At 33.1% G+C, this 72,089-nt stretch overlaps 3 protein-coding genes across 3 annotated transcripts; 1 reads left to right on the top strand and 2 right to left on the bottom strand.

The window, feature by feature from the left end:
• Nucleotides 1-16,518: 16,518 nt before the first annotated feature.
• Nucleotides 16,519-17,154, bottom strand: LOC124934643 (aspartic proteinase CDR1-like). The gene has a single exon (XM_047475165.1). The coding sequence runs from the start codon at nucleotides 17,152-17,154 to the stop codon at nucleotides 16,519-16,521; it is 636 nt and encodes a 211-aa protein (XP_047331121.1).
• A 31,937-nt stretch (nucleotides 17,155-49,091) lies between these two features.
• On the top strand, nucleotides 49,092-53,273 carry LOC124934642. The gene is made up of 3 exons (XM_047475164.1): nucleotides 49,092-49,325; nucleotides 51,693-52,877; nucleotides 52,983-53,273. Exons 1-3 carry the CDS (start codon nucleotides 49,092-49,094, stop codon nucleotides 53,271-53,273), a joined length of 1,710 nt encoding a protein of 569 aa, XP_047331120.1.
• A 13,007-nt stretch (nucleotides 53,274-66,280) lies between these two features.
• Nucleotides 66,281-66,964, bottom strand: LOC124934641 (aspartic proteinase CDR1-like). Its single transcript, XM_047475163.1, has one exon. The coding sequence runs from the start codon at nucleotides 66,962-66,964 to the stop codon at nucleotides 66,281-66,283; it is 684 nt and encodes a 227-aa protein (XP_047331119.1).
• Nucleotides 66,965-72,089: the final 5,125 nt, after the last annotated feature.

Below are 72,089 nucleotides of genomic sequence, written 5' to 3'. Positions count from 1 at the left end.
CGATCAAGGAAATCGATGCCCGACCGAGAAAAAGAGAAGAATGGAGAGGGGTCGTTTGTTGGCTTTGTATTGTATCTTTCTAAGAACAACTATAAAGATATGAAACTCTGGAAAATAGATATTTGCTAAAGAGAAAAAAGTCTTAAGAATCTTAAGTGTTGTATATTCAACCTTTAAAAACAATCCTTATATAGGAGTAATTAGCCTAGAACCCTAAATTGCTTATAGGCCCAAGTCCATTAATAATTAAATATACCCTATTAGTATAAAAGACAATATAATAATATAATATATTATATTATATTGTATAATATAATAATATATCAATATAATATATTATTATATTATATACACTAACAACAATAAAGACCTACAACTTTAAATTTTCTGACAATCAATGCTTAAACTCACATCGTTCGACCATGGCTTGATTTTCGGGCAAATCCGATTCCTGGGACGCTAATAAAAATTTCTAGAACCCGCTAAAAATATATTTTGAAATAAAATTATCAAGTTATATAAAATTATAGATCACTTTACAAAATTATGGTCATATAAATATGTAAATCAACATGAACAAAATTCTAAAATATATCTAAAAACTACTAGTATGATAAACAAGAAAACAAACTATGATGTGCTATAAGTATTTATAAAACATTTTTTTAAAATAAAGAAACATTTTAGGATAATAGGTATACAACACAAAAACAAATTATCAGTCAAACATAATATTCAAATCAAAATATAAATATATACACATATTTTACAACATGACCCAACCATATGTCAAACTGAACACAATATTCTCTAAAATAATGGTAATGCCATGAGTGATCCAGAAAAGGGAAAATTCCAAATAGACACCTTATTCCCAAAGGCAATTACACTTGATTATCCGCACCAGTTTGAGCTCCCACCAAAAATTGAAGAAAAATGCGTAAAGGCATGAGAGTTTGTCATAGTTGGTCATTTTATGGGCAACATGAAGGCACCATTTGTTGAGGTTAAAAGAACGTTAATGGGTCAGTGGGAATCCTCTGGTCTGGAGAGGATCACAATCAATGATCACGGATTCTACTTTCTATCCTTCAGGAATGGAAGCAAAATAAAGTCGATCATAGAGAGCGAATATACTTTTATCAGGGGAAAAAGATTCAAGTTGTACAAGTGGAGCGAGGAACTTAATACTAATCATAGACCGCCTGAACTTGAACAAATTTAGGTGAATCTCAAGAATGTTCCACCACATATGTGCAACCCAATGGACCTGGCCTATATTTCAAGCATTATAGGCAAACCACTTATGTTTGACCCAACAATGGAAGGCTACGAGCGTGCATCTGTGGCCAGAGTTAGTGTCGAAATCCATCCAAGTAGCTCTCTTCCAATCAAGCTTAAACTTAAAGATAGACTGGGAAATTTATTTGACATTAGAGTACAATACGAATGGAAACCAAATCGATGTATATGGTGTAGCACTTTCACACACGCTACGAATAAATGTCCAGTCAATAATAATCTAAAATCGAAGGCCAATAACAACACTCAAGTAGGCGATATCAATGACACTAACCAGGCCCATGTTGAGAGAAATGTGAACATGTCTGAACTTAATAGCAATGAACGCACTGGGGATGATAAGATGGGCAACCAAAAGCAAGAACATATAAGAGTAAGGAAGAAGATAGGAAAAAGAATGAAGTGGGTAAGGGTACAAGCTGGCCCTACTAACGTTGATCATATTGGTCATGTTCAGGGCACCGGTCCTAGGGATTCTGTTTTCTCAAGAATAGGTCCTGTTCAAAACGTCGGTCCTGGTCAGGGTATCGGTCTTGATAAAGCTAGACATAGACACACCGGTCCTAGAGCTTCTCATAGCTACTGTTCCTAGCCATATTGACCATATTAAGCCTGGTCCTAGACTTGCTAATCATGAAACTACTCAAGCTACCGGACTTGCTACTATCGGTCCTGATGAAAAATATGAAACCATTGCTGATCCCGGCTATATTGGTCCTCATACTGGCACAAGTCCTATTATTGTGGATGATACTATTGTTGATCCTAACTCCACCGGTCCCAATACTGATCAAACAACTAGTCTTAATGTAACTACATGTTCTGCTTCCAAAGTTTATGGAATTCAAAGATCTATGAGACATGGAGTACTAGGCCCATATGAAATAAGCAAAATTGGGTCTGAAGGCACTCTAATAGGTCGTGAGTCCACTCTTCACAGTTCTAGGAATGCAAGTAGGAACTGAAAAAATAATGTCATCAAAATTCAAAATGACCTGATCCTTGGGCTTAGAGCCACCTTTCGAGATGATGAACAGGAGAATCTTGGAACAAGTATTAAAGAAGCTCTTGAGAATGGACTGGGAAATCTTGGGTTTTGTGAAATCAAAAGATCAAGTATAGAAAAAGATAATTTGGTCTTGAATAAGGCAGTGAGCCTTAGTTCTGAAGTAGGGTGATTTAAAATTGATAACAGACATGAATCTAGTAGTGAAGAGGTTCAAAGTCAAAAAAGACCTACTAAAGCAGAACAAGATGAAAATCGAAGACAAAACAGAAAGATCCTGGATCTAAAAGTCACTAACTCTATCACGGGAGAAGATGAGATCTACATGAGACAACCCTCACTCAATGGAAATAGTATTCCATGTAATCAAACTGTAGCCATTGAGGATAGCGAGGCAAGTGATGCTTATGATTTCTCTGATGAAGAAGTCTAGGACAGTCTGAAAGTCGGGAACCCAACACTTATATTCATTCATGAATATAGTGACATGGAACATAAGGGGACTCAATGACCCTCTAAAATGCAAAGAAACCAGGAGGATCATTGAGAATCAAAATATCACTATTATGGGTATTCTTGAGACAAAAGTCAAAAGTCGGAACGTTGAGAAGGTTAGCAAACTATGTATTGATAGTAGCTAGGAAATCATTCCCAACTCAAATGACAAAACAGACAGAATCTGGGTTATTTGAAATAACAAAGTTGTTGAGTTCAAGACTCTCTTTTCGAATGATTAAGTAATCCTGGTGGAGGTCAAAGAGAGAATCACAAGAATCGTGTTTAATCTTGCTATTGTGTATGGTAGCAACTCAAGCACTGACAGAAGACTCCTCTAGAATTGTCTCAGAAACTGGATCGGTATTGATAAATCTTGGGCTGTCCTCAGTGATTACAACGTAACCAGAAACGAATCTGATCGTAGCCTAGAATCTGAAATAATTCGGGATATGATTGACTTTAATGACTACATCAGAGATATGGGTTGTATCGAGCCTACCAATTCTGGGAGCTTCTTCACTTGGTCTTCTACAAGAGAGAATGAGAAAATTAGAAAAAATAGAATTGACAGATGTTTGGTAAATGAGAAATGGATTAACCAATTTCTGAGAAGTCAACTTCATGTTCTGAATCCGGGTATATCTGATCACTGTCCGATTAAATTATTCTGGGAAAAGGAAGAAAGGTTCAAAAAGCCCTTTAAATTTTTTAATTTCTGGATGGATAATGATAAATTCAAGGGTATTCTCGAAAGCGTATGGTCTACAGATGTTAGAGGTTCCAACATGTACAGGGTTTCTGAGAAGCTTAAGCTCTTGAAGAATCATCTCCAAAGTTATGACAAGAAGAAGTTCAGCAATATCTCCAATAGAGTTCTAGCTGCTAGAGAAGAACTGGAAGAGGTTTAGAAAAAGTTATTAATGGATGATAGTGATGAACAACTCAATGAAATAGAAATGTATACGCTTGAAAACTTTAGGAAGCTGAGTCCGCTTGAAAAGAATTTTGTTAGATAAAAATCAAAACAGAGCTGGCTCTCGTTGGGTGACAAAAACACAACTTTCTTCTACAGAAAATGCAAGGATAGAAACATGAGAAACAATGTGTACAGGCTGAAGAATGATGATGGTCAATATGTTTAGGTCAAAAGGGTGTACAAGATCTGGCTATCGATTTCTATAAGCAGCTTATGGGTACAAGAAAGCAACATCAAAGTCACCTGAATACCTTGTATCAGATTATTGATATGAAAATATCACGAGTTGATAAGGGTGGTCACGAAGGTTGAGGTTAAAGAAGCTCTCTGTTTAGTATTGATGGGAATAAAAGTCCGTGTACTGATGGGTTTAATGCACAGTTCTTCAAAGACAATTGGTCGGTTGTGGGTAAAGATGTTACTGATGGGGTTCTGGAATTTTTCAAAAACAGGAAGATGTTAAAGCAATGAAATACATCGGTTCTAACCTTAATCCCGAAAACTACGGTACCTGAGAAAATACAAGATTTCAGGCCAATTTCCTGTTGTAATGTGATTTATAAAATAATTTCAAAAATCATTTCTAAACGTTTTAAAAATGTAATAGGAAAAATAATAAATCTTAATCAATCTGCATTCATCCCCGATAGGACAATCTCTCATAATATTCTTCTCATGCAAAGCTTATTAAAAGGCTACGGGAAAAAGAAAATATCCCAAGAGTGAATTTAAAAATAGATATCAAGAAAGCTTTCGACTTTGTTAGATGGGAAGTCATTTGAGACTTTCTGGTTGTTTCTGTTTTTTCAATGATTTTTATCGATTGGATTATGTAATGCGTTTCATCATCCTACTTTGTTGTTAGCGTCAATGGAGTCCACGGAGGCTATTTCAAGGGTGAAAACGGGGTAAGGCAATGGTACCCCCTCTCTTCTTACCTTTTCGTAGCTATCATGGCGATCTTTGAGAGCATCTTCGCGATGTTCCGAAAGAATCGTCCATACATCTTTCACCCATTTTGTGAGGTAGAGGAGGTAACACATTTATGCTTTGCTGACAATTTTTTCATTCTAGCGCACACAGACGTTGATTCCATTAAAACTATTAGGGCTGCACTAACGTTCTTTTCTGAGGTAACATGTTTAACTATTAATGAAAGCAAAGTGTGACATTTTATGGAGGCGTGAAGGACGAAAAAAAGCAGAACATATTCAACATCATGGGCATCAAAGAAGGTAGCTTTCCTATAAGGTAATTAGGAATTCCATTAACTGCGAGGCAGATCGAGATCTCACACTGCAAGCCGCTGATTGAAAAGGTAAAAAACACGATATCTGGCTGGGCAGCGAAAAAACATTCTTATGTAGGGAGGATCGAACTTATCAAAACCATGGTTATGGGCATAGTTGGCTATTGGGCGCAGAAAATGGTCATTCCGAAGAAGGTAATGAAGGAACTTGACACATTGATGAGAAACTTTATCTGGAGTAGTAGTGGAAGAGGAGGAAAGAAAGTCAAATGGACCGCTCTCTGCAAACCGACTTGAAGAACTGTATCGAGTGGAACAAGGCTCTAACCTTCAAGCATCTATGGGCTTTGGAGCGCAGTCAGGAATCACTATGGATCAAATAGGTGCATACGAGGTTTATGAAACACGAAACCAGCATCTGGACCTACAAAATTCACGAAGGTATGAGCTGGTCTTTGAAAAAGATTCGTAAACTAGGGGACGGGAAAGACACTCTATTCTGGTACGACCCTAGTTTGAAAACCAGCCTATCATCGACAATGAGGAGTTTCAAAATACCCGTATCAGAAGGGACTGCGCAAAAGCGAAAATTAGAGACATCAAAGAAGGGAATTGAAACTTGCTCTTGAGAAGAATTCTAGAAAGAAATAGGATACTTGATCATATCAGTAACATACAACTACACGACAAACTGGATATTCATGAATAGAAAGCTGAGGACAATGAAAAGCTGGTATTAAAAAAAATATGGGAGGTAATCCGGAAAAAAGCGCAGAAAGTAGAATGTGCTCCTCTTGTATGGTCAACGAAGATTATCCATCGACACCAGTTCATCCCATGGCTCGCCTTCTTGGAAAGACTCAGCACTCGTGATTGTATCAGCAAGTATATGAGCATCCCGGACGCGAGCTGTCTTCTATGCATATGAAATGAAGAAACCATAGATCACCTATTCAGGAGCTGTTGTATTGCTTCGGAGCTTTGGGACATATTCTATAAAATATTGGAGCTGATTAGTTTCCTAAGCGAATGGAATGAAATCAAAGAAGCAACACTATTCAAAGCCAAGGGAAATAGATTTGCAACAAGCGTGTTCAAGTGCGGCTTTGGAGCAGTGGTGTATAACATTTGGCAAGAACAGAATGCAAGGGTATATGGCAAAACCCGCAGGAGCGTTGACGAGTTATGGAAAGATATTGTATCGGATTGCAGCGCTCTCGCGAGAACGTGAAGAAGAATTCCAAACACTGAGCAGAACTGGAATATCTGCAGGAACTGGAGTTTACCGTTTTTTAAACTCACTAGAGTTGAAAGCATTATAAATAGATAATTTATTTACGTTTTTAGCTTTTTAGGTTTTATTCAGAATATTACGACTTAAAAATCATTCTAGGTCTGTCTAGAATGATCTCTTAAAGTCGTGGTTTTTTTTCCCGTTTTTGGGAATTTTTAATGAAATGACGCTAAATTATTTTTCCAAAAAAAAATAATAAATAAATAATGGTATTTTTAAATTTCTTAACAAATATAATAAAACACATTATTGATACTATTTACTTTTCCAAAGCTCTTTCAAGATAAAATGTATCTCGAAAAATTAAAAATATAAATGAAGATTCAATAATATAAATCAATTAAACTAAATCAATACAAATAATATAATTAAATTTCATCATTCTCCTTCTACATAATCTAATAACAGAAGACATTTTTTCCTAATTCATAATCTTTTTTCAATGTTATTCATCAGCTACTTATTCATAGTCACAGACGAAGAACAAAATATGCCGACACACTTAAACAACAAAAACTAGAAAGACAATCAAGTGTGGGCTACTAAAGTTTTAGATTAAGGTTGTAGTTCAAAAACAATCCCGATCAATAAAACATATCGTCGAAAAATATGAGTTGCATGTTTTAAAGGGTAAACATAGCCTTAACCATAATCTATTTCGTCCAGATTGAGAATGAGTTTTAGTTTAGTACCTGAAGATGACAGCCAAGGTTCCTGCATCGGTTCACTCCATCGACGTCATGTAGTTGAGTGCATGCACAATGTGTCGGTGTAGCAACTCGCGAACACATAGATAGATAGATGTGTGGTGCATTTTTAGATTCAAATATGTTAAACAATCAACAGAAATGGAGAATAGTTAAGATCTTTAGAGATTAGATTTTGAAAAATTAGAAGAATAGTTAAGAACATTAGATATTAGGTTTTTAGAAATTAGAAAATTTATGCTTACTCTTTGAGATCATTCCTATTATAAATACTAACCAAATAAACAAATCAATCCCAACTTGAGGTAAATACAAAATGAAAACGATAATAATTCTTTACATAATAAATCATGATATTAAATTTATAATATAATTAATCTTAAATGATAGAAAATCAATTATTTAGTTATTGTTTTTTTTAATTATAGAAAATCAATGAAAGCTATAGATGTTTAAGACATTTAGGCTTAATATATAATGTAGTTTACATGGTAGCTTCTTATATTAATAATAATAATAATATAATTTATATTATATAATTTTTGATTTGACATCTCCATTATTAATTATAAAATTATATTTAAATTCAGTAGAGTACTTACAACGGTAAGGATCATTATTAAAAAAATAATATTTTCAAATAAGAAAATAAAAATTGATGAAAATTATATTTTAAAATATTAGTATTTAATAAACAATTATATATATATATATATGGATGTGAAAATAAAATAATAACTCAAATTATTAATTACTTAATTTATAATTTAAGATAAATTAAATTGTGGAATCATTTAATTTATTTAAAATAATTTCCAATTTTTTTATTTATTACAACAATTAAATTTTGATAAGAATAAGAATCAAGTTAATATATTTTTTAATAGTAAATATACAATAAATGAGAGTTATTTAAGAACAAAATATGCATGACATTGAAAATAAAATACAAAAATCTTCCGCCAAAATTCTCTTTCCATATAATATAATTATTCAAATTTGCTTCCTCATGAATCAATACTTATTTTATTATCTTTCAAACCCTAAATTTGAGTAGCAATGATTAATAATTTGAACAATTGACTGCCCTAATTGACTGCCCTAAAAGAAACACTCCCATTCTGACGATCATATCCAATCATATAATCCATTTGTAACAAACTCCCAATTATAATTTCATCATTAATGGTTGGCTTTATCTCTAGGCACCATAAGCCGTTATCGTTAATAATTGTATTTCTCTTTGTCAAAACTAATTCAGCTCCTCTTGCAAAATGGAAAATGAGAATAGGAAAGTTTGGATCGAACCTGTAACAATGTTTTAAAATGTCAGTTTTTAAGTTTTTTCATGTTTTTTTAGTTAATATATGTGTTAACTTACATTCGTGCAAACACACGGATTTTTTTGCTAGTAGTTTTAATGGAATTAATGTTTGCGTGCGCTAGAATGAACAAATCGTTAGCAAAAAATAAATGTGTTACCTCCTCTACCTCACAGAATGCTTAATGTTATTATTACTATGTATTTTTAGATTTATCCTGGGATAATGGTAGATAATTCGGAGAGCTAATTGTCCTTCTCGAAATCTAGGAGTTTAATAATTTGTTAAGCGAAAATGTTTTTGTTTTTTTTCCCTCAAGTTTTGTGATTTTATTTATTTCTTTACGTCCCGGATTTCAATAATGTGTTATTAATACCTTTTGTTGATGGATGTTCAAGATCAAGGCAACCTCTACTTTAACTCTTTTCAATTCCAAGCAAATCCTTAATAATTCAAAACTAAACTCATTGACTTAATCTATAATTAATTTGAGGTTCCACTTTAAGTTAAAACTCAACTTCACAGCGAATTTATACATTCAAATCTAGATAGAAATCAGTTGTTTAAAAATTTTGACTGTTCAATTTTTAATAACAGGAGGTTTGAGTATGGAGATAATTTGAAATGCCATATTTGAGAACTCTTATAAATGCCATCTTTTCATCCCATTTGAGAAAAAAACACTGATTTACAGTAGCATTCAAGGAATTAGAAACATGTTCTATCTGAAAACAAATGATAATTTTAAGCTTGTAGATAATTTTAAATGCAAATCTTCAAAAACACAAGTAGATAATGTTACATGCAAATGTTCAAAAACACACAAATTGTTCATGACAGGATGTCCTTCAGAGACCATGAGAGTGATTATCATTAATAACTTTTTACAATATTTTTATTATTGAAAATTACAATAAAATAATTAAATCTTCTAAGAATGTGAATTGCACTATACCAAATATCATGTTGTTATCAAATGATATATTGATATTATTAGAAGAAAGATTTTACATATTATTTTTTTGAAAAATGATTCATTTAATAAAAAAATCGTTTAAGCACCATAATAAAATCATGACATGAAATAAAAATAAATTAATGTATTATTAATGTGTACGTGTTATTTATTTTATATGTATTTAGAAAAATAAAATAATAATAAGTCAAACTATATAAATGAATAAATTAAATAATGAGTTAATTGAAATCAATATGTGTATTATTAATGTTATTGTATTTATTTTGTATGTGTTGGAGAAATAATAATAAAAAAGTTAATCGTAATTTTGGGTGTAATCCGACCTAATATTATTTGTTTGAACCTTGATCTAATATTATTATCTAGAATTACTTCCTATGGTTGTTACTTGTTAGAGGTTATTATGATTCACTGTAAGCATCACTCCAATTGCAATTTGATTATTAATTGAGAATTTAAATTTTCTGATCTTTGTTTTATTGTGTTTACGCCTTAATTGATAATTGAAATAGTGATGGTCATTAGTATTATTGGATGATTTAGGCGTTGTTTATATCAGACTTTAGTTTGGTATTATGTAAAACAGAAAATGCACACTAGTAAAAAAAGACTTTATAGTGATTGGTTTACTAATCGCTATTAACCTTTAAACTAATCGTTATATGCGCCTTCAATCAACCGAAGTCTTCTCGTTGTTGCCTTAATTGGCAACGACGATTGGTAGATGAGCAATCGCTATAGTTTTATAGTGATTGGTTATTATTCCAATCGTTACTACCCAAATCGTGTAGCGATTGCAGTTTCCTAATGAGTCTATAGCGATTGGTTATTAAACCAATCACAGTTTCTTAATCAGTCTATGGCGATGGGTTGTTATACCAATCATTATAGACTCATTAGGAAACTGCGATTGGTTTGATAACCAATCGCTACATGCTAATAGAAAAAAAATATTTTAAAAATATTACAATACCTATAAAACTGAAACTTTAACTACAACCATAATTGAACCAAAATCATCATAACCAATGTTATTAAACAAACACACAACCAAAATATTATCATGATCATACAAAAGAAGTTATTAACACAAACACCAACATTTAAAATCAAAGTAGTATTACACTAACATTTGTAATCTAACCTAAATTATAACAAAAGTTTTACTTAATTCGCGTCTTCCCTAAAATTATCGTCGTCTTGTTGTTGGGGTTGCACGGGTGGAATTGTTATTGATGACCCTTGACCCGATGATTGACCGCCATTATTAGTAAACTAGGCAAATAATGTAGGATCTATTGATGCACTGTCGGACATAAACTATGACATAAAACGCATCATCTCGGCTCTTTCCATCCTCAATCTCTCTTCCATTTTAGCTTCCATTTAAGCCTTCTCTATCCTCAACCTCTCTTCCATTTTAGCTTCCATTTGAACATTCACCCTGTTTTCCAACTTGTCCCTCGCGGTATTCTCTTTGTCCTTCTGAGCCTTTATCATCTCTTCCATATCATCGAGGCAATGTCACAACCTCTCGGCGTAGTTCTTTTTTGGACTTTGCAGACCCTCTAACTTGGGGAGATAAAACTGATCTGATTCCTATAATCCTTCCCTTGTCTTGAGGACCAAAAACCCCTTCAACCAAATCGACATCTGAAATGTTGGGACATTCAGCTCGCAAATGTCTTAATTCATCTTACAACAAAATATGTTAATACTAGATAAAATGTAAAGTAAACATATTTTATATACTTACCACTTTCTCTAGTATGTGTGGATCAACAATTTTTATACTTTTTGGTCCTGGTCGCAAAAAAAATCTTCATAGGTTGGAATTGATCCCTCTTGAACTTTCTGAGAATATAAGTTAAATTTTAATTCATTTGAAAACAAAATTAAAAAATAAGTCTTACCATTTCTCGCTGCAGCTGTGTAAAAGATTTGCTACCAGAACGATGTGCATATTTTGAATTTTTTGTTTTCTATGCTGGTAGCACTTCGTTTCTGTAATTAATAAATAATGTTAGATCAAAATGTTATATTTAGTACAAAATATGAAAGAAGAAACCTGTAATTTATTGGTAAAGTAATAGTTTTCAAGATGCCACTCCCAATCTTGTTGGGTCATTTCATCAGGCTTATCCACCCTGATTGCTTCCACATTTCTCCGTGCTTCCTTATCTTATTGAGATTTATGTCATACCTTCAATTCTCCACCTCGTCTTCATGTGTCTTAAGGCGTCGTCTCGATAACTCTCAATATCATCTGAATAAAATTTATCCTGAAATAAAACGTTTTATAAGAAAAAAATGATTAATTTCAAACAGAAATATATTAAAAATGATAACTTACGATAACGAATTTCCATAGAGTATCAAAGGTGGTGGGGTGAGATGGCGCCAATATACCGTGCAATGTAGAATAATATTATTCTCTTGGACAATGGCCCTCAAATTCCGACGCCACATGCCCTTATTTTTGCAGCACGACTTTATTTCAATTGGGCTAAATGTGACATGCACCTTTTCTCCATTAGCCGTCAATTTGGCCAATTCAAAGTTTTTGTTGCTACCTTGCCTTCTCTAGGAGCTTTAAGACTCTATATTTGTGCCTTCATCAGTCAGTTGTGTGGGTTAATGTAGATTTTGCACATCATCATCAGTGGATGGTCATGTGGGCTCTACAATATTTTGCTCCTTATGGATATCCTCCACTCGAGTATGCGATGAAGAGTCACCCGCATTTTTTTTTCTTTCTAAGAGAATTGAGTTGTGATTGCAAAAATCCAGGTTGAAAACTTTTTGGAGGTGCCATTTATACCTGAAAGAAATATTTAGCATCAACATCTAAACAATAGCGAAGAATAATGAAGAAATGTGAACAATAGTAATATCATACATTTGACTGTTTAGGATTTGTCTTTGTTACAATATCTCAACCTGGTTTATTACCAATGTCTTTGTCATAAAATATTTGTTTTGCTTGGGTTGCCAATATAACGGCTTATTTTGATATTGAATTCGTTGACGATTTAGGCTAACAAATATGTATTTATCAGTTTGAAGTCGTGTAGCTCCAGAATGCATATCATACCAAGTGCACTTAAATACAACAATTCGTTTACCACTAAAGGTATTGCATTTCAATTATATCTGTAACCACAACATAATAATTTCGTATTTTCTCGCCATGATAACCAATCACGAGTATTCCACTATTCTGAGTCTTCAATCTAATGTCATGTCTTCTAGTGGTGAATTTATATCCATTTACTTTACACAAAATAAAAGTTGACACATATTGTGTGGGACCGATTCCTAACATTTATAGCTCAAAACTTCTTTCACTTTTGTCAAAAAGTTGTTGAACTCTATTTTTGAACCATGAGTTATATTCTTCATCGCATCGACCACTTGAGCATTCATGAATATACTCATTGAATAGTAAACACATAATCAATTTTTTGATAACATTATACATATAAAAAAACTTGAGAACATTCATACTGATAAAATGGTTCCTCTTCTTCACAATTTTTTAACACATATGAATGAGTTAATTCTCGTTCATCTAATTTGTAAATGTATGTTCTCCCTGATGATAATTCATCAACATATGAAAATATGGTAAGAGAACTTCGTGGTTAGGTGACATGTGCACTGAGGAATCTTGAAAATACGTAGCACATAAGTTGATACTTTCATTTACTAGATAATTCTCACTAGTTGATGCTTCATGATGATATTTATTTCGAACATATCTTCTCAAAGATCTCATATATTGTTCTATCAGATACATCCATCTATATTGAATTGGCCATCCAATCAAAGCCTCCATTGCTAAATGAACAAGCAAATGTATCACAATGTCAAAAAATCCAGGCAAAAATATTTTCTAACTTGCATAGTGTTACAACAATATCATTCTGAAGTTATTCTAAGTCGTCTTTCAATAGTGATTTTGAACAAAATTTCTGAAAGAATTTTGAAAGGCCCACAATAGCTTCATATACTTCATCCTCAAGTAAACCACGTGTCACAAGCGGAATAAGATACTCTAGTAAAATATGGAAATCGTGACTTTTTAATTCGGAAATCTTTACATCATTGATATTTATACATCCTCTAATATTCGAGCAAAACCCTTATGTAATTCTTATGTCTTTTAAAAATTGACACTTCATTTTTTTTTCATCAGACAATGTATAAGGACCGGTTGGATATTGAAGAACACCCCCTCACATCAACTGTTGCATGTAAATGATGACGTATATTCATAAGCTCTAAATCTTGACGTGCATTTAAATTATATTTGGTCTTTTCTTTTAGATTAATGATGGTTCCAAGAACACTATCACATATATTTTTTTTAATATGCATCACATCTAAATTATGTCTCAACAATAAGATAATTCAAAGAAAATACTCATCTTATTTCAATTGTGACCCCAATTTTGATGATTCACAATATCCTTTCTAATGGGATCTCGAGTGAGAAATCTACCTTTCAAATCGCGTACTTGTCTAAGAATCTCACGTTAGACGTCCTTAGGGACGGACCTAGGATTCGGTGGTAGGGTGGGCTAAAGTAAAATACAAGTTTTTTTGGATAAAATGAGTAAATAAAAGTAAGTTTTACCATTTTTTAATAATTAAATAAATAAAATAGTGAATTTTATTGATTTTTTTAATAATTAAAGGGTAATGTCATATTTTAACCGTAATAAAAATTTCGGGGTGGACTTCAGCCCACCCGAGCCCCTACATAGATTCGTCCCTACACGTCCCTATAATAATTGAGGCGCACTTCTCGATTCGATAGTGCCATTGAACAATTCCTTTTGTCTCCGAAATTTATGATTTGGTGGGAGAAATCTTCGATGACACATGTAACACTCTTTATTGTCATTTATCAATCTCATGGAGCAAGTGTTCTTATTACAAGATGGACATGACAATTTTCTCGTCGTACTTCATCCAAACAAATTTTCATAAGTAGGAAAGTCGTTTATTGTCCACATTAAACTAGCACGCAATTTAAAGTTCTGAGAAGTTGAGACGTCATAAATTTCTACGTCGGTACTCCATAACGCACTTAATTCGTCAATTAACGGTTGTAAAAATACATTAATTGCATCGCCTGGACTCTCTAGAACCGGAATTAACATGGAAAGTATAAAATTGGAAGAGTTTATGTAAAGTGTTGGAGAAACGTTATAAAGAATGAGGATCACTGGTCAAATACTATACGATGTCTTTTCATTTGTAAACGGTTGAAATTCATCACTTGTGAGACCAAGTCTTGCATTACGAGGCTCAATTGGAAAATTTGGATAATCTTCATTAAATGATTTTCATGCCAAAGAATCAGCGAGATGTCGCAAAACTTCATCATCCACCCTTGTATCTTTGTGCCACGTCATTAAATGAGACATTTTAGAACACATATATAATCTTTGCAATCTCGGTATTAGTGGAAAGTAACGTAACACCTTATTAGGGATAGTTTTTTCATTCGTTTTCTTCTTAGGTTCTCCACTCGATTCTTCAGTTTTCCATCGAGAAACTCAACACTTTATAAGAATTTAAAATCTTGTCATCTTTTTGATACAACATACAACTGTTTTACAAGCATATATGTTCTCATAAGAAAGATGTTGACCAACATCTGTAAGAAACTTCTTACAATGAAGTAAAAAAAATTCTAAAATTTTGGTATTTTTGCTTGGTGAACGATTTTTTTACTCTTAACTCGCCTGTTTTCGACCAAGAAAATTAGCCAAAAACCGAGGGCTTGACCTATCATCCGACCGAAAGAAAGAAGGAATTGCCCGATCGAAAGGTTGAAGAAGCGACCAAGGAAATCGATGCCCGACCGAGAAAAAGAGAAGAAAGGAGATCCTTCGACCATGGCTTGATTTAAGGCCAAATCCATATTTTTTTTATATAAAGTTATCAAGTTATATAAAATTTTCAATGTTATTCATCAGCTACTTATTCATAGTCACACTTAAACAACAAAAACCAAAAAGACAATCAAGTGTGCTTTACTAAAGTTTAAGATGTTGTAGTTTAAAAACAAACCCGATCAATAAAACATATTGTCAAAAAATATGAGGTGCAAGTCTTAAAGGGTAAACATAGCCTTAACCATAATCGATTTCGTACTGATTTAGAATGAGTTTTAGTGTAGTAATTGAAGATGACAGCCAAGGTCCCTGCATTGGTTCACTCCATCGACGTCTTGTAGTTGAGTGACTGCACAGGTGTCGGAGTCGTGACTTGCAAACACATAGATAGATAGATAAATGGTGATTTTTAGATTCAAATAAATCATGATATCAAATTTATAATATAATTAATCTTAAATGATAGAAACAATTATTTAGTTATTGTGTTTTAAAAATTACTTTATTTTATTTTGTATAAATGAAAGTTATAGATGTTTAAAAGACATTTAGCTTTAATATTTAATTCATATGATAGCTTCTTATATTAACAATAATAATATAATTTATATTATTCTTGGTTGTGACATCTCCATTATTAATTATAAAATAATATTTAAATTCAGTAGAGTACTTACAAAGGTGTAAGTATCATTATTTAAAAAATAATATTTTCAAATTATAAAAAAAAATTATGAAAATATATTTTAAAATATTAGCATTTAATATATATATATATATATATATATATATATATATATATATATATATATATATATATATATATATAACTTGTCAATTTACCGATCAAACTTTGAACTATTGTGTTTGGATGAGAAAATAAAATAATAACTCAAATTATTAATTACTTAATTTAAAATTTTAAGATTAATTAAATTTGTGGAATCATATAATTTTTTAAAAATAATTTCTAATTTTTATTTATTTATTACCAGAACTAAGTTTTATGAGAAATAAAAATCAAGTTAATGTATTTTTTTGATAGTAAATGTACAATAAATGAGACTTATTTAAGAACACAGTATACATAACATTAAAAATAAAAATACAACATTCTTTCATTTACATTATTTCGAAAAAAATTATTATAAAACAAATTATTGTTACACATTCAAATATACTATAATTATCCTTCCATATAATATAATTATTCAAATTTGCTTCTCAATCAATACTCATTTTATTCTGTTCAAACCCTAAATTTGGGTAGCGATGATTAATGATTTGAACAATTCACTGCCCTAAAAGAAACACTCTTATTCTCAAGATCATATCCAATCATGTAATCCATTTGAAACAAACTCCCAATTATAGTTTCACCACTATTGGTTGGGTTTATCGCTAGGCACCATAAGCCGTTATCGTTAATAATTGTATTTCTCTTTGTCAAAACTAATTCAGCACCTCCAGAAAAATAGAAAATGAGAGTAGGAAAGTTTGGATCGAACCTGTAACAATGTTTTAAATGGTTATTTTCAAACGGTTCGGCTCTAATCACGCTTCTTAGTGCATTCTTCAATTGTTGATACAAAACCGTCGGTAAATAAGACAGTAAAGCGCCGGTATCTAATATGGCAGGACTCCTAAAAGAAATTATCGTATAGGTTTTCTCATGACCAACCATGATGGGAAATACCATATTTTCGACACTAATCCCTTCCAATGTTATATATTTGGATACCAACGGGGTGCTGCGTCCAGACACGATTGCGCTAGCCCCAAAGCTGATCTTGCTTCTTGTATTTATTTTCAAATAATGAACTAGGCAGTACGCGAACTTACCACCAACCATATCGCTAAGCTGACTTATTAATGAGTGAGGCCCAGCTCCGAACCCAGCAATGCCAGCCATGGTCTCATAGTACTTACCAATGTTGTTTTTTGAACACCCATAAACCATTTTTCGAAAGAAATTGTTTCCCAATTTAAAAGTTTCCAAGGCTAGATCACCAGAGCTGGAGGAATTGTCCAAATAGTTAAAAGTGTATGTACATTTTCCATATCTCCATTCACAAGTTTTAGCATTGCCCAATTTTTTGCATTCTTTTCCACCACATGTTAATATTTTATAGGACCGTGATCTTTTCGAATTAAATTTGGGTTGAGTCTGCCTGAAACAGTTGACACAGGGGAGACATTGAGTCCATACTTTGCTGCTTCCGGTGTCGAAGACTAACAATTGCTTGATGGGTGGTGTGCCAATGGAAATCTCTATGAGGTACTCATAGTAAATAGATACGGAAACTGTTAAATCTATAGAATTAATTTCATTCGAGTTATTGTTGGGGAATTTTGAGATAGATTTCGCGTTATAGAATCGAGAACTAGAGCGAAGAATGGCTCGTTCTAGAAAGTTGGTTTTGTTGGTTGATGAATCATACAACGAAGATTCAAGTGAATCTCGATGAATGAGATAAGTAGAAAAACTTATTAATTTTGAAGTATTTGAGCAAGAAACAGATAAAAATTGTAATACCACTACTAAAATTACTAGATAGTTGATAACAATGCTTACCATGATGAAATATATAAAAGGAGACCAGGTAGATAAGAGATGAAATTTAAATATACAACAATGGTTGAATTTATAGATGTAAAGGAATAATTAAAATATCAATGCTATATTACTACAATATATGTATATATGTCAAAAATCTCTAAAAAGATTAAGTAAATTATCTTAATGTAAATGTAATCCTCACTTCTAGTCTATTGGTAACAAAATGTGGATATCCTCATCTCTTGAAGTTCAGGGTTCGAACTCGTCAGACGATAAGTTATGTTTTTATTTGTTAAATGGTTAGTTGTGTTTGCGGGCTATATTTTAAGTCGAGGGGATTAGTCGCACTCCAAACGACAAACAAAACTAGCGTTCTAAAAAAAATCTCAATATAATATCATTGCATATATATATATATATTTATATATATATATATATATATATATTTAATCATATGATGCATGTATAGCGAATCATTCTTAATGTTTAATGTTATTATTAGTATGTATTCTTAGATTTATCCATGAATATTGGTAGATAATTTGGAGAGCTAATTGTTTTTCTAAAAAATTTACGAGTTAAATAATTTGTTAAGAGACGTGTTTTTGTTTTTGTTTTTTGTTTTTGTTTTCAAATTTTGTAATTTTATTTATTTCTTTTACAACTAGGAGTTCGATAATGTGTTCTTAATAGTTTTTGTTGATGGATGTTGAAGATCAGGGCAATCTTAATAGTTTTTGTTGATGGATGTTGAAGATCAGGGCAACCACTACATTAACTCTTTTCAATTCCAAGCAAATCTTTCATAATTCAAAACCTAACTCATTGATCACTTAATCTATAATTAATTTGAGGTTCTACTTTAAGTTAAAACTCAACTTCACAAAGAATTCATACATTCAAATCGAGATAGAAATCAGTTGTTCAAAATTTTTGACTGTTCAGTTTTTAATAACAGGAGGTTTCAGTATGGAGATAATTTGAAATGCCAGATTTGATCAGAACTCTTATAAATGACATATTTTCATCCTGTTTGAGAGAAAACACTGATTTACAGTAGGATTCAAGGAATTAGAAACATGTTCTATCTGAAAACAAATGATAATTTTAAGTTTGTAGATAATTTTAAATGCAAATCTTCAAAAATATAATAATTGGTGATGATTTTGAGGAGTTGGTGATTATTTTTGATAAAAAAAAAAACTTAAAAAGGTATTAATATAAATAAATAAAAAATAATAGTTTAAAATAGAGAATATTTTAGTATTTTGATTAATGAAACGAGTGATGTGATTGTTGAGAAGTGATTAATTAAAAAATTGATTTTGCTTAAGTTTTTTTTAAAACCTAAAGAAAACAACGTCATACTTACTATTTGAAATTACATGATCAATCAATTGTTCTTAATCACTTTTAATTCATTAGGAGAAATATCGATTTAGGTTAGACTCAAGGACAAACAAACATTGATTATATTAAGATTCAAGCAATACGGTTTTCACCTTAACTCATTTGAAAACTGTAAATTTACTTTGAATATAACCTTAACCAAACCAGCCTTAATAATTTTTTTTTCATTAATAAAATTAAAATATGGAAATAAATAGTAGGATATGTTTTTGTCAGTATTTTTGTATATAATCTTTGTTGTTTGTTTTTGTTAATGTTACTTATTAGTTTCTTTAAGGTTTTTTTATTGTTATCTTTTAATTATATCTAGTGTTTGTCTATAATTCAGAACTCAATAGATAGGAAGGGAATATTAGAGGGACACGTAATTTGTTTTCATTGCCTTTTCTAAATTTATTCTCAATATCATCTCTCATTTTTTCAATTTCACCGATATTAAAATATGATTTAAGTTGATTTTCTTAAAATATTGTTAATAATAAAATAAAATAAAATATGTTCTTTATTTAATTTTTCTATAATATAAAAAGAAAAATATTCCATTACTCATTTTTTCTTCATGAAAATCACACATTTTCTAGGTTTTTGTTGGCTTGGCTACATCTACCGATAAGTTAATCTTCTTGAGGATGTTATTTGAATCCTAGATTTTTGTAGTTTTTTTTTTTATCTTCTTCTTTGTGAAAACTACACATTTTCTAGGTTTTTGGTGGCTTGGATGAATCTACCGGTAAGTTAAATTTTGTGATGCTGGCATTTGAATCATAGATTTTGAAGGGTTATTTTATTAGGGTTATTTGAAATTTGAATTAAATAAATTATTAAAATATTTTAGTTATTTAAAATATAAATTTAATAAAGCATTTTGATATTTTAATATTTATTTTCACATTTTCAAATATTATTTTTATTTTTTTTAAAATTCATTTAATATAATTTTTTATTTTTTTAAAATAAGTAAACTTTTAAAATTATATAACTTAAAATTGCCAGAAAATAATAACAATGCTGACCATGATGAAATATATAAAAGGAGACCAGCTAGATAAGAGATGAAATTTAAATTTACAACAATGGTTGAATTTATAGATGTAAAGGAATAATTAAAATATCAATGCTATATTACTATAATATATGTATATATGTCAAAATTCTTTAAAATGATCAAGTAAATCTCAATGTAATCTCCTATTTTAATTTAACGGCCACATAATGTGGATATCCCAGCCCTAAAGTTCTGGGATCAAGCTTCTCAGACGGCAAATATATCCCAGCCCTAAAGTTCTGGGATCAAGTTTCTCAGACGGCAAATGTTTATTGTGTTTGCAGGTTATGTTTACTATTCTAAAAAAATCTCAATCTCAGTGTAATATTATTGGATATATATATATATATATATATATATATATATATATAATATATATATATATATATAATACATGCATAGGGAATCATTCTTAATGCTTAATGTTATTCTTTTTGGAGGGCAAAACGATTTAAGCGTCATTTCATTAAAAATTCTCAAAAATAGAAAAAAATCACGAGTTTAAGAGATCATTCTAGATAGTCCTAGAATGATTTTGAAGTCGTAACATTCTGAATAAAAGCTAAAAAACTAAAAACGTAAATGAATTATCTGATTATAATGCTTTCAATTCTAGTGAGTTTAAAAAACTGTAAATTCCAGTTTCTACAGATATTTCAGTTCTGCTCCGTGCTTGGAATTCTTGTCCACGTTCCAGCGAGGGCGCTGCAATCCGATACAATATCTTTCCATAACTCTTCAACGCTCCTACGGGTTCTGCCATATACCTTTGTATTCCTTTCTTGCCAAATGTTATACACCACTACTCCAAAGCCGCACTTGAACACGCTTGTTGCAAATTTATTTCTCTTGACTTTGAGTAGTGCTGCATCTTTGATTTCATTCCATTTGCTCGGGAAACTGATCAGCTCCAGACTTTTATAGAATATGTCCCAAAGTTCTGAAGCAATACAACAGCTCCCGAATATGTGATCTATTATTTCTTCATTTCCTCTACATAGAAGACAGCTCGTGTCAGGGATGCTCATATACTTGCTGATACGATCACGAGTGTTGAGTCTTTCCTAGAATGCGAGCTATATAATGAACTAGTGTCTAGGGATAATCTTCGTTGACCATACAAGAGAAATTTTATAGTTAAATTGGATTAATTTATCAAATAAAATCCTATAAGTTGTAGTGATATTTGAAAAAAAAATTGGAGAATATTTTTTGTTTTTGTAAAATGTAAGTTGAATATATAAAACTAATTTCAAAATTATAAACTCACAAATAAGAAATTTTGTACAAACAATTTATTGGAGAAAATAGACATCAAGTCAACTTTATAATTTGTAGCTCAAACACATTACTCATCCATTAAAGTTCGAGTCACCTAAAATACAACAACAACAACTTGACTAGTTCTAAAATCATTTTATTCGATAAATCACTATTTTACAAATATAAATAATGTGTATGTAAGCATTAAAACTGAACAATGTATATTGGTTTGAAGATATAACCTAAGAATAAAGAATGCAAATAAAGAGAGCAACAACATTAATTTTATTTTGAATTGTTTTAATAAAACTAATAATATATATATATATATATATATATATATATATATATATATATATATATATATATATATATATATATATATATATATATATATATATATATATATATATTGGAATGGTTAATCTAATTAAACAATTTAAAAATAAATGATTGTTTAAAAATATTTGATTTTTAATTAATATTATAAATAAAATATATGATAAATGGAATTTATAAATTAATATGTTTAATCTTGTTAAAATTATAAAAATAAAATTATTATTTCAAAACATTTTATTTGAAATTATGATTAATTTGAACAATTATAAATGGATATATATACAAATTAAAATTATTTAATTTTAATTATTTTTAAATAATATCATAATTTAAAACTATTTTATTATTTTTGTTTTATATGTTAAAATGTTAAATATACGCATCTCTTTTAGGGGCGGAAAATGAATCCAGCAAACGCTCCGTCAATGTTTGACTTTGATTAAATTCGACTAGTTTAATATTAGATTCTAGCTCATGTAATATTATTTGTTCGATATATCGAACATTTTCAAAATCTTGAACATGTCTCACTTTGTATATTAGCATTAAACTGTAACTGTACCTTAGTTTGAAGATATTGTTATAATATTGTGATAATGTTTATAAAATAGAAATATCTTGTGTAATAATAAATTATTCAATACAATTTCTCTTTATTCTAACCCATATAACTGATTGAGAAATGAAAATAAAATCAACAACAACTTTAATTTTATTGTAAATTGTTTTAATAAATTAATAATTCTAATATATTATTATCAATTAGTGGTTGATCACTTCAAACCTAGACAGAAAGGGTCATCGACCAATATCAGAACCATAACATCAAATTTCAATTATAGTGGTTATAATTTTTAGAAAAATCATCTTACTGACATAAATTTCATTCATGTGAAATCTTCAATTAAGCTTTTAGTAGATCTGGATTGGCTTTGATTGTGATTTGTGATTTGTGATTTATGAGTTCATGAGTCACATAGCTTTAAAATTTTTGAAATATCAACCAAGATATGGAATTTCTGTCATAACTATTTCTTTCTATTTTCAATAGCACTTGATACAATTTGAAGGGTTTATAGATTGATTGAGATTGTTCCAAGTGAAAAAAGTCGGTCAAAGATATCAAAAGGTCATGAGTTTGATTCTCACTATATTCAAAAAAAAAAAAAAAAGAGAAATACATACTTTTAATTCTGAGATCCGAATCGAATCTGACGTAGGAATCGTAGGATGATATTTTAAAAAACGTGTGATCAGCCTACCAAATACACACAATAACACAAAATATATATATATATTTGTTTCATTTAAGCTATTACTTTATTTATTTATCGGTGCACTTATTTTTAGGGAATTAAAGGAAAACTATACCAGGACACTCCACAGTTATGGTCCCTCGTTTAACGTTAAAACGCTTTCAAATTGATCTCTTCAGTGTAATTAGTTTTATTTCAAACTTTTCTGGAACTTAATTACTTTAAGATTGAACAACAATTTAAAAATAAATATTTATTTTTAATCTCGTGCAAGGAGGAACTGATATATAAATTTTAAAAAATAATTATATATGCGTTGTAATTATTAAAAATTATAAATTTAGAGAAAAAATTAGTGTCTACTATTCAAAATTTGGTTTAGATTTCAAACCATTAAAAGAAAGCATATTTTGAGCCACACAATATTAATTGATTATAGTAAGAGTCAATAAAATTAGTAGTGGTCCTCACTAATCTTCTTTTTCAACCCCTTTTCATTTTTCTTTTTCTTTTTCTATTTTTTTTCCTTTGATATTCTTCATCCTCTATCTTTCTCCTTCATTTCAATTCAGCCCTCATTTATTCTTTATTTAGTTTAGCCATCCATCTTTATTTTGTTTTCATTTGAGCAGCAAACTTTTGGAAATGTCTTGTTTGGGATTAAGTAATGCATTCAAAAGAGAGAGACAGAGAGAGAATTTAATTTATAATAAATTAATGAATTAATTATAAAGGTAACTTGTTATAATTAATTAAAAAATTTAGATATTATTTTTAATTAATAATTGATTATCATTCTAATTAATTAAAGAATTCAAATTTTAGAATAATAATTAATTAAGAAATTAAAATAATAATATTTATTATTCTAATTAATTAAATATTCAGGTAATATTTATTATTAAAATAACTATTAATATATTCATATACAATTAAGAATAAGAATAATTATATATATTCATATACCATATCATTATGAACTAATTACAGATTAAGAAATAAATATACTGAATAAAGTATATATTATAAAATTTAAATATACAGAATAAAATAAAATATGGAATTTAATATATAAAACATATTATATATGTATATAAATTATGAAATTAAATTTATTTATCAATATTATTATTTTTAAATACAAAGATTTATTGAAAATTGAATGAAAGTCAAGAATAAAAAAAAATAAAGAAAACACCTCTTTCCTTTTAGTATTATTTTTATTAATTTGTAATTAAGAAATAACTAAGGAATCTCAATAACAATTAAAAAAAATTATAATATATCAATTAATCTAATAAGTCATGTGCTTATAATTTTGAGAATTAAAATTTTTAGTAATGTTGTCCATATTCATATATAATTAATTATTTTTTTATATTATCAATCATATAATATTATACATTCAGATTTGAATGACTAGAAAATTTACAATTTCTTTTGTGTCACACACATAACATTTATGTGATTTTGATGCATTAAACAATATTTGGATTTTCTGTAATAATAACACATTCAAATTTGATATAATTTTAGGCCCACTTAAATGTGTAATTATGCAATTATTAATCGTCCCAAAGAAATGTTAAAAACGGCCGAATGTCATATTTAAATTATGTACAAACTATTAATTTATAAATATATTTGTATTTTGAAAATAAGACTGTTGTGTTTGTAACTATATAGTTATTAATCGACTTAAGTAAAGTTTACTAATGGATCGAGTTACACATTTAAAGAATGTGGAGAAGTTATTAATTTATTAAATCAATTAATTGAAGCAACATCCTATTAAAGTTTTATAGATTAATATGTTTTATTAAATCTCTGCGGTTATTTAATCGGCCCAAAGGAAGATAAATAATTGATCAAAATAACATTATGCACATGTGATAATAAATATGTAACCATTATTGATGTGTCATGTGAATAATTGAACTATCTAAAAATAGTCAATTGTTTAACAAGACTTACTGTGTTAATGTTTTATTATTTCAAAAGATTATCGTTTACAAGTTAATATTTAAAGTCCAAAGACTAAATATTAATGACGAGTTTAGTATCATATAATGAGACGTACCATTATTTTGAATTTGTGTGATTATTAAATTATGTGAATATGGTTGTTCATTTATTTTTGTTATCTATTAAGTTAACACTTCTGTTTATACGATTATTTTTTAATATTTTAAGTTCATTTTATATAATAAAATTTTAAAACATATCTAGAATTTGTTCTTTTTTAAAAACTATATCTAAAAAAGTTATTATTAGAATAAAGATAACAAAAGAAATACACCATAACATATGTTATATTTTGTTTAAAAATTAAATGCATTAATTAGAATTACACTAATATATTCTCATACATTTGAATTTTCTTATCCATAATCAAGTTAATATGATGTGAATTTTAGTTGTGTAAAGGGAGATATAGTCTCTCTATGAACTCACATCATATTGTGTGTAGAAAATAAAAGATTGAAACAAAAATAACATAAATGGTGATCATTTAGAAAATATCTTAAAAGATAATAAAGTAAAAAGGTTGTAGAAATTATCGATGTTGCACCTAAAAGAAAATCACTAAAGAAATTGATGCATAAAAGAATACATATTATAATTTTTGTTTGTTTTAAGAGTAATTTAACTTCGGTACTTAGACACATTTGATGGTAAACTTTTACTATCTAACGTAAGTGCTTCGATGTATAATTGAGTTAGTTGTACAAACAATTGATGGTGAATGAAACATCGACATGGGAAATGACAATTCAAATTAAATATGAAGAAATAAGAAACTACTTTAGATACTCTTTATTTGGAAACAAACAATTATAGTTTATCTCCATATAATGAATTTTTTGGAGTGAATAATTAAGAACTACAACTTAAATAAGGAATAAAGTTTCAACTAAGACAAATGGTAAATTATTTTAGGTTGTCTAGTTAAGGTTAAGTCTAAAGAAAATAAACTAAACTAATTAATTAATAGATGTTAATTGTTGAATATTCTAAAAAATTTAGAGACAAATTTAGTCTTATAAATAAAGAAATACAAAAGACTCCTTAAACAAGTGTCTAATGTATACTCTAAATTGTATACATAAAAAATTTAATATATTTATGTTGTTGAAAAAATATTTAAAGTATCCTGTTTTGAATAACAAGAAAGCAATAAAATAAATAATGTAACATTTGAAAAACAAAACATTACATACTCATATAGTAAAATCGAATCAGATAAAGATCATTTGGTAGTTTGATTCGAATTGTTTTTTACCATAACAGTCGAAAATTCATGCCACGCAATTTTAGTTTAATTACTAGCTGAATTAGTTAATTCTTGTAAGAGTGTTAAGTAGACACTTAAATTATTTTAACATAATGACACAATTAAAGAATATGATTGCAAAATTTTATCACAAGGTTGCAAATTATTAATGATATAGAAAAACCACTAAGGATATTACGTGACAATGATCTATAGTCTTTTACTTTAATAGAAATATGAGTTTGACTAAGTCAAACCATTTGGAAAATAAAGAATTTAGAATGTTAAGTTATCTATTGGGTATATTTGGACAAACTCTAAATTACAGATCTGTTATCTAAATATTTGTTATCCGAGGTCTTTCATGAACATATTTTTCATATGGATATTATATATTTAGATGATATACAGTTTTAGTGTGAGTTTGTATTGTGATGTTTATATAGATATAATTTTTTATTTATGTGCAAATTAAAGATTCAGTTTTTACAGAAATAAAGATTCAGTTTTAAAGAAAATCAAGATTATAAAGATTTTCAGATTAATCTCTATAAGGATTAAAGGAGGATCAATTGATATTATACATATTAAAGATTACATTACATGTTAATCTACACTACCCATCCATATTTGATCTATGTCATTTGATTGTATTAGCATATGTGACTATTGATGGTTTAGTTATGAATTAATGTAACAAAAATTATTTTAATCCTATGTTGATATAACTGATTGACCGAGATTGATATAAATGTATTTTAAAATGATAATATTTTTTTTAGCTCTTAAGGTTATAATATACAATTGAATGAAATATGTATATGACCCAAGTAGGAAATTATTGGAATTAATTCAAATATTTAGATACATATATTATTTATTAATTGTATATTAGTTGTTATTCAAACCTAATTAAAGTGATCTATTAAAGTACAAAGGTTATAGACTTATTTAGACATCTATAATAAATATGAGGACATATTTGTGTAGAAGCATAAATATTATTTACTATTTCGATGATGAGCCGAATAGTAAATAAGTATATTAGGGTTAGTCCCCAACCCCCTCTCTCTCTATATATATATAATATATATATATAATATATATATATAATATATATATATATAATATATATATATATAACATACCTATTATGTTACTCTCGTCAAACTAAATGTAAATGTAAAGGTTGTTCACTCTCAATAACACTAAAATGATATCGATAGAAGGATAGAAGACATAAACCCCACTCACATCAAACATTCTGATCCAAGTCCAGATTTAGAACTCATAGATTTAAGACCGAGAGAAGATCCGAAAAATAACGAAGAACGACATAATGAATTGTTTTTCATTACAGATCCATACATGTTTCCACAACTACAGGTTACCCTAATTTATCGAAATAAAATATTATGATTATAAAATTAATGAATAAAGATCTAGATTCAAGATTCTAACATCAAGGAATTAGATGTTTCATGATTCAATTAATTTGAAGTTCAAGATAATTAGGTTTTGTGTCACTCAGATTTGAGTTGGTATTCTATTTTGTTCAGTTTAACATTTTGTTTAGCTAGATTAGATTTTTCTTCCTAAATTTTAAAATCTGAATAATACTCTCAGCTTTGTGTGTTGTTAGTTTTTCATATTCGTCAATTGTATTGGATATGTTTTCTTTAGTTTGTGTACATTCTCATTTTAGCAGTAAGTGAGATAAAGTTTTCTGATTTAGAATTGTTTCTCTTGTATTCAATAAATAGTTATGAATTGGAGTGAGGCTTCTCTGGCCATTAGCGATACATCCACCTCTTCCACTCTCGAGTCACCTACTACATACGGTGTGTGGACCGGGGGTATTCATATATGGCTTCGAAAGGAGTTGTTTGTATTGCTGTATGGAAATTAGTGTTATACCACCATTCATCCAAAGGCAACCAGTGTACCCAATCTTTCGGAGTTTGGCCAGCCATGTAGCGTAGATAAGTGACCAAGCATTTGTTGACTATCTCGGTCTGGCCATCCGTCTGGGGGTGATAGGCTGAAGATAAAGCTTGTTTTACTCCTTGTATACTTAAAAATTCCCGCTAAAAGGTGCTTAAGAACACTTTGCCTCGATCACTGATGATGGTTGTTGGCATTCCGTGGAGCTTGGAAACGTTGTCCACAAATAATTCAGCTACTGTCCGGGCAGAAAAAGGGTGTTGCAGACTCATAAAGTGGGTCATCTTCAATAGTCTGTCAACTACCACAAATATAACACTTTTACCTTTTGACTTAGGCAAACTTTTAATGAAATCCATGGAGACCGATTCCCAGAATTGATTGGAAATTGCTAAGGGTTGAAGCAGACCCCTATATGCCGAGTTATCAGGTTTATTTTTTGGCAAACTTCACAAGTCCGGACAAATTCCCTAATATCTTTAAGCATTCCTGGCCAATAATAAACAAGTTGCATTTTCTTCTGGGTGACCAGAGTTCCCGAATGCCCCCCTTCTGCTCCCAAGTGCATGTCTGCAATTAAGGTATTTCTGAGGTCGTTATTCTTTCCCACCACCAGCCGGTCCCTTTTCCTTAATAACCTGTGGTCGTATGAGCATTCTCGGTGAGAATCAACATTAGCAAGAATTTCACGAATGACTTTGGCTAAATTGGGATCTTCTTCATAGCTTTCCTGAATTTGTTTTTGGACAGTAGTGTGATAGACCAAAATTCCTGCACATTGGACACCTTCTACCCGCCTAGACAAAGCATCTGCCACCAAGTTTTCTTTTCCCCTTTTATATTGAACAACAAAGTCATATCCCACCAATTTATAGAGCCATTTTTCTTGTGTCGGGGTTTGAACTCTTTGTTCCAGCAAGTATTTAAGAGCTTCATGATCGGTCTTCACAATAAATTGCTTGTATCTAAGGTAAGATCGCCACTTCTCCACCGCAAAGGTCAAGACCATCATCTCTTTCTCATACGTGGATGATTGTAACTTTTCTGGTTCAATCGATTTGCTTATAAATGAAATGGGTCGACCTTCTTGCATTAGTACTGCCCCTATACTAACTCTGCTTGCATCGGTCTCTACTACAAAGGGAATATTGAAATTTGAAGCGCCAGGACTGGAGGGGAAAGCATATGCTACTTCAACAATAGGAATGCATCTTCAGCTTCCTTATTCCATTCAAACTGACTTTTTTCAACAAGGCCGTGAGTGATTGTGCTATGGAGCCGTAGCCTTTTATAAATCTTCTATAGTATCCGGTAAGACTAAGGAACCCTTTCAATTTCTTAGGAGATTCTGGAACTGGCCATGTGCTCATTGCTTCTAACTTTGCTGGATTCGTGGCTACACCATTCTCGTCAAGGATATGGTCAAGATAGGAAATTTGCTTGCACCCAAAATTACATTTCCCCCTGTTAAGGAATAACTCGTTATGTTACAATATTGAAAGTACCTTATGTAGGTGCTGGATATGTTCCTTCCAGTTCGGGCTGTATACTAGGATATCATCAAAAAATACTAGCACAAACTTCCTTAAAAATGGTTTCAGGGTCGCGTTCATTATGCTTTGGAAGGAGGACGGTGCATTGGTTACGCCGAAGGGCATCACCAAAAACTCATACAGGCCTTCGTGAGTACGGAATGCTGTTTTGTGGCAGTCACCTGGGTGCATCCTTATCTGGTGGAATCCTGAGCACAAATCGAGCTTGGAAAAGAACCTAGACCCATGCAATTCTTCCATTAACTCTTTAATGACCGGAATAGGAAACTTATCCTTAATGGTTGCTGAGTTGAGCCGCCTATAATCAATACACATTCTCCAGGATAAGTCTTTCTTTCGAACCAACACCACGGGGGTGGCAAAAGAGTTGTGGCTTCTTCTTATGACTCCCCTGTCCAGCATATCGTTAACCAAATGTTCAAGTTATGTCTTCTGCAGGGCGAGATATCGGTAGGGACGCATGCATACAACTTCCGTGCCTTCCTTTAATGAGATGTAGTGATCTTGTTCCCTGTCGGGTGGTAAGTCCTCAGGTTGCTGGAATATTGGGCTAAAGTCATCTAACATTTACTGAAGGTCTTTAGGAATATCATCTGGTGGCCTTGTAGAGAGCGAGAAAAATTGTGCTTCGTTTTCACTTCTTATTTGGATCATGGCAGCAACATTGCCTTTCTTTAATAACTTCTCTAGGTGATCACCATTCATTAAATTGATTTGTGTATGGGGTATGCCTTGCAAGACCGTGGTTATCCCTTCCCTTTTAAAACAGAGTGTTAATTTTTCAAAGTCACATTTTGAAGGGCCTAGAGTAATCAGCCATTCGATTCCCAGCACAATATCATACATTGTCATTGTCAATACCTTCATATTTGCTTGATAAAGCTTACCATCCATAGACCATTTCAGATCTTGGCAGAAACTAGAGTATAGAATGTTAGAGCCGTCTGCCACTCGGACATAGAGCACTTGGGTGAGAAGTATGTCATGGCTAATGTTCTTCATTATCCTGCTATTAATCAAGTTATGAGTGCTGCATGTATCAATTAGGATCACAACCGGTAGGTTCCCAACTTTACCAAGAATTTGGAGCGTTTGAAAGGTTTTAGAACCCGTCAATGCATGTAAAGATATGGCTAGTTCTTCCGCTGTGTCAGGATGCAAAAGAGAATCATCAAGGTCTACCACCGGAGCAGGATCTTGGAGACTTGGGGCGACTTCTTGATCATTGGCCGAGACTATGAATAACTTTGATTTACACCTGTGGTTTGGTTTCCATTTTTCATCGCAAGTGTAGCATAGGCCCTTCTTTCTTTTTTCATTCATTGAGACCGGGTCTAATTGCTTAATATGGCCCTAATTTGCACTCGAAGAGAACCCATATGATGAGCTCAACTTGATGTATGGGGTTCTGTTCGTGCTTTGCCAACTTGGTTTGACGTTGCTCGGATTGGGCAGTAGTGGTGGCTCAGCGCTGTACAAATTCCCATTGCTCATTAAGGACCGATACGTTGCTTCTTGGACTTTAGCCATGGCCATGGCTTCATTTAAAGAATCTGGGAATCGCAACCTGATGCAGTTCGCAATCTCTTCCCTTAGACCGGACAAGTAGCAATATATGACGTATTCCCTTGGCATGCTGTAGAGTTTTTGAGAGATCGCAGATTATATTCTTGAACCGACCCAACTTGTTTTAAATTCATCAACTGTCTCATTGGTGTGTCATGTATAGAGGGTCCGAATTGAGTCATAAGCTCTCTCTTGAACACGTCCCAAGATAAGGCCTCCATATGATTTCGGTTTTGAAGATATGACCCGTACCACATTCTTTCTTCGCCAGAAAAGTGAATGGGGGCGATTTCTAATTTAGTGGCATCCTTAGTTTTGTCCACCCTGAAAAATTGCTCGGCAGATATTATCCAGCCCTCGACATCCGACCCATCAAACCGAGGAAAATCGACTTTGGTTAGCCGAGTGGGAGGAGCATAGTGTTGGTCGCGGTTTTGGCCAGGGTGCGGGAGCCTAAATGGTGAAGGACCGTGGCAAGAATTATCATCATAGGGTCTGTGGTGGGGTTTTTGCACATTTCCAGATGCCCCGCTCTCAAAGGCTTCCATACGTTCTTCAGTCGCATCAAATCTTTGGTCTATGGCAGCTTGCATCGCAGCTGTTTGTTGGGACATGTTTTCAATAAGGGCCTTGAGCGCATCCATTTCTGATTGCTGACGAGTTTCTACAATGTTGAGAATCGGTCAGCTCTGATACCAAGAATGTTACGACTTGTTTCGTAAGGTGTGTTTTGGGTTCAAGAATCAAGTTCTTGATCTCTAAGACCGGTGGAAATTCTACAATCAAAGGGCAGCGGAAGGTTTTGATAGAGAATTTGGGGGGAGGGATAGAAGAACCAAGGGTGCGAAGAGAAAATATTGTTGGTCTATACCAAACAGTCCATAGTAAATAATAATAGACGAACGGGGTCGAAGTTCATATCTTCATTATTCCATCCATCGGTCCTTTAGGAAGAAAAACCAACCTTATATAGGTGATGTCTTGCCCCAGAATATTCGGTTAAAACAAAAACTAGAAAATAACAGAATTCGGTTTGTAAAAATAGAAAAGGAAAGCAAAACAAAATATTAATACAACAAAACAGAAATCTGGCCCATGTACACCATAGGACCGAGACCGGGTGCCGAGAAAGGTTGCTGGAATTATTCTACGACCGAGGCCTTGATTTTAGACCGTAACAATATCTCCTCCTTCAAATTTCGTCGCCCTCGACGAAAAAGACCGTGGTCTGCCGAGTCTGCCGAGCCTCTAATGCGCATGCTCAAAATTTCAAAGAATTCGGTCGGACTTCAGCAAGTCCAGCAAGTGTCGGAGTCTAGGACCGCATTTCTTAGAAGCCTTCGGTCTTCCTGCTCCATGACCAGTCCTTCCTTCGGCCCAGCACGCCAAGTGCAGCAAAATTGCCATCTTTCTTTCGGGCATACTCTAGAATGTCTTCAAACAACCAAGCCCAGTCCTTTATCCAGACCAGCAACACATGCGCAACAATATAGCCATGTCTTCCGACTACCTTCCTAGCTGGTGGTCAGTTGTTGGGTTGCTGGGTGAGCCCTTTGATTATTTTTTGGAAATTTTCAAGAGCGTCTTCCAAAACAAGTGAAACACTTTGGCATTCGTTTTTGCTCTTTATTTGTATCTTGGCAGCAACATTATGATTTTCCAAGGCCTTTTCTTGCTGATTGCCTTGTATTATGTTGACCCGCGACCGAGGGGTACCCTTTTGGACCGTGAAAGGGTGCAAAATAATGACACGTTTGTCCCCTGTCTCAAGTAGAAAAAGTGGGTCATAAAAACCTGATTCTTGGACGGGTTCTTAAACGACTTCTTAAACTTCTGTCTGATTAGCCAGGGCTATGAACAATCTGGATTTGCACCTATGATTGGGCTCCCAATTATCATTACAAGTATAGCGCCGATCTTCCTTGGGATCGGTTGTTCGGTTTGAGCTCGGGCAGACCGTGTTAATAATGCATGGTTTGGGCAGCAGCGACGTCTTGGCACGATACCAGGGTATGCGACCGAATCGCAGCGATAGATCCCTCTTGAATGTATCCCACGTCAATGCTACCTTTTGGTTGCGATTACATAAATATGATTCATGCCACGTTCTTGCCTCTTTTGAGACGTGAGTGCGGACAATGTCTAGCTTTGTGGCATCATTCGTCTTGCTTTCACTAAAGACTTGCTCAGCAAATAAGAGTCAGCCCTCCAAAGCAGTCCATCAAATTCAAGAATATTAACATTTGTGAGCCGGGTTGGAGGAAGGTAGCAAGAAGCAATATTATAGGGTCGGGTGCGGGGATTTTAGCCATTATTAAACGCACATTTTTCAACGGCGGTCAAGCTTTTTCCAGCAACATACCTTCTGTTCATATTTTGCAGAAAAGCATTGTGCAAGGCAGCCTGTTCTGTCATGTGTAGTCGCAGGGCAGTATTCATGGAGGCATATTGTTGGGTCAGCCCTTCGAGTAGGGTCTTCAAATCGTCCATCTTTGTTGCTATCGGGTTTCTTTCATTTGAGGATCGTCTTGCTCTGATACCAATATGTTACGCTTTAAACTATAACTGACCCTTTCGAGTTCTTTGATTCAAGAAACGAGTTCTTGATTGATGGGACCAAGGATGAAATTCAATATTCAAACGCAGCGGACATAGAGTGAGGAAAGAATTCGAGGTTAAAGAGAGAAGAAACCGGGGTGAGAAGAGAATACCACTAGAATACACCTAGTAGTCCAAGAAGTGGGATGAGGGCCGAGAGATAACTTAGAGCACCAAATTCCAAAATATTCAATTCATAGCCCCAAAAAGTGGGGTGGGCATCAGCATTTAAAGAGGCTGAATTACCCAAGAGTCGGTTACAAACTTGTTACAACAACTTACAAAATAACAGAATTCGATTTTAAAGAAATATAAGAGAAGATAAAAGATGAATTATTAAACAGAACATAAAGCTGGCCCAAATGCACGCCGAGGAGGGTGCGCTTTCTTATTCGTGGATCGTAATAAAATGATAAAAACAATAATAATTCTTTACCTAATAAATCATGATATCAAATTTATAATATAATTAATCTTAAATGATAGAAAATCAATTATATAGTTATTGTTTTTTAAAAATTACTTTATTTTGTTTTGCATAAATGAAAGCTATAGATGTTTAAAAGACATTTAGCCTTAATATATAATGTAAAAAAAATTACTTTATTTTGTTTTGCATAAATGAAAGCTATAGATGTTTAAAAGACATTTAGCCTTAATATATAATGTAGTTTACATGGTAGCTTCTTATATTAATAATAATAATAACAACAACAACAGTAATAATATAATTTATATTATAGAATTTTTGGTTGTGAAATCTCCATTATTAATTATAAAATTATATTTAAATTCAGTAGTGTACTTACAACACGGTAAGGATCATTATTAAAAAAAATAATATTTTCAAATAAGAAAATGAATAATTTATCAAAATTATATTTTAAAATATTAACATTTAATAAACAACCTTCCATTATATATATATATATAATTAATTTGTCAATCTTTAACCATCAAACTTTGAACTCTTGTGTTTGGATGTGAAAATAAAATAATAACTCAAATTATTAATTACATCATTTATAACTTAAGATAAATTAAATTGTGGAATTATTTAATTTATTTAAAATAATTTCCAAATTATTTTATTTATTACAACAATTAAATTTTGATAAGAAATAGGAATCAAGTTAATATATTTTTTTAATAGTAAATATAAAAAAAATGAGAGTTATTTAAGAACACAATATGCATGACATTAAAAATAAAATACAAAAATTTTCGGCCAAAATTCTCCTTCCATATAATATAATTATTCAAATTTGCTTCCTCATGAATCAATACTCATTTTATTATCTTTCAAACCCTAAATTTGAGTAGCAATGATTAATAATTTGAACAATTGACTGCCCTAAAAGAAACACTCCCATTCTGACGATCATATCCAATCATATAATCCATTTGTAACAAACTCCCAATTATAGTTTCACCATTAATGGTTGGGTTTATCACTAAGCACTAGAAGCAGGGCGGAGCCATGCATAGGCTAGGGCCAGCCTTACCTAAATTAAAATCTTAATATAAAAAATTTTATATTTGTATTTGATATATAACCCTTAGCCCAGTTGGCTATGTAAATAAATTGTGAAGATGAGGTCAGGTGATCAAACACTGGCCTCACCTATATTTTATTAAAATAATAATAGTGTTTTATATTTCTTAATTTTAAACTATTTCAAAAATTTATAAGAAAATATAAATTAATATTAATAAACAAGTTAAAATAGTTACATTGGTTTGATTAGGTATTTAAATAAAGAATTTGATATCTCTGTTCAAGAACCTAACAAATCTCTTAGAATTGATGTTGATGTAAGTTTTTTAAACTTGATCCATCATTACGTATTTCGATATGGAAATATCCTTTAATTAAAGGGATGAAATTAGACGAACTTATATCAAGATGGGGTCATATCAACCTATTAAGGATGAGTACCCGCCAACCAAATTTGGAAATCAAAATCGACGAATCAAAAATCATTGGTTTAAGAAATTTACTTAGGTAGAATACTCTCCTTTGAAAGATGTTGCTTTTTGTTTCCCATGTTTCTTGTTTGAACATAAACAACCCCAAAAACCTACATTTACAATATATGGATTCAAATATGGAAAGCGAGTTAATGATGAGGATAAATGCTCTTTTGTTATGCATATATGATGTAATATTTCACCACATAATAGGGCAGTTGAATATCTTGATAATCTAATGAATATTATTGTCATATTGACAAAGTACTGAATGCATAGTCTTTAGATAAAAACAAAATAACAGATTACAGCTTATAACAACTATTGAAAGCACTCGGTGGCTCACTTTGCAAGCGTGTGCATTGAGAGAGCATGACGAGTCTCCATCTTCTAATAATCGTGGAAATTTTATTGAAAAAAAAAGCGGAGCATCAAAAGTTACATCTGAGATGCAAGTTGGAGTCATCCCCAGTTAATTTTTCATCCTGGCTCCACCCCTGACCAGAAGCCGTTATTGTTAATAATTGTATTTCTCTTTGTGAAAACTAATTCAGCACCTCCAGAAAAATGGAAAATGAGAGTAGGAAAGTTTGGATCGAACCTGTAACAATGTTTTAAAATGCCAGTTTCAATTGGTATGGCACTAATCACCCTTCTTAGTGTATTCTTCAATTGTTGGTACAAAATCCTCGGTAAATAAGATGCAAACGAGCCGGTATCTAATATGGCTCGACACCTAAAAGGAATTCTCGTATAGGTTTTCTCATGGTTGACCATGACGGGAAATCCCATATTTTCGACACTAATCCCTTCCAATGTGATATATTCGGATACCAACGGGGTGCTGCGTCCAGACACGATTGCGCTAGCCCCGATGATAGAAAAATTAAGTAAGTTAATTTTCAAACTGGCCACACATTACGAGTTTTGAATATTTATTCTAAATAATCAAAAAGGGAGAAATTGATAGAAAAATTAAATAAGTTAATTTTCAAACCGGCCACACATTACGAGTTTTGAATATTTATTCTAAATAATCAAAAAGGGAGAAATTGATAAAAAAAATTAAGTAAATTAATTTTTGGAACCGTCAAGACAAACTAAACAGTTGTTAACTTTCATGTGCAGATACAGATCAAAACCGTATGAACCGGTTGGGGCATCATAAACCGGTTGCTGAAATACTTCAAAGAAACCTGTTCCAAGTGATCAAGTCAAAGATCAGAGGAACCGGTTTTCAATCTCTCAAGCGACCGGTCAGCAAAGACAAATTCATATACCAGCCGGATCATACTGCACAAGAGACAAAACCGGAAAATTCAAACTTCAAGAGTGACGTAACATGACGAAACAGACGTGTCTTGAAGGAATAAAAGAAGATCAGATCCGATCGGAAACATGCGAGGAAAGCAATGATGCTTTATTGATCTGAAGTTGACAACCTGAGGTGCATGTCCAACACGTGTCCAAATCTGAAAACCGATTATGTCATCTTACACTCAGAGCTGCCTGCATGACTGCCAAGTGTTGAGGAAGGTGAAGCGTGCAAGCAACCTCTCTGCACCGGCGTGATAATGATCAACCAATCCAGAGGAGAGAGAAGAAAAGTGACCGTTGGCTCTTCTCAGCTATAAAAGGGAGACGAATCGTCTTCATTTAATGCAGCAAGTTACAGACGGAAAACGAATCATAAAACTATAAGTTAGAGAGATAAACTCTTATATTCTAAACCGGTGTGTCTAAAACCGGAAGCTTTCTGTATCTTGTTGTGTTGAGTTATTGTATTACATCAAAGAGTGAGTTGGTGTAACCGGCGAGTAGTGAGTTGGGCTCGACCGACAGTGTTGTTGTAACTATAAAAGTTAGTGGAGATCCTTCTCATAACCTGAGAAAAGGGGTGACGTAGGAGGGTTTGCTCCGAACATCCATAAAAATCCTTGTCTCGTGTTCTTTCTTTCGCTTTCATTACTTACTTACTTAGCCTAACCTCAAACCAAATTAATCGTACTCCTTAAACCGGTCCACTCATATCCATAAAACCGACTCCTTCTAAAACATCATCTAAGTCGCATACGTTGCTTCAAACTGAAACAGACATTTCCACCCTTGAACCCGGTTCAAGAGTCTGTGACAGTTTGTGTAGTGCTGAGAACGGTTTTAGTCTTTAACCGGACTATCACCAAAGTGTTGTGTGTGTTGTAAGAGGCCACCCTTCTTGAAACCGGAAACACTCCGGTCCTCCAAGGGCGTCCCCGATCCTAACAAGTGGTATCAGAGCGAGGTTCTTAGCACTCAAGCAACCGAAGAAGATGGGAAGCATGACCCACAACGACAAGCCGCCAATGCTAAACAGTGAAGCGTTTAGCAGTTGGAAGAAACAGATGTACCTATATCTGATTACGTTAGATGATGAGATGAGCCGAGTCCTGAAAGAAGGACCGATCAAGATCAACAAGGAGGCAGACCAATGGACAAATGAAGATCGAAGACGGAGTAACCTGGACAACCATTGCATGAGGCACATCTACAAGGCTATAGACGATAACACCTTGAATAAAATATCATAGTGTGAAAATACAAAGGAAGCCTAGGAAACGATCATTCAGATCCATGAGGGAAACGAAAGAACTAAAGAGAACAAAATCTTGGTGGCTACACAGAAATATGAAAATATAAGGATGAAACCGGGGGAAAATATGAAGGAATTCAGCAACCTGTTCACCAGTGTAGTCAACGAGCTTCAAACACTCGGAAAGAAGTATGACAACCGAGAAGTAATCATCAAAGCCTTAAGATCTCTGCAAGCACTTGGGATATCAAGACCATGGTGATGAGGGAATCGAGCACCCTCGGGCAGATGAAGTTGCATGATGTGTTCGAGGATCTAAAAGCCTACGAGTTCGAGATCAAGTCTCGGATCGAAGATGAAGCATCCACATCAACCGCAACCAGAGCTTTGGTTACATCGGTGGAACCGGCGGTCCAAGTATCAACCGTTCCGGCTCCAGTCAAAAGCATTAATCAGATTACTGAAGATGTGATGGCGATGCTAGCTCAGAAATTCGAGAAATTCATGAAGAAGAGCCAGCCACCATCTAACAATGATTTTAATTATAATTATATAGACAAATCAAATAAAATATGTTATAACTGTGACGGTTTTGGACATTTCAGGTCAGAGTGTAGAAAACCAAGGAGAGACGATAGAAAACCGGAAGGAAACTATCAGGGGAACAACTATCAAGGCAACCGGTACCAAGGAAACAACTACCAGGGAAACAACTACCGGAGAAACGACAACCAACGAAACGACTACCGGAGAAACGATGATCAGCATACAGACGAAGGAAAGGAGATTCAAAAGGCACTCATTGCATCCGACGGTGGAAGCGAGTGGGCATACTCCTATAATGAAGATAATGAAGAGAAAGTGACATGCTTCATGGAAAACGACGAAGAGGTATTTGATTTCTCTTCTAACGAGTTTACCAAAGAAGATTTGATTTCTGCACTCAACGAAATGGTTGCTGAGTTCAGAAACATATCTGCGTACATACCAACTCCGCTCGAATCTAAAACCGAACAAACAAACAATGTATATGATAAAACATGTGAAATCGAAATGTATGAACCGGATGAACTATTCTCCGATAATGAGAAGACAGTTCAACCGGTGACTGAAACCGATGAACGAGCAATGTATGTCACGGCTGCGTGGGAGAGATCACGACAAGCTGTAAAACAAATGTGTAACTATAAGAGACACCCTAAGTGTAGATATGGTATCGGTTACGAACCAAATAAACAAAACGAATCAAAACAACCTAACGGGGTGAAACTCACGAAAGACAACCTTCCATTTATAAGATTTGTCAAGAGTTCAAAAACCGGAAGAAACACTTAAGTATGTAAGCCCTACTGAATCAGAAAAATGGCTTCATCCTGAGAGAAGGAAAGTCAACCGGAAACCGAATAAACCAAACAAAACTCGACCTCAAAGAAAAACATCACAACATAAGGCATTCTTGAGCAACAGCCAAGAAGTTAAGCCAAATATTATTAAAACAGATACGGGGAAAGTGATCCGACTTATTCAAGTCTGGATCCCAAAGGGACTAATCAACCATGGACCCAACTGAATGTGGGTACCAAAAAGGTGTAAATAATTGTTTGTTGCAGGTTAGGAGGAGCAACCGGCTAAAGAATTCAGAATGGTACCTGGACAGTGGATGTTCAAGGCATATGACCGGAAACAAAGAGCTATTAACCGACATCAAGTACGAAACCGAAGCAATCATCACTTTCGGGGACAACTCGAAAGGTAAAACCGTGGGCAAGGGTAAGATTGTCCATGGTAATCTATCCATAAGTAATGTATTATTGATAGAAGAACTGCGTTTTAACCTGTTACGTATAAGTCAAATGTGTGATGTGGGTTACAAAGTTGAATTTCATAAAAACTCATGCTTAGTTAAAAATCAGGATAATGACATTCTTTTGACCGGTAACCGGATGGGAAATATTTACAAAGTTAATTGGAAAACTGATTTTGAAAAACCTGTGTGTATGATAGCCGGAAATGATCCAAACTGGCTTTGGCATAAACGGTTAAATCACTTGAATTTCAAAACGATTAACTTCATATGTTCCAAGGAACTAGTTCACGGTTTTCCAAACGTTAAATTATCAAAAGATAAAGTATGTGTTGCATGTCAAATGGGGAAACAAGTAAAATCATCTTTTAAAAGTAAAGGAAACTATCAATCTGAACAATGCTTAGAACTCTTGCATATGGATCTGTTTGGTCCAGTTAAAGTAACTAGTTTAGGAGGCATGCATTATACTATGGTAGTTATTGATGATTACTCTAAATTTACTTGGGTTACTTTTCTAGCTTCTAAAAGCCAAGCAACTCCAAACCTGATTAAACTGATTTTGAGAATACAAAATGAAAAATCTATTCGAGTGAACAAAATCAGAAGTGATAGAGGAACTGAATTTATAAACAGTAATTTAACTACTTTTCTTGATGATTCCGGTATTAGACACGAGTTGTCTAGTGTCAGAACTCCTCAACAAAACGGCCTGACTGAGAGAAGAAACCGAACTCTCAAGGAAGCCGCAAGGTCAATGATAGCTGATTCGGGTATCGCTCAAAAGTTTTGGGCTGAAGCTATCAATACCGCATGCTTTACACAAAATCGATCTTTAGTAACTAAACGATTTTCTAAAACTCCTTTTGAAATTTACTTTGATCAAATTCCAAGCATACGGTATTTTCGAATTTTTGGTAGCAAATGTTTTGTTCACAATAACGGCAAGAATTACTTGACCGCTTTTGATGTTAAATCCGATGAGGGAATAATGTTGGGATATTCAGCTGTGAGTAAAGCCTACAGAATATACAATACTAGGACTTTAACAGTTGAAGAAACCGCACACGTTGTTTTCGATGAATCGGTTGAACGAAACACTGCATTACCCTTCGACCTTCACAACATAATGGAAAATTTTAATATCTATTCTGATGATGAAGACGAGGTTCCGGTTTTTAGACGATTTGTCAAGGACCAAGCGGTTGATGCTGAAATTCAGCCTGATCAAGCTGCTTTACCGCAGAAAGTTGACGCTTCAGTTTCTACTGAAGAAATCGGTCGGTCTGACTCTATTCAACCTACCGATCAGTCTAACCTTGATCAGCCAACCGAAAACTTGATAGACACATCTCGGATTAACCTCAGAAGGAACAAAAATCATCCTCTTGAACTAGTAATAGGTAACATATCCTCACCCGTCCGAACTAGGCAACATAATTTGGATCAATATGAAAACTCAGCTTTCATATCACAAATTGAGCCGAAAAAGGTGGATGAAGCATTGTCAGATCCAGATTGGATCTTAGCAATGCAAGAGGAATTAAACGAGTTTGAGAGAAATAAAGTCTGGTACCTAGTCCCTAGACCGAAAAACAAACCGGTTATAGGAACACGATGGGTATTCAGAAATAAACTCAATGAAGACGGTTTGGTTACGAGGAACAAAGCCCGGTTAGTGGCTCAAGGTTATAAACAGGAAGAAGGCGTTGATTTTGAAGAATCATTTTCCCCTGTAGCTAGACTTGAGGCCATTAGAATATTTTTAGCATATGCAGCTTTTAAAAATTTCAAAGTTTTTCAAATGGATGTTAAGAGTGCTTTTCTAAACGGTAAAGTAATGAAGAGGTGTATGTTAATCAACCTCCAGGTTTCAAAAACCCAGAACACGAAAATCATGTTTACCGGCTGAACAAAGCCCTTTACGGTTTGAAACAGGCTCCAAGAGCTTGGTATGATACATTGACACAATTTTTATTTGATCACAAATTCACAATAGGTTCGGTAGACAAAACACTTTTCAAATTTGAAAGAAAGGAACGAATATTACTTGTTCAGATCTATGTTGATGATATCATATTCGGATCAACCGATCCAAAATTATGTGACAAGTTTTCAAAAATGATGACTGATAGATTTCAAATGAGTATGATGGGAGAATTGAGTTTCTTTCTAGGACTTCAGGTTAAGCAGATTGAAGCCGGAACCTTCATAAGTCAACCGAAGTATACAGCCGAACTGCTGAAGAAATTTGGAATGGATACATGTTCCGAAGCGGCTACGCCAATGAGTCCTTCCATAAAGCTGGACAAAGATGATGATGGTATAGCCATTGACATCACAACATATCGAGGAATGATTGGATCACTGCTATATCTAACAGTCAGCCGACCTGACATTCTGTTTGCGGTTGGAGTATGCGGAAGATTCCAAGCAAATCCAAAGCAATCTCACTATACGGAGGCCAAAAGAATTTTAAAATATCTGAAGGGAACTCAAGAAGTGGGACTTTGGTACCCAAAAGACTCGAGCTTCAACCTTATAAGCTACTCAGATGCCGATTACGCAGGATGTAAGATTGATAGAAAGAGCACAAGTGGAACCTGCCAGTTCTTAGGTGACCGGTTAGTCACTTGGAGCAGTAAGAAACAAACATCTGTTGCAACATCAACCGCAGAGGCAGAGTACATAGCGGCTGGAAGCTGCTGTGCACAACTTCTCTGGATCCAACAGCAACTACGGGACTTCGGGATAAAAGCCAAGGAATCGCCAATCTTCTGTGACAACACCAGCGCTATAGCGATTACATACAATCCAGTGTTGCACTCAAGAACAAAGCATATTGACATAAGACATCATTTCATCCGGGAGCACGTTCAGGAGAAACACATCCGGCTGGAATATGTCTCGACCGAGCAACAAGTAGCGGATATATTCACAAAACTGCTACAGGAAGCGAAGTTTTCTCACTTTCGAAATATTTTGGGACTTACTAATCTTAATCAACTCATATCATGAGTATGCATGCATGTACAAAACCGGGATATGTGTTCAGGGAGAAGCTCTCGCTTCTCAAACCATATTCAAATAGGCCATTGATAAATCAAAAATGCTAACCGGGAGGAAGTCTCCGGTTATGCCCGATTACTTCATAACTTCAAATCACATGTATACTTAGTATACGGTTGAAATAACCAGGTTGAAGTGGATATAATAAACCCAAAGTATAACAAATGTTGACGTAAATCAATATTTTCTTCACAATTGGAACAAAACATCCTACTAAAACCGGTCATGGAAAACCGCTTAGTACAAATGCATTCTGGTCTGATGGAATGAACTTCTCCGGTTAACCTGGGATAATTGACTGAGTTTTCATGCATATTTTGAAAAATGAAGCCTGTAATAAATAAAAATAGTCTACCACAATCGAGATGACGACATGTGTCCATCATCAAGAGAGGGAGACTCACATCTTGTCAATAGATATTTGTCATCATTAATATCTTGGTAATAATTAGTTTTTGCCTTGGAAATAAACATTATTTACTTCAACAAGTTAAAGCCTATTAAATGACTGATGACATCATCAAGCATGCTTAAACCTATTAATCTAGCCGAACCCCTGGCTATATAAACCACCCTTAAACATTCACAAATCCTCACAAAATTACTATTCACAAGTATCAGTCTTGAGCTTAACATTCTCTCTCAAGAACATGAACTCCAACTCTCTAGCAAAGAAGATTCTATTGGCAGATTTTAACTCAATCTACCAATATGAAGATCACGAAGTTAAAGAAATGTTCTTAGCCGTCGAAAGAAGCGGGCTAAGAAGCTTCCTTGAAAACAGATTCATTCTCGACTACCTAGTAGTCGAAGAATTTTTCCAGACCGCAAAGGAAGTGCATCGAGACATAATCGTTGCACAAGTTTACGGTCAGAAATTTCTATTCAGCGAGACGGATTTCGCTGTATACTGCGGTTTGCCCACTGAAGGGGTAACCGACCTAACATACTCTCCGGTGACCATGGAAGAAATGTGTCGCCGGTTCTCAGGATCTGACATCCCGGTTAAACCCTGGGGTGCTAAAAGCCAACTCTCTCACAAGTACCAGCTTCTCTGTGAGATTCTAGGAAAGTCCATTTTGGGTAGAGAGAAAAACTATTATTACACCCAAAGGCTTTTCGAGATGATGATTGCTGTAACGGTTGGGACACCGGTTAATTGCTCCTGGATCATCTTCAGCAACCTGAAGAAAATGATCCTCTCCAACAAAACCGGCTACGCTCCTCAGCTGAGCGGTTTTTGTGCCAGTTTGGACATCCACTCCGGACCATTCGTAACCCTCCATCCAAGACATGTGCTCACCAAGGAGAGAGTACAAGAGCTGGTCGACCGGTGGGAAACAGTCAAGGCTAGAAAAATCAAGCGGCTGAATCATCTAATGTCTAGCCTGTCCTTTCTCTCTGTCTTATTTCATTTCTTTTTCCAAAACCGTTAATTTTGCTGTACTACCGGTTTTGTACTTCAATTAATGAAGCATATTTCCTTCCTCTTTTAATCTAAAATCTAAAATCATAAATGATCAAACATTTAATGTGACGTATCAAATCAAATCAGATCTCTCTTGGAAATAGTAATCTTCATTCTCAATAAGCATGCCTGACTTGATTCGACAAGACATGCCTTTATTCTCTTGAAAAATCACAAAGTCATTAATGACCAGACATAAACGGCTAGATTTTTCAAATCTCTTCATTAAATGCTCTCAACCGTTCCAAGCTATAAAAGGGGACTCAACCCTCCATTTTCAAAACACGCTTCCTGTATTCCTTCTCTCTAGAGCTTGAAAAATCATAGAAAATCTCTTCAACCTCTCTCACTCTTTCTCATAATGTCGGCTGAACTCAGAAACACCCTCATCGTCAATTTCGAAGACGTCAAAGACTGCAGATATCATGACTGCATCTTCCAACCGATCATAGAATCGGGGCTTCAAGGCTTTCTCAAAGGCTCAGACACTATCCTCGTGGAGGAGGTGTGTGAGTTCTTCAACAATGGTCATATTCTAGATGATGGCATCATCCGCACCATCATCGACGGTCAATATCTTCGGTTTACCGAAGAAAAATTTTCCAACTTCTTTCACCTTCCAACCGAAGGCTTTTCTGACTTCCCCACGCCATTCCGGCCGGCTAAGGAAGATTTTTTTCCAGATTTTCTCCTCTTCCAACTCTCCGATCAAGGACTTTGGGAAAAAAGAGAAACTTGCTCCTCACTACCAAGTCCTGCATGACTTGGTTCAAAGGTCTATCATGGGCCGAATGCCTAACCAGAACTACAATCGGGAGGCTTTCGACATCATGATAGTCATCATCCGCAACTCGTCGATCAACTGGGCAACCTACCTATACAACAACCTGAAATCGCTGATAACCGCTTCAAGAGGAAGGACCAGCTTCGCCCCTCAAATCACCCGGTTTCTGATGGCTCAGCGCCGTCACCTTGAACCCGGTGTTCCGGTCGGACCGTTCAATACCATCACCATACCCATGCTGGAGAGATGGATATCAAGGATTGATGAACGGACACCTGAGAACACCGTGAACAAGTGGTACGAAAGAATGGTGGAGGGGGACTGGTTTAAAGACAACTAAGTTATCTGTTTTTCTTTCCGGTTTTTGGTCATTTTGTTGTACGACCAAAACCGCTTGATGTTACTTCTTAATATATATGAAATATCGAATTTTAAAAGTCTCCGATTTTCATTGATATCTTTCCTTCCGGTTTTTAAAATTTAAATACAAAATTTTAATGATAACCGAAACTTCCGGTTAACAAATCCTCAAGTAAAACCGGAATCTCAAGTCAAATGAAAATTTTGAAAAATTTACCGCCCACGGTTTTATCTCCCAAAAATTTACCGCCCATGGGTTTTCCGCATTTACCGCCGAAAGTTACTGCAGTAAATTTTGGAGGGAAAGTTGGCGCCAAAACATCATCAAGCGACGGTTCATTTTCCAACCGTTCGGAACCGCCATCTATATATTTTCAAATCAGCTCATTCGACACATGCGCTTTCTCTCTCTAAAATTTCCAGATCTTCAAAGGCTTTCTAATCTCCGATCATCATCGTTCTTCATCTTCTACTCTCAAAAACCATCATGGATCTAGGCAAAGCTCCCTTCCAATGGATGTTGCAGGTCGATTTCGCGGATATTGATGAACACGCCGATGATAAAAACAAGGCTGTTCTTCAATCTTTAAGAGATTCTGGGTTGGAGGAGTTCCTATCTGGTCCATTAACTGTTTATCCGGCGGCGGTGACGGAGTTTCTAGCGACAGCGACGCTCACAAAGAGGAAGGTCTCCACCACAGTCAACGGCAAGAACATTCTGATCACCGAAGAGCTATTTGCTGAAGCTCTCGGTTTGCCCAACATAGGTTTGGATCTCAAAACTGACCTAACCGCTGTAGAATCAAACGCTGTCCGGTTGGTGATATCGTTTTCAGATCAGGATCTGGTAATTCACTCCAGCCGAAAGAATAAGCTGAAACCGGAGTTCAGGTGGCTACTGAACATCATCGCCCGCTCACTTCAGGGAAGAGGAGATAACTTCGATAACCTGACGAAGCTTAAGCTAAAAATGTTGATGGCCATTGTCCGCGGTGACAAGGTAGATTGGGGATTCGTTATTTTCGAAGAATTTTGCCAAATGGTGATTTAGAAGGATGGCCGGGTTCAGGCCTTCGCAATGCAAATCGTCAAAATCCTTAAGTTCCTTAATGTGGAACTTGGTGAAGGTGAACCACTTCCACTCAACAATATTCTCAACTCAGAGTCGATGATTGAGAAACCCGAGAAAGCGGTCAAGCCGAAGACCTCTAGAACAAAGTCTTCCAAGGGAACCAGCTCTTCCGCTCCGGTTGAAGAAGCTTCCAAACAAAAGAAACCGAAAAGAAAGGCGGTTGAAGCCGAAACCGCACAAGAAACAAAGGGGAGGAAGAAGTCGACTGCAAGAAAGAGTTCCAACAAACCTGCGGACTCCGAGAAAACCCTTTCCTCGGATAATCCACCAGAAAGAACCGAAGATGTCTTCCAACCCATCCCCATCAATACCGTTGTTCCTATTCATGTTCTTTCTCACTCACCAAGGCAAACCGAACCCTCGGGGAGCCACAAAACCGAGTCAGCATCGAAGGAGGAAGCAGAGGTTAGTATTCACTCTGAAACCTCCAAGTCTCCAAGCAAAAGAATCGAAGAGGTAATAGCCGACGTGGGCTTAAATACCTCTGAAGCCATTGAGAACGTTGTCCAAGACATTGCAAGGGAAACCGAAGACGATGTGTCAAGTCGTCGCAAATCAGTTGATCAGGTTGAGATACCCGATTAGAGTGAAGTTCAACCGGTCGAAGAAACGGCCAAAACCGCAGACATTACACCTCCGGCTCAGGAGGGTAATTTTGAAGAACAGGAACTATCCGGTTTCGCGGGGGACAAGTCAGCTCCAGATAACCAATCAGCTCAAGATGGGCCATCTGACTTAGCATTCATACCTGAAGGGTCTGTTCAGGTCAACAAAGGAAACGAAGTCCTTGTTGAAGATTCAGCGGTAACAGGAGAAGGTACTCTTCAAACCGGCCTTCCACCAGAAGTCATAACCGGGGACAATGTCCCTTTTACCGCAGAACAAGAGGATGAATTGTTCGAGGAACTTCTCAGGGACATGAACAAGGGTGCCAGTGATGCGATAGCACCATACATCATGTGGGTAAAACTCCGTTGTGAAACAAATATATCCGATATGGCTCCAGGATTGAGCGGCAACAAGCATTGGGATAGACTCATCAAGCTGGAAGAAATGGCCCTCAAGTTAGCTCACACCAATCTTATCCAACCCGCCTTCAGCAAAACCGCGGTAATTCTTGAATATGCTCGGTTACAAGAAGTGGAGGATGCATTGAAAGAAGCTGAAGGAAAGACGCTAACTCCGATCGAAATGAGAATGACTGAACGGTTCCATACGGTGCGAGAAAAGCTCATACAAAGCCTCGGCCATCTTGATGCACAATGGAGAAAAGGCTGCCGAAACCAACTCAATAATACCGATCTACATCAAAGTAAGTCATTCTATGTGGTCGGGGAGTCATCTATAACAGCGGAGAACCTGGAACAAGACTCTTCTCAAACTGCTAAGGCTCCGGAATTCGATCAAATGAAGCAAGCGGTGGTTGATACAATTAATTCATGTCTTGGAAGTTATAAAACCACAACCGATGAGAGGATTGCAACGGCCGAAGCTAATTTGTCAAACACTATACGGGAATCCGTCCAAACCGAAATAGCAAACACCGTTCAAACATCTATCAAGTCCATGATAGATGAGGCTGTGCAGACCTCCGTCAAATCCTTGATCGCAGAGTCCATTCAAACCGCAACCGCTCCACTGTTAGATATGCTGCAGGCAATGACTTTTCAAATTGGGGAGATGTCCAAACTCCAAGTCAGCAAGACTCAAGAGCAAATCGAATCTGATGCTGAAACCGCTAAGAGGCTGCAAGACGAAGAAAGGGAAAGGGAACGGCTGCAGAAAGAACTTGAGGACAAAGATTATGAGCTTGCCCAGAAGTGCAACGAGGAAGAATAGGCAGGCATCCAAGAACCAACTCCGGCTCAACCGTCCCATTCTATGAACACAAGAAACAAGAAGAAACGAAGCGCGGTTGCAAAGGTAATCAAGCGAGCAGAACAAAGCAGCCAAAGAACAAAGGAACCAGTCGGGCTGAATGCGCAACCTCTTGATGAAGAAGAAGAAGAGGACATCGAAGAACTCAACCGGCGCAAGAGGAGGACAATTGAAAGTTCAACCGCAATTACAAGCTCCAGACCAATTATTGCTCCACCGCCTCCTCCACCAAAACTAGTTTGTGCTAGTTTTGGATTCGGCAAAAAGACTCCCGGCATCTCAAGTGTATGGGCCGGAATGCTGGTTGACGCTGAAAGACGCGACAGGGAGTGGAAGGCAAGGGAAGAAGAAGAAAGAAGACGGCTTGAGAAAGAACTGGAGAAAGATCTTAAAAAGGGGGGACCATCCAAGCCTTAGTCTTTTTCTTTCTTTCATTCAAAACAATTTATGTTTAACTATGTTTCAGAACTTGGCTATTTTATCATACTTTTCTCTATTAGTTCCCACATACCTTTTTGAAAAATCAAACACATGTTTTTGAAACATTTTCTTCAAACAGAAAATAATCAAATCGCTAAACAAGATTTTTAAACCGGCCACACATTACGAGTTTTGAATATTTATTCTAAATAATCAAAAAGGGAGAAATTGATAGAAAAATTAAGTAAGTTAATTTTCAAACCGGCCACACATTACGAGTTTTGAATATTTATTTTAAATAATCAAAAATGGAGAGATTGATAGAAAAATTAAGTAAGTTAATTTTCAAACCGGCCACACATTACGAGTTTTGAATATTTATTCTAAATAATCAAAAAGGGAGAAATTGATAGAAAAATTAAGTAAGTTAATTTTCAAACCGGCCACACATTACGAGTTTTGAATATTTATTCTAAATAATCAAAAAGGGAGAAATTGATAGAAAAATTAAGTAAATTAATTTTTGGAACCGGCTAGACAAACTAAACAGTTGTTAACTTTCATGTGCAGATACAGATCAAAACCGTATGAACCGGTTGGGGCATCATAAACCGGTTGCTGAAATACTTCAAAGAAACATGTTCCAAGTGATCAAGTCAAAGATCAGAAGAACCGGTTTTCACTCTCTCAAGCGACCGGTCAGCAAAGAAAAATTCATATACCAGCCGGATCATACTGCACAAGAGACAAAACCGGAAAATTCAAACTTCAAGAGTGACGTAACATGACGAAACAGACGTGTCTTGAAGGAATAAAAGAAGATCAGATCCGATCGGAAGCATGCGAGGAAAGCAATGATGCTTTATTGATCTGAAGTTGACAACCTGAGATGCATGTCCAACACGTGTCCAAATCTGAAAACCGATTATGTCATCTTACACTCAGAGCTGCCTGCATGACTGCCAAGTGTTGAGGAAGGTGAAGCGTGCAAGCAACCTCTCTGCACCGGCGTGATAATGATCAACCAATCCAGAGGAGAGAGAAGAAAAGTGACCGTTGGCTCTTCTCAGCTATAAAAGGGAGACGAAACGTCTTCATTTAATGCAGCAAGTTACAGACGGAAAATGAATCATAAAAGCAATAAGTTAGAGAGATAAACTCTTATATTCCAAACCGGTGTGTCTAAAACCGGAAGCTTTCTGTATCTTGTTGTGTTGAGTTATTGTATTACATCAAAGAGTGAGTTGGTGTAACCGGAGAGTAGCGAGTTGGGCTCGACCGGCAGTGTTGTTGTAACTATAAAAGTTAGTGGAGATCCTTCTCATAACCTGAGAAGAAGGGGTGACGTAGGAGGGTTTGCTCCGAACATCCATAAAAATCCTTGTCTCGTGTTCTTTCTTTCGCTTTCATTACTTACTTACTTAGCCTAACCTCAAACCAAATTAATCGTACTCCTTAAACCGGTTCACTCATATCCATAAAACCGACTCCTTCTAAAACATCATCTAAGTCGCATACGTTGCTTCAAACTGAAACAGACATTTCCGCCCTTAAACCCGGTTCAAGAGTCTGTGACAGTTTGTGTAGTGTTGAGAACGGTTTTAGTCTTTAACCGGACTATCATCAAAGTGTTGTGTGTGTTGTAAGAGGCCACCCTTCTTGAAACCGGAAACACCCCGGTCCTCCAAGGGCGTCCCCGATCCTAACATATTCGGATACCAACGGGGTGCTGCGTCCAGACACGATTGCGCTAGCCCCGAAGCTTGTAAGAAGATTAATTAGATGTTAGTTTAGTATGATTAAAAAGTTATAGATAAAATTGTAATTAAATAAAAGTCCGAGGACTTGATTGCAATTGTTAATTTACTTATAACCCTAATTCCAGTTAATAGAAAATCAGTTTTTCCCAAATTGCTTTCTCTCTCATCTTGCTCTCAATCTCTTCTCTCTTAAACCTCAATTCCTTACATGGTATCAAAGCCTATTGCTAACAAGAAAGCTTAGAGAAACTAAAAATGGCTGGATCAAGCAGTGTAAGGATATAAGAAGCTGAACTGGATACATCAAAAATGGCTCCAGCGAAGAAAAAAATACAATGTTGATCCGTTGAATCTTCACGGTGCTGACAATCCAAACATTGTTCTAAGCGCCATAACTCTCACCGGAGTAAACTACTTTTCCTAGACAAAGAGTATCAAACTATCGCTTCAAGCCAAAGTGAAACTCGGTTTTCTTGATGGAAGCTGTGTAAAACCAACAGACGATGATGGAGCAACTCAATGGATGTTCGTAGACGCCATGGTTCGTTCCTGGATCTTAAACACTATCTCAAAAGAAATTCGAGCGAATTTCGAAGGAACGAGTACAACACAAGATCAATGGCAAGAAGTCAAATCTCACTATGAAGGAAACAACGGACCAACACTCTATGGACTAGCAAGAGACATTTCTACTATTAATCAAGGTAACCTAACTACTGAAGAATACTATTCAAAAATTAGGTTATACTGGGAAGAAATAGCTGGTATTAATCCGCTTCCGAAATGTGAATGTGATGGCTCAAACATAGCAAATTGCCTTGGCTGCAGGGAAATTAAGAAATTTTATCTCATAAATGAGAATGCTAAACTGTTACAGTTCCTATTAGGTCTAAATGAATCTTACGAAAATGTTAAAGATCAGATCCTAAATTCTGATCCATTTCCACCAGTTCATAAGGCCTTTGCAATAGTTCTAAACATTGAAAAGAAGAGGGAACTTAACATTCTCTATCATAACTCTCAGGCTGCAATGAATGTCATTGAGACAAATGAATCAAGTGAGAAAGTATGCAGTATGATTAATTCAAAACAAGCAGCAATGGCCAAGAACAAACTCCTCTACAAACACTGCAATATGAAAGGTCACTTGAAAGAAGGTTGTTTCAAACTTGTTGGATATCCAGATTGGTGGATCAAGCCAAAAGACAAAAGGAGAAATACACAACAAACACATGTTCATGCCCAATCAGTAGTTCATGCACCTATGGATAAGGAAGAAAATAGCCCTTCGATGGAAGACTTCAAACTGTTCAAATCATACAGGAAAACAATGAAGCACAACTCTGGACATTCTGCAAGTATTCCACATAACCTTGATACTAAAGTATTAAATTACAACATGAGTTTAAATGATTTTGAAAATAATAAGGAGACATTAGTGTGGATTATAGATTATGGAGCTAGTAATCATATATGTCATGATAAGACTAGAATGACAAATCTAGAAATAATAAAGGAACCAGTTAAATTGTTCCTACCAGATGGTTCAATTAAAACCATAAATCATATAGGAATGGTACAGATAAGACCTAACTTAATCATAAAACAGGTATTATATACTTCAGATTTCAAATATAATCTGTTGTCTGTTTCTAGATTATTAAAAGATAACAAAATTAAATGCATATTTCTTGAAAACCAATGTTTGATGCAGGATACTAAAGAAGGAGTAACCATTGCAATTGGAAAAGAAATCAACAACTTATTTCTTTTATATTGCAATCTAATTGAAACTAGTCTTTTGTTAAATAAAGGCATGTTGGCCAAACCATATGATTCTGCAAACAATTCTAGTTTTCAAGTTTCTAATTCTAGTATTGTCTGTAATAACGATGGTGGTATAAGACGATTTGAAACTTCAATTTTAGGTGAAACCTTACCTAAAAATGTTGATTTATTACATGCTAGAATAGGTCACCCATCTGAAATTGTGATGAAGTTTTGATTGGAAATAAACATATAGGATTATCACACTGTGAATCATGTGAAATGGAAAAGATGCACAGACAACCTTTTCAAATTAGTTCAAGTAGAAAACAAAACCTTTTTGAACTAATACACATTGACCTATGGGAACCATACAAAGAAGTATGTATCATAAATACACCCTATATGTTAACTATAGTAGATGATTATTCAAAATCAACATGGACATACATGTTGTTTGATAAGACAACAGTCTATGACAAAATTAAAACCTTCCTCAATTATGTGCAAACACAATTTGAGAGAAGTGTAAAAATTATCAGATCCGATAATGGTTCTGAATTTGTAAATAAATCATGTTCTTATATGTTTCATGACTTAGGAATCATACACCAAAGAACATGTAGTTATACACCACAACAGAATGGCATAGTTGAAAGGAAACACAAACATTTGGAAGAAGTAGCAAGAGCCTTAATGTTTTACTCAAACACACCTAGAAAATATTGGCCATTCTCATTATTAACAGCAACATATTTGATAAATAGGTTGCCTTAAAAAACTTTAGATTGGAAATCTCCATTTGAAATGCTATACAAAACTAAACCTAATTACATAAACATAAGAGTCTCTGGCACCTTATGTTATGCTTCAAACTTATCTCCACATAAAACTAAATTTGACCCAAGAGCAAGAAAATGTATATTTGTGGGATATCCACAAAACCAAAAAGGATACACTTTGATAGAACTCGAAACAGAAGAAATGTTCGTTTCAAGGGATGTTAAATTCTATGAAAACATTTTCCCCTTTAAAGATGACATAATTAAAAATAAGGATGATGAAATAAACATTAATCCTCAAAATGGAAATGAATATGATGATGAACAAATTCATCATGAAACGGATGAAGAAGACTTCATCCCCAATACAATAGAAACACAACATGAAACTCAAAATGCTCAAGAATCTGAAATAAACACAAACAGTCAAGAAATCATACCTCAAACAAAAAAAGTGGGAGAAACACATGCACACCAAGATGGATGAATGATTATGTGGGAAATAGTTCAACTAAACCTAAAGTCATTAATAAACATACACCACTCACATACCCATTTCAAACCAAAACAAAAGACAATGAATATATTAACTTCCTTTCAAATATCAGTACACATAAAGAACCAAATAATTATAAAGAAGCATGTCTTCATCCTGAATGGAATGAGGCGATGAAAAAGGAGCTAGAAGCCCTAGAAATTAATAATACATGGATTCTAACAGAATTGCCAAAAGGAAAAAAGGCACTAGGATGTAAATGGATATACAAAACCAAAATACATCCAAATGGATCAATAGAAAAATATAAAGCCAGATTAGTGGCAAAAGGATATCATCAAATTGATGGAGTTGATTTCAATAAAAGCTACGCACCTGTAGCAAAAATAGTGTCTATACGAATTTTAATAGCCATAGCAAGTTACAAAAATTGGAAACTTGATCATATAGACATAAATAATGCCTTCTTACATGGAAACCTAGAAGAAGATGTTTATATGACTCCTCCCTTAGGTTATGAAAAGGCAAAATCAAATCAAGTATGTAAACTGAAAAAAAGTATATATGGATTAAAACAATCTGGAAGACAATGGAATATCGAAATCTCAAAAACTCTTATTGAAGAAGATTACAAACAATCTGCAAATGATCATTGTCTGTTTATAAAAACAAATGGGAACAAAATCACTACACTACTAGTATATGTAGATGATATACTAATAGCTGGAAACGAAGAAATAGAAATAGAAAACACCAAACAAATATTAAATGCAAAATTCTCAATAAAAGACCTAGGAAATGCTAAATATTTCTTAGGCATTGAGATAGCAAGAAATTCAAAAGGAATATACTTTAATCAAAGAAAATATGTTCTAGAAATTGTACACAATATGGGACTTATGAACTGTAAAACATCAAACACTCCAATGCAGAAAGGTTTCAAAACAGAACCTAAAGAAGAAGATGAACTAATTGACCCTGAACCCTATAGAAGACTAATTGGAAAACTATTATACCTTAATATAACTAGACCAGATATAACATTCTGTGTACAACAACTTTCGCAATATATGCTAAAACCAACAAAATCACACATGGAAGTAGCAATACAAATAGTCAAATACTTAAAAGGAAACCTTCATTAGGAATTTAATATAAGTCAAATCAAGAAATACGAGTTGAAGCATACTCAGATGCAGATTGGGCATCATGCACAATAAGTTGTAAATCTGTAAGTGAATTTTGTGTTTTTTTAGGAAATTCACCAATTTCTTGGAAAACAAAGAAACAAAGCATTGTTTCAAGATCGTCTACAAAAGCATAATACAGAAGTCTAGCAAATACAGTATGTGAGTTACAATGGATAACTTATATATTAAAAGACTTCAACATAAAATTAAATTTACCAATTCAACTTTGGTGTGACAATCAAAGTGCTATTCATATAACAAAAAATCCAATATTTTACGAAAGGACTAAACATTTAGATATTGATTGTCACATAGTTCGAAATCAATACAAAAGTGGTTTCATCATTCTAGACTACATTTCAACAAAAAAAACAGGTCGCAGATATTTTCACGAAAGCAGTCGAAGGAAGTCATTTAGCCAAGATAAAGACAAGACTAAATCTGCAAGATTTTCATCTTGAGGAGGGGATATAAGAAGATTAATTAGATATTAGTTTAGTATGATTAAGAAGTTATAGATAAAATTGTAATTAAATAAAAGTCTGAGGACTTGATTGTAATTGTTAATTTACTTATAACCCTAATTCCAGTTAATAAAAAATCAGTTTTTCCCAAATTGCTTTCTCTCTCATCTTGCTCTCAATCTCTTCTCTCTCAAACCTCAATTCCGCACAAAGCTGATCTTGCTTCTTGTATTTATTTTCGAATAATGAACTAGGCAGTACGCGAACTTACCACCAACCATATCGCTAAGCTGACTTATTAATGAGTGAGGCCCAGCTCCAAACCCCGCAATGCCAGCAATGGTGTGATGGTACTCATCAATGTTGTTATTCGAACACCCATAAACCATTTTTCGAAAGAAATTGTTTCCCAATTTAAAAGTTTCCATGGCTAGATCACCAGAGCTGGTGGAATTGTCCAAATATTTAAGAGTGTAGGTACATTTTCCGTATCTCCATTCACAAGTTTTATCATTGCCCAATTTTCCGCATTCATTTCCACCACATGTTAATATTTTATAGGATCTTGATCTTTTTGAATTAAATTTGTGTTGAGTCTGCGTGAAACAGTTGACACAGGGGAGACATTGAGTCCATACGTTGTCGCTTCCGGTGTCGAAGATTACCAATTGCTTGATGGGTGGTGTGCCAATGGAAATCTCTATGAGGTACTCATAGTAAATAGATACGGAGACTGTTGAATCTATAGAATTAGTTTCAGTCGCGTTATTGTTGGGGAATTTTGAGATAGATTTCGCGTTAAAGAATCGAGAACTAGAGCGAATAATGGCTCGTTCTAGAAAGTTGGTTTTGTTGGTAGATGAGTCATACAACGGAGATTCACAAGTGAATCTCGATGAATTAGATAAGTAGAAAAACTTATTAATTTTGATGAATTTGTGCTAGAAATAGAAAAATATTGTAGTACCACTACTAAAATTACTAAATAGTTGATAACAATGCTGACCATGATGAAATATATAAAAGGAGACCAACTAGATAAGAGATGAAATTTAAATTTACAACAATGGTTGAATTTATAGATGTAAAGGAATAATTTAATATCAATGCTATATTACTATAATATATGTATATATGTCAAAAATATTTAAAAGGATTAAGTAAATCTCAATATAATCTCTTATTTTAGTTTAACGGCAACATAATGTGGATATCCTTGCCCTAAAGTCTTGGATTCGAGCTTCTCAGACGGCAAATATTAATTGTGTTTGCGGGTTATGTGTAGTATTCTAAAAAAATCTCAGTGTAATATTATTGCATATATATATATATATTTAATCATATAATACATGTATAGGGAATCATTCTTAATGCTTAATGTTATTTTTTTTTTGGTAAAAACGATTTAGGCGTCATTTCATTAAAAAATCTCAAAAATGAAAAAAAAAACCACGAGTTTAAGAGATCATTCTAGATAGGCCTAAAATGATTTTGAAGTCGTAACATTCTGAATAAAAGCTAAAAACGTAAATGAATTATCTGATTAAAATACTTTTAATTCTAGTGAGTTTAAAAAACGGTAAATTCCAGTTCCTACAGATATTTCAGTTCTGCTCCGTGCTTGGAATTCTTGTCCACGTTCCCGCGAGGGCGCTGCAATCTGATATAATATCTTTCCATAACTCTTCAACGCTCATACGGGTTCTTCCATATACCCTTGTATTCCGTTCTTGCCAAATGTTATACACCACTACTCCAAAGCCGCACTTGAACACGCTTGTTGCAAATCTATTCCATTCGCTTTGAGTAGTGCTACATCTTTGATTTCATTCTATTCGCTCGGGAAACTTGTCACCTCTAGACTTTTATAGAATATGTCCTAAAGTTTTGAAGCAATACAGCAGCTCCTGAATAGGTGATCTATTGTTTCTTCATTACCTCTACATAGAAGACATGTCGTGTCAGGGATGCTCATATATTTGCTGATACGATCATGAGTGTTTAGTCTTTCCTAGAAGGCGAGCCATAGAATGAACTGGTGTCTAGGGATAATCTTCGTTGACCATACAAGAGGAGCCCATTCTACTTTTTGTGCTTTTTCCCGGGTTACCTCCCATATTTTTTTCGATACCAACTTCCCATTGTCCTCAGATTTCCATTAATGAATATCCGGCCTGTCGTGTAGTTGTATATTACTTATATGATCAAGTATCCTCTGTCCTTCTGGATTTCTTCTCAGGAGTGAGTCCCAATTCCCGTCTTTAATGTCTTTGATTTTTGCTTCTGTGCAGTCCCTTCTGATGCGGGTATTTCGAAACTCATTCTTGTGGATGATAGGTTGGTTTTCGAACTAGGGGTCGTGCCAGAATAGAGTGTCTTTCCCGTCCCTTAGCCGGATGTCATAAAGATCTGCAATATCGCTTCTTAGTTTAAGAATCTTTTTTAGAGACCAGCTTATACCTTCATGAATTTTGCAGGTCCAGATGCGGGTTTCGTATTTCATAAACCTCGTATGCACCCATTTAATCCATAGTGACTCCTTATTGCGCTCCAAAGCCCACAAATGCTTGAAGGTGAGAGCCTTGTTCCACTCGATACAGTTCTTCAAGCTGATGCCTCCCTCGTCCTTCGATTTGTAGAGAGCGGTCCATTTGACTTTTTTTCCTCCTCTTCCGCTATTGCCCCAGATAAAGTTCCTTATCAGTGTATCGAGCTCCTTCATTACCTTCTTCTGAATGACCATTTGCTGCGCCCAGTAGCCAACTATGCCCATCACCACAGTTTTGATAAGTTCGATCCTCCCTGCATAAGAAAGTTTTTTCGCTGCCCAGCCAGATATTGTGTTTTTTTACCTTTTCAATCAGCGGCTTGCATTGTGAGATCTTGATCTGCTTCGCGGTTAACGGAATTCCTAAGTACCTTACGGGAAAACTGCATTCCTTGATGCCCATGATGTTGAAGATGTCTTGCTTCGTTTCGTCCTTCACGCCTCCATAAAATACCACACTTTTGATTTCATTAATAGTTAAACTTGTAACCTCAGAAAAGAACGTTAGTGAAACCCTAATAGTTTTAATGGAATCAATGTCTGCGTGCGCTAGAATGAACAAATCGTTAGCAAATCATAAATGGGTTACCTCCTCTACCTCACAGAATGCTTAATGTTATTATTACTATGTATTTTTAGATTTATCCAGTGATAATGGTAGATAATTCGGAGAGCTAATTGTCCTTCTCGAAATCTAGGAGTTTAATAATTTGTTAAGCGAAAATGTTTTTGCTTTTTTTCCCTCAAATTTTGTGATTTTATTTATTTCTTTACATCCCGGATTTCAATAATGTGTTATTAATACCTTTTGTTAATGGATGTTCAAGATCAGGGCAACCTCTACTTTAACTCTTTTCAATTCCAAGCAAATCTTTAATAATTCAAAACTATACTCATTGACTTAATCTATAATTAATGTGAGGTTCCACTTTAAGTTAAAACTCAACTTCACAACGAATTTATACATTCAGATCTAGATAGAAATCAGTTGTTTAAAAATTTTGATTGTTCAGTTTTTAATAACAGCAGGTTTGAGTATGGAGATCATTTGAAATGCCATATTTGAGAACTCTTATAAATGCCATCTTTTCATCCCATTTGAGAAAAAAACACTGATGTACAGTAGCATTCAAGGAATTAGAAACATGTTCTATCTGAAAACAAATGATAATTTTAAGCTTGTAGATAATTTTAAATGCAAATCTTCAAAAACACAAGTAGATAATGTTACATGCAAATCTTCAAAAACACAAAAATTGTTCAGGACAGGATGTCCTTCAAAGACCATGAGAGTGATTATCATTAGTATTTTTTTTACAATATTTTTATTATTGAAAATTACACTAAAATGATTATGCACTATATCAAATATCATGTTGTTATCAAATGATATATTGATATTATTAGAACAAAGATTTTACATATTATTTTTTTGAAAAATGATCCATTTAATAAAAAATCGTTTAAGCACCATGATAAAAGCATGACATTAAATAATGTGTGTTATTTACTATGCACTATGTATTATTAATGTGTGTTATTTATTTTATATGTATTTAGAAAAATAAAATAAAAATAATAAGTCAAATTATATAAATGAATAAATTAAATAATGAGTTAATTGAAATCAATATGTGTATTATTAATGTTATTGTATTTATTTTGTATGTGTTGGAAAAATAATAATAAAAAAGTTAATCGTAATTTTGGGCGTAATCCGACCTAATATTATTTGTTTGAACCTTGATCTAATATTATTATCTAGAATTACTTCCTATGGTTGTTACTTGTTAGAGGTTATTATGATTCACTATAAGCATCACTCCAATTGCAATTTGATTATTAATTGAGAATTTAAATTTTCTGATCTTTGTTTTATTGTGTTTACGCCTTAATTGATAATTGTAATAGTGATGGTCATTAGTATTATTGGATGATTTAGGCGTTGTTTATATCAGACTTTAGTTTGGTATTATGTAAAACAGAAAATGCACACTAGTAAAAAAAGACTTTATAGCGATTGGTTTACTAATCGCTATTAACCTTTAAACTAATCGTTATATGCCTATAACGATTGGTCATAAACCAATTGCCTTTAATCAACCGAAGTCTTCTCATTGTTGCCTTAATTGGCAACGACGATTGGTAGATGAGCAATCGCTATAGTTTTATAGTGATTAGTTATTATTCCAATCGTTACTACCCAAATCGTGTAGCGATTGCAGTTTCCTAACGAGTCTATAGCGATTGGTTATCAAACCAATCACAGTTTCTTAATCAGTCTATGGCGATGGGTTGTTATACCAATCATTATAGACTCATTAGGAAACTGCGATTGATTTGATAACCAATCGCTACATGCTAATAGAAATTTTTTTTAAAAAAAAAATATTACAATACCTATAAAACTAAAACTTTAACTACAACCATAATTAAACCATAAACACAAAATACTCAATTGAACCAAAATCATCATAACCAATGTTATTAAACAAACACACAACCAAAATATTATCATGATCATACAAAAGAAGTTATTAACACAAACACCAACATTTGAAATCAAAGTAGTATTACACTAACATTTGTAATCTAACCTAAATTATAACAAAAGTTTTACTTAATTCACGTCTTCCCTATTTAGTACAAAATATGGAATAAGAAACCTGTAATTTATCGGTAAAGTAATAGTTTTCAAGAAGCCACTCCCAATCTTGTTGGGTCATTTCATCAGGCTTATCCACCCTGATTGCTTCCACATTTCTCCGTGCTTCCTTATCTTATTGAGATTTATGTCGTACCTCCAATTCTCCACCTCGTCTTCATGTGTCTTAAGGCGTCGTCTCGATAACTCTCAATATCATCTGAATAAAATTTATCCTAAAATAAAACGTTTTATAAGAAAAAAATGATTAATTTCAAACATAAATATATTAAAAATAATAACTTACGATAACGAATTGCAATAGAGTATCAAAGGTGGTGGGGTGAGATGGCGCCAATATACCGTGCAATGTGGAATAATATTATTCTCTCGGACAATGGCCCTCAAATTCCGACGCCACATGCCCTTATTTTTGCAGCACGACTTTATTTCAATTGGGCTAAATGTGACATGCACCTTTTCTCCATTAGCCGTCAATTTGGCCAATTCAAAGTTTTTGTTGCTACCTTGCCTTCTCTAGGAGCTTTAAGACTCTATATTTGTGCCTTCATCAGTCAGTTGTGTGGGTTAATCTAGATTTTGCACATCATCATCAGTGGATGGTCATGTGGGCTCTACAATATTTTGCTCCTTATAGATATCCTCCACTCGAGTATGCGATGAAGAGTCACCCGAATTTTTTTTTTCTTTCTAAGAGAATTGAGTTGTGATTGCAAAAATCCAGGTTGAAAACTCTTTGGAGGTGCCATTTATACCTGAAAGAAATATTTAGCATTAACATCTAAACAATAGCGAAGAATAATGAAGAAATGTGAACAATAGTAATATCATACATTTGACTGTTTAGGATTTGTCTTTGTTACAATATCTCAACCTGGTTTATTACCAATGTCTTTGTCATAAAATATTTGTTTTGCTTGGGTTGCCAATATAACGGCTTATTTTGATATTGAGACTTTCGTTGACGATTTAGGCTAACAAATATGTATTTATCAGTTTGAAGTCGTGTAGCTCCAGAATGCATATCATACCAAGTGCACTTAAATACAACAATTTGTTTACCTTTAAAGGTATTGCATATGTAATCACAACATAATAATTTCGTATTTCCGTGCCATGATAACCAATCACGAGTATTCCACTATTCTGAGTCTTCAATCTAATGTCATGTCTTCTAGTGGTGAATTTATATCCATTTACTTTACACAAAATAAAAGTTGACGCATATTGTGTGGGACCGATTCCTAACATTTGTAGCTCAAAACTTCTTTCACTTTTTTCAAAAAGTTGTTGAACTCTATTTTTGAACCATGAGTTATATTCTTCATCGCATCGACCACTTGAGCATTCATGAATATACTCATTGAATATTAAACACATAATCAATTTTTTGATAACATTATACATATAAAAAAACTTGAGAACATTCATACTGATAAAATGGTTCCTCTTCTTCACAATTTTTTAACACATATGAATGAGTTCATTCTCGTTCATCTGATTTGTAAATGTATGTTCTCCCTGATGATAATTCATCAACATATGAAAATATGGTAAGAGAACTCCGTGGTTAGGTGACATGTTCACTGAGGAATCTTGAAAATACGTAGCACATAAGTTGATACTTTCATTTACTAGATAATTCTCACTAGTTGATGCTTCATGATGATATTTATTTCGAACATATCTTTTCAAAGATCTCATATATTGTTCTATCGGATACATCCATCTATATTGAATCGGCCCTCCAATCAAAGCGTTGATAAATGAACAAGCAAATGTATCACAATGTCAAAAAATCCAAGAAAAAATATTTTTTAACTTGCATAGTGTTACAACAATATCATTCTGAAGTTATTCTAAGTCGGCTTTCAATAGTGATTTTGAACAAAAGTTCTGAAAGAATTATGAAAGGCCCACAATAGCTTCATATACTTCATCCTCAAGTAAACCACGTGTCGCAAGCGGAATTAGATACTCTAGTAAAATATGGAAATCGTGACTTTTTAATTCGGAAATCTTTAAATCATTGACATTTATACATCCTCTAATATTCGAGCAAAACCCATATGTAATTCTTATGTCTTTTAAAAATTGACACAACTTCAGTTTTTTTTCCATCAGACAGTGTATAAGGACCGGTTGGATATTGAAGAACACCCCCTCACATCAACTGTTGCATGTAAATGATGACGTATATTCATAAGCTCTAAATCTTGACGTGCTTTTAAATTATATTTGGTCTTTTCTTTTAGATTAATGATGGTTCCAAGAACACTATCACATATATTTTTTTCAATATGCATCACATCTAAATTATGTCTCAACAATAAGATAATTCAAAGAACATACTCATCTTATTCCAATTGTGACCCCAATTTTGACGATTCACAATATCCTTTCTAATGGGATCTCGAGTGAGAAATCTACCTTTCAAATCGCGTACTTGTCTAAGAATCTCACGTTAGACGTCCTTAGGGACGGACCTAGGATTCAGTGGTAGGGTGGGCTAAAGTAAAAAACAAGTTTTTTTTGATAAAATGAGTAAATAAAAGTAAGTTTTACCATTTTTTAATAATTAAATAAATAAAATAGTGAATTCTATTGATTTTTTTTAATAATTAAAGGGTAATGTCATATTTTAACCGTAAAAAAAATTTTCGGGGTGGACTTCAGCCCACCCTAGCCCCTACATAGATTCGTCCCTACACGTCCCTATAATAATTGAGGCGCACATCTCGATTCGATAGTGCCATTGAACAATTCCTTTTGTCTCCGAAATTTATGATTTGGTGGGAGAAATCGTCGATGACACATGTAACACTCTTTATTGTCATTTATCAATCTCATGGAGCAAGTGTTCTTATTACAAGATGGACATGACAATTTTCTCGTCGTACTTCATCCAAACAAATTTTCATAAGCAGGAAAGTCGTTTATTGTCCACATTAAACTAGCACGCAATTTAAAGTTCTTAGAAGTTGAGACGTCATAAATTTCTACGTCGGTACACCATAACGCAATTAATTCGTCAATTAACGGTTGTAAAAATACATTAATTGCATCGCATGGACTCTCTAGAACCGGAATTAACATGGATAGTATAAAATTGGAAGAGTTTATGTAAAGTGTTGGAGAAACGTTATAAAGAATGAGGATCACTGGTCAAATACTATACGATGTATTTTCATTTGTAAACGGTTGAAAGTCATCACTTGTGAGACCAAGTCTTGCATTACGAGGCTCAATTGGAAAATTTGGATAATCTTCATTAAATGATTTTCATGCCAAAGAATCAGCGGGATGTCGTAAAACTTCATCATCAACCCTTGTATCTTTGTGCCACGTCATTAAATGAGACATTTTAGAACACATATATAATCTTTGCAATCTCGGTATTAGTGGAAAGTAACGTTACACCTTATTAGGGATAGTTTTTTCATTCGTTTTCTTCTTAGGTTCTCCACTCGATTCTTCAGTTTTCCATCGAGAAACTCAACACTTTATAAGAATTTAAAATCTTGTCATCTTTTTGATACAACATACAACTGTTTTACAAGCATATATGTTCTTATAAGAAAGATGTTGACCAACATCTGTAAGAAACTTCTTACAATGAAGTAAAAAAAATTCTAAAATTTTGGTATTTTTGCTTGGTGAACGATTTTTTTACTCTTAACTCGCCTGTTTTCGACCAAGAAAATTAGCCAAAAACCGAGGGCTTGACCTATCATCCGACCGAAAGAAAGAAGGAATTGCCCGATCGAAAGGTTGAAGAAGCGACCAAGGAAATCGATGCCCGACCGAGAAAAAGAGAAGAAAGGAGATCCTTCGACCATGGCTTGATTTAAGGCCAAATCCATATTTTTTTTATATAAAGTTATCAAGTTATATAAAATTTTCAATGTTATTCATCAGCTACTTATTCATAGTCACACTTAAACAACAAAAACCAAAAAGACAATCAAGTGTGCTTTACTAAAGTTTAAGATGTTGTAGTTTAAAAACAAACCCGATCAATAAAACATATTGTCAAAAAATATGAGGTGCAAGTCTTAAAGGGTAAACATAGCCTTAACCATAATCGATTTCGTACTGATTGAGAATGAGTTTTAGTGTAGTAATTGAAGATGACAGCCAAGGTCCCTGCATTGGTTCACTCCATCGACGTCTTGTAGTTGAGTGACTGCACAGGTGTCGGAGTCGTGACTTGCAAACACATAGATAGATAGATAGATAGATAGATAGATAGATAGATAGATAGATAGATAAATGGTGATTTTTAGATTCAAATAAATCATGATATCAAATTTATAATATAATTAATCTTAAATGATAGAAACAATTATTTAGTTATTGTATTTTAAAAATTACTTTATTTTGTTTTGTATAAATGAAAGTTATAGATGTTTAAAAGACATTTAGCCTTAATATTTAATTCATATGATAGCTTCTTATATTAACAATAATAATATAATTTATATTATTCTTGGTTGTGACATCTCCATTATTAATTATAAAATAATATTTAAATTCAGTAGAGTACTTACAAAGGTGTAAGTATCATTATTTAAAAAATAATATTTTCAAATTATAAAAAAAAAAATTATGAAAAATATATTTTAAAATATTAGCATTTAATATATATATATAACTTGTCAATTTACCGATCAAACTTTGAACTATTGTGTTTGGATGAGAAAATAAAATAATAACTCAAATTATTAATTACTTAATTTAAAATTTTAAGATTAATTAAATTTGTGGAATCATATAATTTTTTAAAAATAATTTCTAATTTTTATTTATTTATTACCAGAACTAAGTTTTATGAGAAATAAAAATCAAGTTAATGTATTTTTTTGATAGTAAATGTACAATAAATGAGACTTATTTAAGAACACAGTATACATAACATTAAAAATAAAAATACAACATTCTTTCATCTACATTATTTCGAAAAAAATTATTATAAAACAAATTATTGATACACATTCAAATATACTATAATTATCCTTCCATATAATATAATTATTCAAATTTGCTTCTCAATCAATACTCATTTTATTCTGTTCAAACCCTAAATTTGGGTAGCAATGATTAATGATTTGAACAATTCACTGCCCTAAAAGAAACACTCTTATTCTCAAGATCATATCCAATCATGTAATCCATTTGAAACAAACTCCCAATTATAGTTTCACCACTATTGGTTGGGTTTATCGCTAGGCACCATAAGCCGTTATCGTTAATAATTGTATTTCTCTTTGTCAAAACTAATTCAGCACCTCCAGAAAAATAGAAAATGAGAGTAGGAAAGTTTGGATCGAACCTGTAACAATGTTTTAAATGGTCATTTTCAAACGGTTCGGCTCTAATCACGCTTCTTAGTGCATTCTTCAATTGTTGATACAAAACCATCGGTAAATAAGACAGTAAAGCGCCGGTATCTAATATGGCAGGACTCCTAAAAGAAATTCTCGTATAGGTTTTCTCATGACCAACCATGATGGGAAATACCATATTTTCGACACTAATCCCTTCCAATGTTATATATCTGGATACCAACGGGGTGCTGCGTCCAGACACGATTGCGCTAGCCCCAAAGCTGATCTTGCTTCTTGTATTTATTTTCAAATAATGAACTAGGCAGTACGCGAACTTACCACCAACCATATCGCTAAGCTGACTTATTAATGAGTGAGGCCCAGCTCCGAACCCAGCAATGCCAGCCATAGTCTCATAGTACTCACCAATGTTGTTTTTTGAACACCCATAAACCATTTTTCGAAAGAAATTGTTTCCCAATTTAAAAGTTTCCAAGGCTAGATCACCAGAGCTGGAGGAATTGTCCAAATATTTAAAAGTGTATGTACATTTTCCATATCTCCATTCACAAGTTTTAGCTTTGCCCAATTTTTTGCATTCTTTTCCACCACATGTTAATATTTTATAGGACCGTGATCTTTTCGAATTAAATTTGGGTTGAGTCTGCCTGAAACAGTTGACACAGGGGAGACATTGAGTCCATACTTTGCTGCTTCCGGTGTCGAAGACTAACAATTGCTTGATGGGTGGTGTGCCAATGGAAATCTCTATGAGGTACTCATAGTAAATAGATACGGAAACTGTTAAATCTATAGAATTAATTTCATTCGAGTTATTGTTGGGGAATTTTGAGATAGATTTCGCGTTATAGAATCGAGAACTAGAGCGAAGAATGGCTCGTTCTAGAAAGTTGGTTTTGTTGGTTGATGAATCATACAACGAAGATTCAAGTGAATCTCGATGAATGAGATAAGTAGAAAAACTTATTAATTTTGAAGTATTTGAGCAAGAAACAGATAAAAATTGTAATACCACTACTAAAATTACTAGATAGTTGATAACAATGCTTACCATGATGAAATATATAAAAGGAGACCAGGTAGATAAGAGATGAAATTTAAATATACAACAATGGTTGAATTTATAGATGTAAAGGAATAATTAAAATATCAATGCTATATTACTACAATATATGTATATATGTCAAAAATCTCTAAAAAGATTAAGTAAATTATCTTAATGTAAATGTAATCCGCACTTCTAGTCTATTGGTAACAAAATGTGGATATCCTCATCTCTTGAAGTTCAGGGTTCGAACTCGTCAGACGATAAGTTATGTTTTTATTTGTTAAATCGTTAGTTGTGTTTGCGGGCTATATTTTAAGTCGAGGGGATTAGTCGCACTCCAAACACAAACAAAACTAGCGTTCTAAAAAAAATCTCAATATAATATCATTGCATATATATATATATATATATATTTATATATATATATATATTTAATGTTATTATTAGTATGTATTCTTAGATTTATCCATGAATATTGGTAGATAATTTGGAGAGCTAATTGTTTTTCTAAAAAATTTACGAGTTAAATAATTTGTTAAGAGACGTGTTTTTGTTTTTTGTTTTTTGTTTTTGTTTTCAAATTTTGTAATTTTATTTATTTCTTTTACAACTAGGAGTTCGATAATGTGTTCTTAATAGTTTTTGTTGATGGATGTTGAAGATCAGGGCAACCACTACATTAACTCTTTTCAATTCCAAGCAAATCTTTCATAATTCAAAACCTAACTCATTGATCACTTAATCTATAATTAATTTGAGGTTCTACTTTAAGTTAAAACTCAACTTCACAACGAATTCATACATTCAAATCGAGATAGAAATCAGTTGTTCAAAAATTTTGACTGTTCAGTTTTTAATTATAACAGGAGGTTTCAGTATGGAGATAATTTGAAATGCCAGATTTGATCAGAACTCTTATAAATGACATATTTTCATCCTGTTTGAGAGAAAACACTGATTTACAGTAGGATTCAAGGAATTAGAAACATGTTCTATCTGAAAACAAATGATAATTATAAGTTTGTAGATAATTTTAAATGCAAATCTTCAAAAATATAATAATTGGTGATGATTTTGAGGAGTTGGTGATTATTTTTGATAAAAAAAATTTAAAAGGTATTAATATAAATAAATAAAAAATAATAGTTTAAAATAAAGAATATTTTAGTATTTTGATTAATGAAACGAGTGATGTGATTGTTGAGAAGTGATTAATTAAAAAATTGGTTTTGCTTAAGTTTTTTTTTAAACTTAAAGAAAACAACGTCATACTTACTGTTTGAAATTAAATGATCAATCAATTGTTCTTAATCACTTTTAATTCATTAGGAGAAATATCGATTTAGGTTAGACTCAAGGACAAACAAACATTGATTATATTAAGATTCAAGCAATACGGTTTTCACCTTAACTCATTTGAAAACTGTAAATTTACTTTGAATATAACCTTAACCAAACCAGCCTTAATAATTTTTTTTTTCATTAATAAAATTAAAATATGGAAATAAATAGTAGGATATGTTTTTGTCAGTATTTTTGTATATAATCTTTGTTGTTTGTTTTTGTTAATGTTACTTATTAGTTTCTTTAAGGTTTTTTTTTTTTATTATCTTTTAATTATATCTAGTGTTTGTCTATAATTCAGAACTCAATAGATAGGAAGGGAATATTAGAGGGACACGTAATTTGTTTCCATTGCCTTTTTCTAAATTTCTTCTAAATATCATATCTCATTTAATTTTTCAATTTCACCGATATTAAAATATGATTTAAGTTGATTTTCTTAAAATATTAATAATAATAAAATAAAATATATTCTTTATTTAATGTTTCTATAATATAAAAAGAAAAATATTTCATTACTCATTTTTTTTCTTCATGAAAACCACACATTTTCTAGGTTTTTGTTGGCTTGGCTACATCTACCGATAAGTTAAACTTCTTGAGGATGTCATTTGAATCCTAGATTTTTGTAGGTTTTTTTTTATCTTCTTCTTTGTGAAAACTACACATTTTCTAGGTTTTTGGTGGCTTGGATGAATCTACCGGTAAGTTAAATTTTGTGATGCTGGCATTTGAATCATAGATTTTGAAGGGTTATTTTATTAGGGTTATTTGAAATTTGAATTAAATAAATTATTAAAATATTTTAGTTATTTAAAATATAAATTTAATAAAGCATTTTGATATTTTAATATTTATTTTCACATTTTCAAATATTATTTTTATTTTTTTTAAAATTCATTTAATATAATTTTTTATTTTTTAAAAATAAGTAAACTTTTAAAATTATATAACTTAAAATTGCCAGAAAATAATAACAATGCTGACCATGATGAAATATATAAAAGGAGACCAGCTAGATAAGAGATGAAATTTAAATTTACAACAATGGTTGAATTTATAGATGTAAAGGAATAATTAAAATATCAATGCTATATTACTATAATATATGTATATATGTCAAAATTCTTTAAAAAGATCAAGTAAATCTTAATGTAATCTCCTATTTTAGTTTAACGGCCACATAATGTGGATATCCCAGCCCTAAAGTTCTGGGTTCGAGCTTCTCAGACGGCAAATGTTTATTGTGTTTGCAGGTTATGTTTACTATTCGAAAAAAATCTCAATCTCAGTGTAATATTATTGGATATATATATATATATATAATACATATATATATATATATATATATAATACATGCATAGGGGATCATTCTTAATGCTTAATGTTATTCTTTTTGGAGGGCAAAACGATTTAAGCGTCATTTCATTAAAAATTCTCAAAAATGGAAAAAAAATTACGAGTTTAAGAGATTATTCTAGATAGTCCTAGAATGATTTTGAAGTCGTAACATTCTGAATAAAAGCTAAAAAGCTAAAAAACTAAAAACGTAAATGAATTATCTGATTATAATGCTTTCAATTCTAGTGAGTTTAAAAAACTATAAATTCCAGTTTCTACAGATATTTCAGTTCTGCTCCGTGCTTGGAATTCTTGTCCACGTTTCAGCGAGGGCGCTGCAATTCGATACAATATCTTTCCATAACTCTTCAACGCTCCTACGGGTTCTGCCATATACCTTTGTATTCCGTTCTTGCCAAATGTTATACACCACTACTCCAAAGCCGCACTTGAACACGCTTGTTGCAAATTTATTTCTCTTGACTTTGAGTAGTGCTGCATCTTTGATTTCATTCCATTCGCTCGGGAAACTGATCAGCTCCAGACTTTTATAGAATATGTCCCAAAGTTCTGAAGCAATACAACAGCTCCCGAATATGTGATCTATTATTTCTTTATTTCCTCTACATAGAAGAAAGCTCGTGTCAGGGATGCTCATATACTTACTGATACGATCACGAGTGTTGAGTCTTTCCTAGAATGCGAGCCATATAATGAACTAGTGTCTAGGGATAATCTTCGTTGACCATACAAGAGTAATTTTATAGTTAAATTGGATTAATTTATCAAATAAAATCCTATAAGTTGTAGTGATATTTGAAAAAAAAAATGGAGAATATTTTTTGTTTTTGTAAAATGTGAGTTGAATATATAAAACTAATTTCAAAATTATAAACTCACAAATAAGAGATTTTGTACAAACAATTTATTGGAGAAAATAGACATCAAGTCAACTTTATAATTTGTAGCTCAAACACATTACTCATCCATTAAAGTTCGAGTCACCTAAAACACAACAACAACAACTTGACTAGTTCTAAAATCATTTTATTGGATAAATCACTATTTTACAAATATAAATAATGTGTATGTAAGCATTAAAACTGAACAATGTATATTGGTTTGAAGATACACTACAACAAAATATAGTTTCAGCAACGCTTATATGCCCACACATAATATGCGTGGGCAAGAGAATAAAAAAGTTTTTTTTGCCAACCTTTAAAATATATACTAACAACTTTTATTGTTTTTTTTTTTGTTTTTTTATATATACTTGTAGACATCTTTATAATTTATTCACTTAAAATTTTAATATTTTTAACTTTATAAATATTTTATTTCATTATTTTAATTTTATAAATAAATTTTATTTAAAACTTTATTAATATTAAAATTTAATTATTAATTTTTTATAACCTAACTAACCTTATGTCTTTTAATTAATTATTATTTAAATTTAATATAATTATAAAATATATATATAAACTAAATATAAATTAGATATTATATTATATTAAATTAATATTTTAGATTTTTTATGAAATTAAATATTTAGATATTTGAATCTAACCTAATTTAATTATTTTGTTTTTTTTGTTTTTTTATATATATTTTTTGACAAACTTATAATTTAATTACTTAAAATTTTAATATTTTTAACTTCATAAATATTTTATTTTATTATTTTAAATGTTTTATAAATAAATTTTATTTTAAAATTTTACTGATATTAAAATTTAATTATTAATTTTTTATAACATGACCAACCAACCATGTCTTTTAATTAATTATTATTATTTAAATTTAATTAAATTAAAATATATAA

This window comes from Impatiens glandulifera, chromosome 4 (genome assembly GCF_907164915.1).
Source record: "Impatiens glandulifera chromosome 4, dImpGla2.1, whole genome shotgun sequence".
NCBI classification, from domain to species: domain Eukaryota; kingdom Viridiplantae; phylum Streptophyta; class Magnoliopsida; order Ericales; family Balsaminaceae; genus Impatiens; species Impatiens glandulifera.
This window is presented reverse-complemented; position numbering and strand designations above follow the sequence as displayed.

Excerpts from the sequence above, each read along its gene's own strand:
- LOC124934641 (XM_047475163.1), bottom strand. The coding sequence starts at position 66,964 with ATGGTTTATGGGTGTTCAAAAAACAACATTGGTGAGTACTATGAGACT.
- LOC124934643 (XM_047475165.1), bottom strand. The coding sequence starts at position 17,154 with ATGGCTGGCATTGCTGGGTTCGGAGCTGGGCCTCACTCATTAATAAGT.
- LOC124934642 (XM_047475164.1), top strand. The coding sequence starts at position 49,092 with ATGAACACAAGAAACAAGAAGAAACGAAGCGCGGTTGCAAAGGTAATC. Across the intron at positions 49,326-51,692 it reads CGCCTCCTCCACCAAAACTA|ACAAAGAGTATCAAACTATC; the intron begins GTTTGTGCTAGT and ends TACTTTTCCTAG. Across the intron at positions 52,878-52,982 it reads CTAACTTAATCATAAAACAG|GATACTAAAGAAGGAGTAAC; the intron begins GTATTATATACT and ends TGTTTGATGCAG.